The 72089-nt window shown below is 37.7% G+C and overlaps 1 pseudogene; it reads left to right on the plus strand.

Annotated features, from left to right (window-relative positions):
• Window positions 1-13074: 13074 nt before the first annotated feature.
• Window positions 13075-51778, plus strand: LOC124973510 (small nuclear ribonucleoprotein E-like; annotated as a pseudogene).
• Window positions 51779-72089: the final 20311 nt, after the last annotated feature.

Raw genomic sequence — 72089 nt, forward strand, 5'->3', positions numbered from 1 at the left:
TATTTAACAATGGGCATTTTAACTTTGCAAATTAATCAGATGTCACCAACAAATACATTTGAGTAATCCCATACATGTTAACTTTAATTCACTTATTCTGTAAAAACCAAGATATTAGATAAGTGTTCTGAACAGTATTTGCTATTTTTTTCCTGTTGAAGAAAAGTCCCAGAAACAATTGATATTAGACATTGTTTAACATCAACATTCCATTAGTTTGACCACCTAGAGACTTGCGAGTTATTTCTAAAGACATTTTACTTTTATTAGTTTACCCAATTTAAAATGAACCCTTTTAAATCACGTGAATAAAAGTATTTGGATCCATTTTTAAATTTTAATTTTAGGAGCGCTCACTTTTGATACAGACAAAACATGACATTAGCACGACATACAAATAATACAAAATCAAAGGCCTTGTAACTTTATAGGTGAATCTCCATTGCAATGTAACAGATATTCAAAAACTCTAGTTGAATAAAAATAGAACTGATCAAAAAGAAAAAAATCATTAACCTAGGTATGCAGGATCAAAATTATGAGCTCAAAAATACAGCATTAGAGAAAAACAAAACAAAACAAGAATCCTAGAGAATGAGTTAGTTCTGTGTAGCAGCCCAGGAGTTTAAAACGGACACCTTTTTTTCTTTTTTTCTTATCTTCAGGTTACCCCCCTTTCCCGCTGAGACTACTGCAGCCTACATTCCAATGCAGGCTTCAGCAAGACCAGGCAGCGGGGAGGGAGGATCACCCAGGGCTTTTTAACCTTTTTTTTTTCCTGGTTGAGAAATCAGGTTAGGTTTGAATGCAGAAAATCACAAAACATTATTTCTTACTACTTTTGAGGAATGGAGCTACTGAGCTCTCTGCCTAGGGGGATTGGAGTAAACAAATCTCTCAGGAACAAGGAGAAGGAGTGTAAAGTACCCTGCAATGAGTATCCCTAAGCCTAAGATCGAATTAACACAATGAAGAATTTAATAGAAGGCAAGAGTAAAGACCATATAGTACAATACACAAACAGACAGACACGTAGTGCGCTAAATCAAAAATTGGCTAGCTGGTACTTTGTCAACAAAAACAAACAATTTCCCGATTGTGTCAAAGAGTTGCCCAAATGCAACACAATGCCCAAATGGGACAAAGAGTTAACCAGATGCGACAAGTCGCCCGAATGCAGCACAGAAGCTATCCAGATGCAGCGCAAAATCTTCCCAGATGTGAGAGTCACCCAAATGCGACAGAGTCACCCAAATGCAACACAGAAGGTGTCCAGATGCAGCACGGAAGCTGCCCAGATGTGAGAGTCACCCAAATGCGACAGTCACCCAAATGCAGTGCAAAAGCTGCCCAGATGCAGCACAGAAGCTTCTCCGATGTGACAGAGTCACCAGATGCAACAAGGTCGCCCAACGGGTCGAGGGGATGTCTCCCGAGACCCTTCTGGGGTCCTATAGCATGTCCACCAGGTCTATGCCAGCCCAGAACCAGAACCTGCAGGCAATCCAGACCAGAAAACATATGGCAATGCCTTACTCACCAGCCGAAGGTGTCACTTATGACTCTATGATCAGGTGTCTGGGTGGGCTTGGGGCATCCCGGATGAGCCCCCATATGTTGTGCCCAAAGGCTCGAGACCCCGCAAAAAGACCACCAGTGACCATGATCAATGCAAGCAACAAAGAATCATTTATTAGCAAGTTCGAACCTGGTCCTCTACATCCTTAACCAGTGATGCTAAGAGAGGCCCCGAGCCCTCGTTAGCAGGGTTTTTATAATGAAAGGCAAGCAGTTTTACAGTGTTCTTTTAATTGGTTAACATTTGAACAGCTAAACATTAGTCCTCCTCTGGTTGGGTTCGGCCATTCTATTTGATTCTCATTGGGTCCTGCCAGAACTGAACGGTCCTAGTGGAAAAAGGGAAGAGGGAAGGGGTGAACTATGCAGGAGATGAGTCGGGGCTAAGCCCTGCTCCCGTCCTTGACGGATAAGGTCTCCAGGCAACCGCACATTCCTCGGACAAATATCTCTTAACAACCTTGGTGAGCACAGGGGCCCAGCAGTCCTGTTTGTCCTTGAGACAGTTAGCAGCACAGATACCACCCTGCTCACAACAAATGGAAGACCATTGACTACTTACACTTTTTCTAAGTAAATTAATTTGAAGAAGCGATTGAATTAAGATGACAGAGCAATATAGGGAAGAGCTTTGTTTGGAAGTCAAGCCAACCTGAGATCTTACATGAGGCTACAGCCTCCCATCTCCAAAATGGAGGTAGTAAAAGCTCATGAATCTGAACATCATTGGCAGTGATCTCACCTTGAGAAGTAGGTTGGCAGCCTGGGTTAAAGTAGTTACCCTAGAATTAGACAGCAGGTCTCAATTCTGACTCTTTAAAACCAAGGAAACTCAAACTTTTCAGACCTCAGGTCCTTGTCTGCTTGGTGGTTGTGAAGACAACTTCCTTACCACATTAGAAAATTGCAAATTACAAAATTAAAAATTAGAAAATATTGATTAGACACCTAATATAAACCTTCACGAACAGTAGGTGCTCAATAAGTACTAATATAATTATGAACATTTGAGAGAGTAAATCAAGAATGGCAGAATTTTACTATCCCTACCCTCTCTGGTCATTTAAAAATCCAATCAAATAATACATTTCTACTTTGCATATTAATAGAAGCCTAGAGTCTACATTTCTTGTCCTCTTCCACTGTGGTTTTTACATTTGAACTTCAGTTTCTTCATCCGTGTAATGGGCTTATATCTACCTCCTACCTCTGTATTTATAAAGACATCATTAGAAAATATTTACATGGGATTAAATTTACATGGGATTAAATCTCTGTAATAGAGCACACAAAAGTGATTAATGAGCAAAAATTTAATGTTGTATAGCTATCATTTTGTTAGACTGAATTCTTAACCTTGTAAACTCAGGGGATCATCCTTCATCCCAGAATCTCTATAAAATTAATTCATTGACTCAAATAGGATAACAATCTATTCAAACAGATTTAATCCTAAAAAGTAATTTCTGGAAAAGTTATTCTTTTAAAACACATCCTGCATATACATTTCAGGCAGCAACTTACAAATGCCAGTGTGAAAATCATAATTTTTTAAAAAAGGATTGAGCATGTGGGTCAGTGGTAAAGTTGTCCTAGTTCAATACCAAGTATGCCCCAAAAAGGCCTTCAAGGGTAAGATATGGTAGGGGAGAGACTGTGAAGATTGGTTTACAATTCAATTAAGTGGCTGTGAGTGGTCGGAGACTGTTAGAACAATATGAGGTCCCACTGAAGCCTCAGAGTAACATCAAAGCAAATACCTGCAGTTGGAAAAAATGCAAAATAGGCAAAGGTTATCAGTACAGAAACATCAAACAGAAAAGCAGGCAAAAAGAGAGGATCAATGTCAGAAATCAGTCCTCACCTATCAGCAATTGCCTTGAGTGTAAGTGGATTTAGTTCTCCATCATGAAAAGAGAGGCTGAGGGGCTGGGGAGATAACTCAGTTGGTAGAGTGCTTGCCTTGCAAGCACAAGGCCCTGTGTTCGATCCCAAGAACTGAAAATAAAAAAAAGAGAGGTTGAATTTATCAATCCATCAAGTGCAGTTATGAGCTGCCTCCCTGAGGCCCATCTCACTATGAGAACAGAGTGAAGCAAAAGCACAGGAAAGGTGTTGTATGTTATGAAGGCCAAGGAGAGCAAAGTCTGCTTTGCACACTTCACCCAGACTCTAAGGAGAAACAGGGGAGCCCTGTAATGACAGGCCCTCAGCTCCTCAAGAGAACGTAACACCCAGTGCATGCCACCTCACAGAGCAGCACCCACGCGTGGAAACCCAGGTCAGGATGGGAAGGCACGGAAAGGTGAGTACAGTGGCAGCATGGGAACTGAGCACCTCATGGTCCAATATGCACAGACTGCTCTGCCAGCAAACTAACAGAGAATATTAGTTCTGAAATCACCCAGATCAGACCATCCAGGCTGAATATTCTGGAGGACAGGTTATGTACTAGGGCCAAGCACAGGAACAAGCTTAAAAAAGTTGTAATAATATGTGGTTCCATTTGCAACCACAGTGGCATGAGAGCAGAAACTGATGAAAGAAGGGGATTTGGAAAATCACAAAAGGAAATACATGATTCTGAACACCTGGTAGGTAGACAAACAGGAGGATAAAATTCTACATACCTTGAGACAGATAAAGTGGAAAAGCAGCATGACAAAATATGGGCTACAGCAAAGACAAACAAGGAGGAAAGTTTACAGGGGAAAAAAAATGAAAGTACAAAAATCTCAAAAAAAAAAAAAACTCAAGTAACTACTAAATAAATGAACTAACTCTTTTTAAAGTTAGCATGGGAAATAAAAGAGATAGACGGGGTGAGGAAGAGAGAGAGTGGGGTTGTGTATGTGTGTGGGAGAGAGAGAGAGAGAGAGAGAGAGAGAGAGAGAGAGAGAGAGAGAGAGAGAGAGAGATCAAAGGAGAAATAAAAGAAATAAAAAATATTAATGAGATCAATTTTTTTAAAAGACACAAACTCAACAACACACCTACAGTTAGACTAATAAATAAAAAGAGAGAAAATTTGAATTAATGGAATCCAAAATGAAAGAGGAGAGATCACACCCTTTTGCAGAGACACAAAGCATTATAGGAAACCACCATGAAGGATACACCCTGGGGGTGGAGGAGGAGTCCTGGAGTCATTAGGGGAACCTGAGGCCCTTGCACCTGCACAGGTGAGGGAAGGAGAACCAGGACATCTGCTCAGACAGCAGTGCTCAGAGGGAATGAGTTCACAAGAAACTCTGACACAGACAGAAAGGCAGCTTCGTGAAACTTCTATTCAGCAGTAATGGAAAACTTTGCAGGACAAGCAGGTAAGATAAAGCAGGAACATGCATCCACATAGGATAGGGTGAAAATAATTTGATATTTTTTCCTGATGACACAGGTGATACATGGAGAAGACACTACAGAATCCACACACATACACTCTGCACACAGGCACATTGGTTGATTGATGGTGCATTCAGAAAAGTTGAAGAACACAAAATAAACACTGAAAAAGTTGAAGTATATTGTAACCTAACAACAACTATCCAAAAAAAATGGAGATAAATACCACATTTAGAAAAGATAAGAAGCAAAATGTAGTGATAAATTCAACCAGGAGGTGAAAGACCTTTCTGACAATTAAAAATTTTAATTTGAAGAATAGATACATTATAATATCCACACACCCATTGGTCTGCAGAATCAATAAAATCATGATGGAATTGTCAAAGTCATATTTCACAGAGAATAAACCATGCTAAAAGTCATGTGGAACTACACACACTGACACACAAGCCAGGAAATAGTGAACAAAATCTACAAAGCAGGGACATGGTAGGACCTTATTTCAAACTGTACTACTGAGCGCTAGTAACTAAAATATTAGGGTACATGGAAATTTGGGCCTTCTGGACAATGGAACAGACTAGAGAGTCAGAAATGAACCCACCATGAGCAGGGAATGGATTTTGAGAACATAGGTCAGAATCTCAATGCTAACAGAATTGTAATTCCAATATTAAGGTACAGCTATCCTTTCAGGATTAAGGAGAAAGTATGACCATGGCCATAGAATAAGTCTGACAATGGTGGGTCTCAACTTGACCACAGTTTTGGGGGAATCTGAGCCAGCTGGTCTCTTCTGCAGAAGCCTCAGTGAGAGATGGAGTCCCTGGCCTCACTGTTCCAGGGTAGGAAGCTGCTCCTTGAAATGTCTGTCAGGGGAGAGGCACTGTGGCCACATCAGGGACAAGTCAGTGTGTCCCTCAGCCATGGCAAGGAACTGGGTGATAGTGACAGCAGAGACAGCATTTCCCTCTTGACCAAGGTGGAGCTCAAGTCCTTGGGGCCAGGAGAAGACATAAAACTCCCGTGCTCGTTCTGCTCACTCCGCTCCACAACTGTGTTTGCAGCCCAGGCAGCAGGCAGTTCGGGCTCCTCAGCTCCTAGAAGTCAGGGAGGCTGGAGCCTCTGCATCAGCCACCAGCAACTTACCCAGGGCCTGCAGAGAGAGTCTGATGCCTGCTTCCACCTCCTGCAGGACAAACCATTCAGTAAGTTCCAATTTTCCTTTATACTGTGGCTGATTGTAATTTAATAAGAGAGTCATTGGACCAGAGAAACTTCTTATCAAAATGATCTAAAAAGAAGTGTTTCTTGAGTCAGTAAATGTCAATTTTAAGATCTTTAAGAATTTGTCTCCTCAATACAGGCAACAAGGCACAAAATGGTAATTTCTCTCTTAATTACTGAAGCATAAACTCAGAAAGGATTTATTTCAATGTATTCTTATTATTGTAGAACTTGGGCTTAAGGATATATTCATTTTTGAAGCAACTATTTAAAACCTCTTTATCATGCAAAGCATGGTACCTGCAACATGGTAATTAATGAATAGTTTGTTGAAAATATAAGGGAAATTTTTTTTAACTTATGAGGAAGATGATAAAATGTGATGGAAAATAATGCTGAGCTTAGTAAGATGTGTTTAAATTGTAAACACATGACCACTAAAACAAACCAGAAAACAGTGAGCTGAAATGTTGCAGTATCCTCCATGGACATTTCTTAGTATAGGTTTTATGAAACACTAGGATGCTGTGTTTGCATTTCAGTTAAAGCCTGGGAGGAATTTCTGACTCTCTCTTCCTCTTATTTATGTAGAAATAGGAGTCTCTTGCTGGCAATAGCCCTCAAAAAATGTTAGAAAACTGAAAGGACATGAAGCACCAGGAGAAAAGGTGGGAAGCATCAGTCCAAGGGCAGGAACTCTGGGGCTAAGGCACTGAATCACCAAAATGACCAAAGAGTCTCAAGAAAGTTAAAAGGAGGAAGAGAGCACATTTACATAGAGTAGGGATGAAACACACTCATTGTTAGATAAAGTTGGTATAATTAGCCAAATATTGCAAATAAAAAGTAAATTGACCAGAAAATAAATTTGCAAAGCCAACAGGGACTAGCCAGGTTCATGAGTCCACGTCTTTGTCTTCTCTTCTTACACTTCAAACAGAATTCTCTGGAGACCCAGGCTGCTTGGCCCTGCTCCTGTGAGAATGTCCATGTGCTGCTGCATTCCATTATGACATTCAGACTTCTGTAAGGAGAACCTCAGAAAACATGATAAGATATGATGGAAAATGTGATCAAGAAACTGGATTTTTATTGGAAAATTTGATCATTAAACCCATCATTGAACTTCACCCCAATATTTGCTAATCATTCACTAGGAACAAATATCATACTGGATCTTTCCATCAAACCTGTCTTTTTTGGATACAGAATATTCATCAAGAATGCACAATTGCTCCGGGGTCACAGGCTCCCTCCTCTTGGTTTTCCCTGGCCTGGGGAGCTCTCAGGTCCTGCAAGCTGGGGCTGCCCCTGCAGCCTACCTGTCTGCCCTCATGGGTACTGGCCTCATTATCGCCATCACCTCTGGACCCAGGCCTCCACATGCCCATGCTTCTTCCTAAGGAACCTGTCCCTCTTTGAGATCTGCCTTGTTTTTGCTGTGGTGCCAAAAGCTGTGGCCAACTCCGTCACTGCTGCTGCTCCATGTCATCCCTTAGTTGTGGCGCCCAGGTCTTTCTGGTGCCTTTCTCTGCAGTTTCAGAGCAGAGCCACCTCACAGGGATGTCCATGGACTGCTAGACCGCCATCTGCCATCCCACCTCTATGAAGCCATCATGAGCAGGGGTCCCTGTGTGTAGATGGCCACTCTGTCCTGGCTCAGCCATGGCTTCCTGTCTGCTGTGCACACTGTGAGCACCTTTTCCTTTTCCTGCTGTGGACATATCCGACAGCTCTTCTGTGACATTTCCCAGCTGTTGGCCATCTCTTGCTCCCAGCATGTGACAGCAGAGGTTGTGCTGAAGTAATGTCCTGGACACTTGCCGCTTTGCCTGCGTTGTCACCTCCTACGTCTTCATCTTCTCCACTGTGAGGCAGAACTGTCCACAGCAGGGCAGCCAAAGCATGTTCCACCAGCCTCCCCTGCCTGACAGGGGTTGGGTTTTTTCTCTCTGCTGCCTTTGCTGCTTACCTGAAGCCCCTCCTAGGCTCCTACTCATCCACGGACCTGGTGCTCTCTGCTCTCTATGTTGTACTGCTCCCGACCCTCAACTCCGTCATCTACAGTGTAAGGAATAAGATCACGAAGGTGGGTTTACAGAAGCTGGTCACCAGAAAGCTGCTGACCAAGCAGCAGGTCCTCACATTCCTCCAAGAGTAGAGCAAATCCCTCTCCATATGCATGCGTAAACAGGGCTGCTCTAAGCAAATTGTTCTTGTCTGTAGGGCTCATGCAACTAGGGTGCAGTTCGTGGTCAAAGTGTAGTGAAACACACTAACTGGTTACCACGGTGCCTGGTTCTGACAAATGGCAGTTCAGGAGAATTGCCAGTGGTGCACTGATGGTCCGAAGCTCTTCCCATTATGCCATCTTTTTTCTGCCTCTTGGATCAAGTCACGTATCTTGGATTCAGATACTTTCCAAATTACGTGTGTAATAGACTTTCTCAAATAAATCTCTGCATTCTCTGGTGCCAGGGCTGGTAAGCCAAAGAGGAAACATGACCTGTGTGACCTGAAACTCTCCCTGGATGTGGGCAGGAGCTCTGGACCTTCCTCACCCAGCAGGGCACTCTTGATCCTGTTGCACTGTGTCCTGGCCTTGCAGCAGTTCTTTCCTGAGTCATTTCTAGTATCTTTAGATGCAGAAGAGCACCAATCATTAAAATACCCCTCCAGCTGAAGAGCATTTCCTTAAACACCAGAGGAGATGAGAGCAGGAAGCCGGGGTTCCTGGGAGACTCATTCTTCACACACAGTAAGCTTTCCCACCACTACCTGAGCATTTGCACTTATTATGCCCCCATGATTCACAGCAGTGCACAATTATGAATTTTGTGTTGTGGTTGATTTCAAGAATTTCTTAATAATTTTTGCCTCCTGCCACCACTTGCCGCTTGCCATCGACCTGTGGGATAAATGACATGTACACTTCAGAGGTTCATGAAGCAGCTTCCACTTTATTCGGATAACACCCTCAGTATATAAGCATTCTCATGCATAAGCAATTGTAATCTGATATGTCCATCCAATCCTATTAAAGGTCAAGCGATCAGGAGCTCAAGCATACATGTAAGATATATCTGTTTACATGCTAGGCGATTGAACTAATTATCATACAGCCAGTGGTAAACGCTTCCTGTTTTTCTCAAGGTGCAATTCAGCATGCCCTTTGGCTCTCTGCCAGTTGCCATCTTTGGATGCATGTGGCATAACCCTGGGCCCCGGGTCTCACCTGCCACATTTCCCCCTGTTTGTTTATAAAAGAGACCATGCCTGTCTTAGGTTGTCCACGGCAGAGCAACATCCTTACCCATCATTGGACAATGAGGCTGTAGCCCTCATTTCCTGTCTTAGGTCGGTAAGAGCTCCCCATGAATCCTACCTGTCTTTGACTACTGGTCCAGCATATTTAACCAGACTTGGGGGGATGAGCCAGCATCAATTGCGACGAGAGCTTGGAGAGTAATGGCTGTTTCTCTGCGCCAATGTATACACATTTTGTATAAACACTATATGCACAGAACAGATACAACATGCAATAGACCTCCCACGGACAAAGACCCAAACCATTCTTTTCCCATTGAACAGCAGACTGGAGAAATGTGGCCAATTGTTGTAAAAATAGGAGGATATAGAATAAAAGAGTTGGCAAGGGGTACAGGATAGGGCCACTTCTTTACTATCCCCCATAGTTCACGCAATTCTCCTCCATATCTTGGTGAGAAATCACCAACACCATCAGTGGGAGAAGCCTCCTCATCTTCTTCCTGTTTTTGGGTCTCTGTTGAGACCTTGACCAATCTCTCTGGCACCCAAATTGGTGATTGTGCATCCTGTGGGAAAACACAAACAGATCCTCCGGTCCAGATTAACACCGGATTCGGGCCTTTCCATTGTCCCAATAGAATGTCCTTCCAGAGCACTTGAGGTAGATGTTTTTTATTAGGCTCTGAATGATGGTCAGCAGCCGATCGGCCCTCAGAATCGAAATTTTAAAAATTTAAGATGAACAAGGCAAAAGATAATTTGTCTTTTGGGGATCTGTATGATACCCCTATTCCCCCTTTTTTTTTAGAAAAGCATGTTTTTAAGGGTTAAATGGGCACACTCAACAATGCTTTGTCCAGTAGGATTATAGGAAATTCCTGTGACATGTTGAATACCAAAGGTGGAAAGGGATACTTTTAACACCTCAAGCATTAGTTCTGCCACAGATTTAGTAAACATGGACAAGACCTTGTTAGGGGCATAATTCCTCTGAACCCATAGAATAGGACTCCCTTGCCAAAACACTCCTGTGGGTAACTTACTTGTGGCCAAGACAATGAATGATAAAGGCATAGCTAAGTCAATACGATCAAGATGAACCTTTTCCATAGCTGTTTCAACAAGCTTGAGAGCTGTTCGAGCCTTAGGGGTAAGCACCTGCTTAGAAAGGGGGTCAAAATCACCTTTAAGAATATCAAACAGGGAGCCCAACTTGAGGTGGGTAAATGAAGGTAAAGTCTAATCCAATTAATATCACCCAAAAGATTTTGGAAATCATTTAAAGTTCTTAGTTTGTCCACCCGAATGGTAATTTTTATGGGTTTAACCACAGTTGCATTTATGATAGATCCCAGGAAGTTTTTGGTGTCTGTCATTTGTACTTTATCAATGGCAATATGTAAGCCCCATCTTTCCAGTGACTTTAGTAAGAAATTATAACATTGCTCTAAGACAGATTTTTCCTTATGAGCTAGTAAAATATCATCCATATAATGATAGATTAAAAGTTGAGGGTTAATTTGTTGATACACACCGGGGTGGAAATTAATCTGATTACCTTGCCCTTCATATGGTACTTGACTATTTTTCCCAAGACCTTTTCCCCATATGTGTCCTTGGGCTAACATCGTTTGATTAGCTTTTGGATTACTGTATGGGATTTCAGATGGGAGATGTAAATCCATCTTTTCCATGTTATCTCTCCCCCACAAGTTTACTGGGAGATGTTCGAGGACGTAAGGTTGGATGGTACTATTATGACCTTCTTCATCCTTCCATTTTAATATGACTTCACTCTTGTTAGGATTGGAAGCCATACCCAATCCCCTTAAAGTCTGATCTGCCTTGAAGTGGCCAGGCTTTGGGCCATTCTGTAATTTTGATAATACTTTTGTCAGCCCCAGTATCTAATAAGCCCTCAAAACTTTTGCCTTCTATCACTAACTTTGTCCAAGGTCTATCTTTTAAATCCAATGTTAACATGACCATATTTTGGCCAGTAGACCCTAATCCTTTATTTCCCCTAATAATATTCTTTGATGGATATTGATCATGGCAGCTGGGTAAGACCAACAATTGTGCTATGCAATCACCCTGAGCTATTATTGCTACACCTCTTGATGAAGAAGCAAGGATTTTTATTTCTCCTGTAAAATCAGGGTTTATAACTCCAGGGACAATATTTAATCCTTTTAAAGCAGAAGAACTCCTCCCCAGAATTAGTCCCACTGTTCCTTTAGGTAATGGACTGACAACTGAAGTTGGTATAGGTTGTACTCCCATCTCTGGAGTTAATACTGCTCTGGCAGAGGCACAGAGTTCTGAACATCTACTTTCTCTTTCAGAAGCTCGACTTGATTGTTCTTCTTTTACAATTTCTAATATTTTTTCCCCTTCTCTTAATCGTTCTTGAAATTTTGATTTTTTGGAAGTCAGACAGAAATGAATTAATGTCCATATGGCCACAACAACAACAAACAGAAACGAAACAAGAAAAGGTAACACAAATAACACCTTACACATATTCATTTACTTACAGGTCGTCCTTCACTGTCTCTTGGGACAGCATTTCATTACATTCCCTTTCTAGGGAAATCTTCCATTACATTCCCTCTCTAGGGGTATCTTCTGTTAAAACCTTAATGCCACCATTTCCTCAAATAGGGAAATCTTCTCATTAATTACGCTAGCGAAACTGTCTTTTACTTACCTGAGGGCTCACCATTCGCTGTACAGGCCACCACTTGCCACTTGCCGCCGCTTGCCACTTGCCACTGACCAGCAGGACAGACAACACATACACTTCAGAGGTTCATGAAGCAGCTTCCACTTTATTCGGATAACACCCTCAATATATAAGCAGTCTCATGCATAAGCAATTGTAATCAGATATATCAATCCAATCCTATTAAAGGTCAAGCGATCAGGAGCTCAAGCATACATGTAAGATATAACTGTCCACGTGCTAGGCGGCTGAACTAATTATCATACAGCCAATGGTAAATGCTTCCTGTTTTTCTCAAGGCACATTCAGCACACCCCTTGGCTCTCTGCCAGTTGCCATCTTTGGATGCATGTGGCGTAACCCTGGGCCCCGGGGCTCGCCTGCCACAAATTTTAATATTTGTGTAGAAGTAATTGCTATTTTAAACAATTCACTTTTCTTAGTTAACATTTTGAAAACACTTTTACTTCTTTCTTCCATTGGCATGAAACTACCTGAAATGAAGTGGCTGAATACACGGCTTAGTAGTGTCTCCTTTTTGTCACTGATATTTCACATCTATCCATTATATCTGCAGGGAAAAATGGGTACTGCCGTCGAAGCTCTGTGATTCCTGAGTTTCTACATACAGAGAGAGAGAGAGATAGACAGAGAGAGAGAGAGATGGAGAGAGAGAGAGAGAGAGAGAGAGAGAGAGAGAGGGATTTTATCTGTTCTTTATAATTATCGGCCTCATGACTTTAGAAGAATAACAATATGCAGGAACCAGCAACTTCATGAAAAGTTATCTTAATTAGAGATCATTGGAGAAAAAGGAAGAATGAAGCATGCCTTCTATTTTCTCTTTTATATCTCAAGAGATTATATTATCTTTCAGCTTTTATTGTATTAGGAGCACTTGCCTCAAATTGTTTTTAAATAAAACCACCATGTGCTGCAGCAGACCCACTGCTGGGTACATCTGCAAAGGAGATGACATCAGTGTGCAGAAGGGAGTCAGCACTCCTGTGATCCTGCAGCGCCAAGCAGGGCATCCTAGAAATGGACACCAGAGTGTCCACCAAACACCTGAGGATGAGACTGGGTGAGGAGGTACAGCCTGTGATCCCAACCACCTTGGAGGCTGAGGCAGGAGCACAGAGAGTTCAAGCCATCCTGGGAGACTTAACCATACCTCTCCTCAAATTGAAAATGAAAAAGTGGGATGGAGCTCAATGGTAGAGCACACCAAGGTTCAATTCTTAGTTCCACAAGAAAATATTTGATGGACGGGTAAAAGAAGTGGTACATTTATACACTGAATGGAATTCAGTCATAAAAAGATGTGATGCTGTCATTGCAGCTTGTGCCACGGGTGGAGCTGAAGATCTCTGTGCTTGGTGACTAAACCAGGCTCAGAAGCCAGTCCTGCAGGAGCTCACTCACACAGGGAACAAAAGCAGCTGCTTCAGCAAGTCCAGAGAAGCAGGGTGGTCAGCACGCGGTGGGAGAGTGGGCTGGGAGGGAAGAGGGGGCCCAAGGGGTCGGTGGGTACTGAGCTGCAGTTACACAGGAGCAGAGTTCTACCTGCTACTGTGAATTATGGTGACTATTGATAACAATGCTCTAGAGTCTATTTCAAACAAGAATTGAAGAAAGAATTTTGGAAGCTTTTCTGGGGAAAGAAATGTCAAATGTTTGAGGAGTAGAAATATCAGTATTGTACAAGTATCCACATACACCAATATGACATGATAGCCCACTAATAAGTAATATTATCATGTCTCAAGTAAAAATAAATTTCAAATTCAAAAAATAGAATAAAATGAATCGTTTACTCTGGCTTTGGGTGGTGCTGTATGCCATCTTTTAACCACTATCGTCAGTCACATGTACCCCTGGTGCAGAGAGGCAGTTAAACATAATAGGGAACTTTGTCTCTAGAAACTCAGAAGGGTCAGTGCACACCGACTTGGTCATTGCTGCCCTCATTCTCAGGCTTCACATGCCCATTATGCGTTGTTTTCTTATTACATGTACAGACACAGCTGTTTGTCTTGGAAGCATCTTTAATGCTGCTCATCACACATGGGAACACATCCTGATGTCTCTCCAAGTCTCTATTTAGCTCTGAGATTCCTTGCACAGTCACCGATCACAGGGAAGCCAGTGTGGAACCAGAGGACTGTTTCTTTCTCTCCCGTTGCCTCCTCACTTGTCTCTCTGGAGATGCCACAGGTTGCTCTAAGCCTCATGCTCAGGTCAGTTCTGATTTGCTGCAACCTCGATACCAGGGTCTGCAGGGCCAGTACCTTCCTGTCTCCACACTGCATGTATCTAATCACATGGTCACTCACCGAGGGGCAGCACGGACCCTGGTTATTCAGTCAGCATGTGTTACCAGTGCTGTGCATAGGTGTGAGCTGGTGATCTGCAGAGTCTGAAAACCCTTTTAACCCAGGCAGGTTTTCCAGGAGAGACTTACATAAGGTTGCCATTTAAAGTTTCAGTATGGAAATCCTGTTGAAATCCAATCATGACTTTGAATAAGACATATATTTATTGCATAAAGGAAGTCACCAATACATATGTAAGGTTGTGAAATTCCCAGTTCGTGTGTAAAGAATTACTGGGTAAGTATAAAATCTATTGACTAAAAATATGTTTTAGTTTAAATAGGAGAAATTAAGTAATTTATGGTATTAAAAGATCACATAATGTTTCCAATATGCTCATGATATAATACATAACAACATTCCACTTTGACTTTCCATGTGCTACCCTTGTTTAATTATGCCCAGCATGTGGATCATAAGCAAAGTGTCCTGTTTGAGTTGCTGAAGTTTAGGGTGATGAATTGAATACATAGCACCTGCATTTATCTTCAATACTCTATAAGAAGAAAACTTTCAAAATTCTGGTTACATACAATATAAAATTTTTTGAGCAATGTAGACTTTAGATATTTTAAAGAGTTTGAAGAAAGAACTAAAGCTGAGGAAAATATGCTCCCTCCTTACTAACCATTTTCTCCCTCATGTCAGCTGCAAGTGGGTCCTGATTGGCATCACCAGTGAGCCTGGTCCTGGCCAGCAGAGGACCTCATGCTATGTGTCCAAGACATTTCCTTTCTATCATCTGTCTCTAAATACCTGAAAACTTTCTTCCAAATCACCTATAATAAATTGCATTTATAATACATTACACATTATACTAATTCATTCTCAAGCAATTCATTCCATGACACCAAAGTGAAACTTTGACATTTGGTTCAGCTAAATATGGATTTTGATGTAGACTCTAATGAGCATTTGGAGTCCACTCATGAACATTTTGATGCCATGATAGAATCTTGATCTTTTGATTTGTTATGTTGACATCTTTTCCAATGTTGCAAATCTTTCTCTTAAATGATTAGAATTTCATTTTACTTTTTGGAAACCGTGTTTTAATATTAACACATGCTATAATTTCACTTCCTAGGATGTAAAGATTGCAGCAAATATTTCAATCTAAGAAAATGAAATAGACCAATGCTTTTAACTTAAAAACTAACTTTGACTGATTTCAGTTGTTTTGATTTTTGTTAATGGAGCTGTATCTGTCCATGTTCTACACAACACCATGGTCACTGGATACATGTGTCAATGGTGTGATAATCGAAGCTGAGGGACCTCTTAGACTTAGTCCTCCTGTGTGCTGGGCCTGCCAACCTCCTCTTCTCCAGTCCTTCTGAGACCCAGCCCAGCATGCTACACCAGGAGCTTCCCACTGCCTGACGGGAGGACGAGTCCCAGGAGTCCCCTCCTCTCACTGGCTCGGTATCCATCCTGGCACCACTTTCTGTCCTCCCTTCCCCAGGACTTCCTGGTCTTTAGTGATACATCCCACTCCCTTTTTCCTTGAGATCACCTTTTCTGCTTCCACGAATGACTCAGAGCATGTGGCCCCTGCTTTCTGGGTCAACCTTATCCCACTTAACACAATGACCTCCCTTCTGTCCATTGTGTCCTGCTTCCAATGACAGCAGATCACCACTTTTAATCCCTGAATAACATTCATTGTGAACATATCCCACATGTTTCCCTGTTCACGCATTGACAGGTATCTGGATGGAGGCCATGTTTTAGCTGCTGTGAATAATGCTGCAAGAATCAGACCATTTTGAAAGAGTTACTGAGAAGTTTCTTGCTAGCATTTTGTACACTGTGACTGACTAATGTGAGTAAAACGCTGTAATAAATTTATATAAGATGTCTCAGCATTTAAGTTCTTGTAATTCATTTTCATTATAATTAACATAACAATTGCACCATTAATGAGTTTCACTGTGAAAACCAGTAATCTGGTGAACACGAGGCCAACATTCTTTGCTCACATACTGCAGGATGGTTCTAGAGCTTACATGTCCTAAGGAATTGCAGAAGCAGGAATGAAATAACAGCCAACATGGATACTGTGAAGGAGAAAAAATGTTGTTTTCTCAGTCCCTTATTGAGATTTTTAGTTGTGAGTACATGGCTAAACTGTATGCTTTGCAGAAACCAAAAAGATTAAAAGTTGTATAAAGTAGATTGAGGCAGGTCTGCAATCACTAAGCTTTCTCCTGAAACTTGTCCCAGCTCCCGGAAGCTCTGCTAAGACTGAGGTGTGTGGTCATGTGAAAGGATGTGGGGATTGCAAGGGGGCAGGAATGATTAGACATTCACTTGTTAATTAAATGTTATTAAAAGGGACAGGAAGGAGCACATTGTCTTGAGGTTTGTTAAGGTCAGGGAACATGTTCCAGGGCACACATCTGGGCAATGGCATGGGACACCCATGAAATGAATTCAAATTGCCTCAATAAACAAAATTAATCAGAAAATGGTAATGGTCAATGTATGGAATAGGAGCTAGAGGGAAGTGCCTTTCTTCTAAAGAGATAGTGTGCACACTCTGTGTAGACAGATATCGGGCTTGACCTGGGATTGCTTTCACTGATTTCCAGACAGAAGAACATGCACATTTACTCTCTTTATCAGTAGCGAAAATAATCTCTTCATACATTCTTTCATTAGTCTGTCATAACTTTGGTTGTTTACTTGAATGTGCTAGCTTGTAAAATTTTTTTTCATCTTTACACACCCATTAGTTCTAATCATCCTTTTTTTACTTGACACAAATTTTAAACAATTAAGGAATTAAATCTGTCAATTCATTGTGTTTATTGCTTTCAGCAGACCATGTTGTGAACATCATATTACACACATTCTACATTGCTGTCATCTATTAATGTTGATGGGTATGTGTGTCCTGAATTAGAATGATCTAGACAACTTGAGGAAACACAGAAGCCGTACCTCTGAACGTCCACAAACCAGTATCAACCAAGACCCTTCTTGTAACTAGAGGGCGTTGAGGAGCTGCCCTCCCCATAGGACCGTGCGCTGCAGGGCGTGAACACAAGGGGGCGTGCAGCCCAGCGAGCACCTGGCAAGGCCCCAGATGTTCTTGGCCGTGTCCGCATCTCCCTGAAGCGCGTTCCTAAGCCGTGACTGGAGACTGTGCATTAATGATTTATAGGTATCACCACTTACTCTTGGCCTCTCATCTCACTCACAGGATTAAGTGACAAGATCTTTCTGCCTGTCTTTAGAAACAGACGCACACAGTGTCTCTGCAAAATTTGCATCAGTAATGCAGGTGCCGAGAAGGGCCCTCAGCAAATGCTGCTGACCACCCCTCCACTGTCACTGACCGAGGACCTACTGCTGTCCATACTCTGCAACTGAAGCCGCCATCACACTGCAGCGATTAGGTGGATTCTTCACTGGTGCTCTGGGTGATTCTAACTAATGTCATTCCCACCTAATTTTCCTGAGCAGAAAATAAAAATTAAGAAAATTAGGAGCGTCTGGAGCACTCCTATGAGAATGCAGGTTCCCGGCTAGCACACAAGGGAAGATCGTGTGCTTGGTGCCCAGGCCCCTAGAGGTGTTGGAGTTTCTGCACCAGGTCTGGTGTTCAGCAGGCTGGCTCCCTGTGCTGTTGCTGGAGAGAGTGGTCAGACCTCTATTTTCACATATTGCCCCCTTATTAACTATATATCCCACTTGTCATTTATGTTCATACATTCAAACGGTGAAATAAATATATTTACAAATATAGAAAAATCAAAATTTTCTTTTTTATAATTTATTTATTTTGATTGATTATACACAAATGGGGTAAAATTTATTTCTCTGGCTGTACATGAAGAAGAGTCATACCATTTGTTTAACCAAACATGTACCTAGGGTAATAATGTTTGTGTCAATCTGTTATTATACCTTCCCCCACCCCCATCCTTCCTCCATTCTTCCCACCCCCCACCCCCCATTATGTGTCATCAACTGCTTATCACAGAGATCATTTGTCCTTTGTTTTTTTGGGGATTGGCTTATCTCACATAGCATGATATTCCCCAGCTTCATCAATTTGCCTGCAAATACCATAATTTTATCTTCTTTATGGCTGAGTAATATTTCATTGTGTATATATACCACAGTTTCTTTATCCATTCATCAGTTGAAGGGCATCTAGGTTGGTTCCACAATCTGGCTATTGTGAATTCAGCATCTATGAACTTTGATGTTGCTGTATCTCTGTAGTATGCTGATTTTAAGTCCTTTGGGTATAGGCCAAGGAGTGGGATAGCTGGGTAAAATGGTGGTTCCATTCCAAGATTTCTATGGAATCTCCATACTGCTTTCCAGAGTGGCTGCACTAATTTGCATCTCCACCAGCAATATATGAGTGTGCCTTTTGCCTCACATCAACACCAACACATATTGTTGCTTGTATTCTTGATAATTGCCATTCTAATTGAGGTGAGGTGGAATCTTAGGGTAGTTTTGAATTGCATTTCTCTCATTACTAGAGATGTTGAACATTTTTTCATATATTTGTTGATTGCTTGTAGATATTCTTCTGTGAAGTATCTGTTCATTTTCTTAGCCCATTTATTGATTGGGTTATTTGTATTCTTGGTGTACAGTTTTTTTAGTTCTTTATGGATTCTGGAGATTAGTGCTCTCTCTGAAGTATGTGTGGCAAAGATTTTTCTCCCACTCTGTAGGCTCTCTCTTCACATTGCTTATAGTTTCCTTTGCTGAGAAAAGCTTTTTAGTTTAATCTATACCAATTATTGATTCCTGCTTTTATCTCTTGTGCTTTGGGAGTCATGTTAAGGAAGTCTGATTCTAAGCTGACATGATGAAGATTTGGACCTACTTTTTCTTCTGTAAGATGAAGGGTCTCTGGTCTGATTCCAAGGTCCGTGACCCATTTTGAGTTAAGTTTTGTGCAGGGTGAGAGACAGTGGTTTAGTTTCATTCTGCTGCATATGGATTTCCAATTTTCCCAGCACCATTTTTGAACAGGCTACCTTTTCTCCATTGTATGTTTTTGGCATCTTTGTCTAGTATGAGAAAACTATATTTATGTGTGTTTGTCTCTGTGTCCTCTATTCTGTATCATTGATCTACCTGTCATTTTAGTGTCAATACCATTCTGTTTTTGTTACTATTGCTCTGTAGTATAGGCTATTTATGCTAAACCTAGAATCAATATCATTCTAAATGGTGAAAACCTGAAAGCATTCCCCCTAAAATCTGGAACAAGAGAGGGATGCCCTCTTTTGCCACTCCTATTCAACATCGTCCTTGAAATTCTATCCTTAGTAATTAGACACACCAAAGAATTTAAAGGGATATGAATAGGAAAAGAAGAACTCAAACTATCCCTATTTGCCAATGACATAATTCTTTATTTAGAGGAGCTGAAAAGTCCAACAGAAAACTTCTAAAACTCGTCAATGAATTCAGTAAAGTGGCAGGATATAAAATCAATGCTCATAAATCTAATTCATTTTTATTCATAAATGTTTAATCCTCTGAAAGAGAATTAAGGAAAAATACCCCATTCATAATAGCCTCAAAAAAAATACTTGGGAATAAATCTAAGAAAAGAGGTAAAAGACCTCTACAATGAGAACTACAGACCACTAAAGAAAGAAATTAAAGAAAACCTTAGAAGATGGAAAGACCTCCCATGTTCTTGGATAGGCAGAATTAATATTGTCAAAATGGCCATACTAACAAAACTGCTATACAAATTCAGTGCAATTCCAATTAAAATCCCAATGCGGTACCTCATAGAAATAGAACAAGCAATCAGGAAATTCATTTGGAAAAATCAAAGATCCACAACAGCTAAAGCAATCCTCAGCAGGAAGACTGAAGCAGGGAGTATCACAATACGAGAAGTACAACTATAGTACAGAGCAATGGTAACAAATATTTCAAATGACAACATTATTATACAATTAAAGAAAATTCAATTTGATTAAATATTGCCTTTACAAAAATACACAAAGATTAAGGGAATAATGGGAAAATAAGTGAGAAAAAAATGTGTAACCAAAGAGTGGATATAAAAATTCATAGAAGAAAACTATAAAAATGTTCAGGCAAAAGATTTTACAAATGTAAATTATATTTTTACTGAAAAAAATGCATCTTGTGAAATAAAAAATGAAAATGGGGAAAAGAGCAACTGGAGAAAAAGTTTGGTAGCCAGAACTATCCCATGTCCTAAGTTTATGACTCTAGTTCAGTGGTCATAGAGCTTCATCAAATGCTTTTCCTTCATGTTCAAGCACTAAATTTGTTTTTTCATGTGACAGCAAATTGGAAATGTGTCTTCAAACATTAAATGGGGCTTCAGAAACTTGATATCCCACTGAGACCAGATCTCACCCTATATATATACACACACACACATACAGAGAAGAAACTCACAAGTACCAGTGGAACATTCTACCAAACTTCCACAAAAAGCAGGGGATCCACAGAGGAATGAACTCACACACAAACACACAAACATAACTCAGCAAGTGGTAGATTCATCTGCAATCATAAGAGGTGACTGGATGATAGAGCACAATACAATGTGTGCCTGGAGGTGACTGGATGATAGAGCACAATACAATGTGTGCCTGGACTTTAAGACACCACCTGCCTCCAGAGGCCTGTTGTCTCCTGACTGGAAGAGTGATCTCTCTTCACCCTGAGGAAGACCCCACAAGGAATTACTGAGGGCAAAGACTGAGAGGCATTCAGGCTCAATTCAATTCCCAGCCCCTTTGAACCTAGATGTTAATTCCAGAAAATAAAACTATTGGTACACTGCCTCCAAGAAGATGTGCCTTGGAAGTTGTGGAAACAGCCAGCGAGCAGAATCAAAGCTCAGACTCAGATCTCCATGTGGGTTAATCTCAGGTTAGCTTCTTTATATTCTCTTGCTTTACCTGCTACACATGATAATGACCCTCATTAACATTCCACAAAAAACAAGTAAAACTCTAATGTAGAATTTAATTTTTTTTATTTGAAAGATGTTATGTTTATCTCATGTATGTGAAATATCATCTACCTTGCTATTCTTTTTCATTCATTTCCATATTATAATTAAAAAGCAAATAATGCTATATTTTGAATGTGTTCTGAGTTTTTCCTTTAAATTTTTATGTGCTGGAAGGACAGTGCCCAGCTTAACAGTGTGGGTGGCATTTATCCTAAAGCACTAAAGTTAGCATACTGTACTGAGACATGCATATGCATGTTCATAGAAGCACAATTCACAAGAGCCAAACTATGGAAACAGCCTGGATATCTGTACATGGATAACTGGATGAAGAATGTAGGGTAATATACATAGAATTTTGTTTAGTCATAAAGAAACATGAAATTATGCCATTTACAGGAAAATGAGGAACCTTTAGAAGCTTTTATTAAGCAAAACAAGTCTAACTGAGAAATTAAACGGTTATATATATTTTCTCTCAGATGTGGAAGCTAAAGAGGATAACAAGGTGTGTGTGGGGGAAATCATTTGAAAATTGAAGAGCGATCAGTATAGTAGAGGAAAAGGTTCAGTGGAGGAAGGAGGAAAGGGAAAGGGTAAAACAGGGAGCAATATTGAACAAATTATTTTCTTATATGTGTGCACATATAAATATGTAACAATGACCCATTATGTGCCACTATAATGCACCAAAGAAGAGTATCAAACAAAAATAATATTGAGGTTGTGGAGCCTTGGATGATTCCATCATGTGAGCAGCACCGTCAGAGCAGATTGATGCAGTTCTTATAGGACTAGATTCATTCCTGGGAGACCAAGTTGTTATAAAACAGTGAGCTTGGTACCTCCCTGCCCTCATACGCCTAGCCCACTTTTCAACAAAAGATCTTAGGACACACAAAGAAATGGGAAAATGTGTCCCAGTGAAGAAAGAAAATAAATCTACAAATACCAATTTAAAGACATCAGCTTCAAACATACTAGACAAAGACTTAAAATCCATTGATTTAAATATGTTCAAACTGCTAAAGGAAAATACTAATAGAATGAAAGCAAAACAGAAACATTGTAAATGAAAAAATGAGATTACCAGCAAAAATATACAAGTCAGAAAGTAAAGAAAATGGAAATATTCTGAAGCCTAAACTAAGAAAAGAATTGGAAAATGTACTAAAATGTTCAAGATCAAGCACCAACACATGAAAAGAAGAAAAAAAAATACTTGAAGACAGATAACTTGAAGTTTTCAAATCTAACAAACTAGAAGAAAAGAAAATGAAACAAGTAGACATTCTTAGAAAGTTACAGGATAATATCAGCTTGTAGAGAAAGTTTGAGACCTTCGCTAAATAAATACGAAAGCTTTACTTATTTAAAGAAAGATATGATATGAAAATCCAAGATACCCAATGTACTCCAGGTAAGATAAATCCAAAGAGATGCAGACCAAGAATCATTACTATCAAAGATTCTAAAGCCAAAGAAAAAAGAGAATATTGAAAGACATATGAGAAAAGCAGCGCATCACATGAAGCTGATTCTCAAGGATATTATTGGTCAGTCTCTGGAGAAACTTTGCACACCATCCCACAATGGTATGATATATTTAGCACTGGAAAAGAAAAACTGTTAGTTGAGAATTCCACATGTAATGAAACTACTCTTTAAAATAAAAGGGAAATAAAGTCATTCCAGGAAAAATAAAAATTAATCAAGTTAATTAGTAGTATACATATTCCACAAGAAATGGTTAAAATTAAAATGACAAAAGAAAGTGATTTGTAACCATATATAAATAAAATTCTCTGGTAAAGGAAATTATAAATCTCTTAAGATTGTCATTTCTGTTTATTACTCCACATTTTAATTTTCTTAGTGCTAGAAGAATAAAGGATCAACATGATTTTATGTCAGTTAATTGGTAGACAATGTATTAGCATGTAATATGTGGCATCAATAATGTAGTGTGTAAGGTCAGAACTAAGAGAGTAGACCTTTTTTGCATGATCAGTGTTAAGATGGAGTTTTTTTAAAACACAGTGTTATAAACCAAGGTAAACTTAGATGTAATTCCCATGATTCCCAGACTGCACACACACAAATATTTATGTATATTACTTTAATACATAATGCAAATCAAAACACACTACAAAAATAGTCAATCACAAAGGACATCAATAAAGGAATGAATAAGAATCAATAGTGCTCCCAGACACATAGAAATCTACAAATGGAAAGAAGTCCTCCCTGTCATTTATGCCATTAAGAATAACTTAGATTCTTCAATAAAATTTCACACACAGCAAATTGAAATTTTAAAATAATTCAACCTTGTTCTTTCTCTTAGAGTATCAAATCAGATCTTATTTTGATAGGCTAAAATCAAAAGGATGAAGAAATGCAGCCTATCTAAACAGCTACCAAATGAGACCAGGGAGCTATAACAATATCAGAATGAAATCAAACTCCAAGTCAAAGACTTTAAAAGATTCAGGGTCTCTGGCCTGATTTCAAGGTCCTTGATGCATTTTGAGTTGAGTTTTGTGCAGGTGAGAGATAGGGGTTTAGTTTCATTCTGTTGTGTATGGATTTTCAGTTTTCCCTGCACCATTTGTTGAAGAGGTTATCTTTTCTCCATTGCATATTTTTGACCTCTTTGTCTAGTATGAGAAAATTATATTTATTTGGGTTTGTGTCCGTGTCCTCTATTCTGTACCATTGATCAACCTGTCTATTTTGGTGCCAATACCACGTCGTTTTTGTTACCATTGCTTTGTAGTATAGTTGAAGGTATGTTATTGTGATACCCCCAAGCTTCACTCTTCCCTGCTAAGGATTGCTTTATCTATTCTGGGTTTCTTATTCTTCCAGATGAATTTCATGATTGCTTGCTCTATTTCTGTAAGGTACATCATTGGGATTTTAATTGGAATTGCATTGAATCTGTATAGCACTTTTGATAGTATGGCCATTTTGACAATATTAGTTCTGCCTATCCAAGAACATGGGAGATCTTTCCATCTTCTAAGGTTTTCTTTAATTTCTTTCTTTGGTGTTCTGTAGTTCTCATTGTAGAGGTCTTTCACCTCTTTTCTTAGATTGATTCTCAAGTATTTTATTTTTTTTGAAGCTATTGTGAATGGGGTAGTTTTTCTAATTTCTCTTTCTGAAGATTCATCACTTATGTATAAAATGCATTAGATTTATGAGAATTGATCTTATATCCTGCTACTTTACTGAATTCACTTATGAGTTCTAAAAGTTTTCTGGTGGAATTTCGTGGTTCCTCTAAATATGCAATCATGTCATCAGCAATAGGGATAGTTTGAGTTCTTTTCCTATTCGTATCCCTTTAATTTCCTTGGTCTGTCTAATTGCTCTGACTAGAGTTTTGAGGACAATGTTGAATAGAAGTGGTGAAAGAGGGCATCCCTGCCTTGTTCCAGTTTTTATGGGGAATGCTTTCAGTTTTTCACCATTTAGAATGATATTGGCCATGGGCTTAGCATAGATGGCCTTCACAATGTTAAGGGCTGTCCCCACTCTCCCTATTTTCTTAGTGTTTTGAGCATGAAGGGGTGCTGTATTTTATCAAATGCTTTTTCTGCATCTATCAAAATAATCATGTGATTCATGGCTTAAGTCTGTTGATATGGTGAATTACATTTATTGATTTCTGAATGTTGAACCAACCTTGCATCCCTGGGATAAAAAAAAAATTATGGCATTTGCAGGCAAATGGATGAAATTGGAGAATATCATGCTAAGTGAAATAATACAATCTCAAAAAACTAAAGGACGAATAATCTCGCAGATAATCGGATGATGGCACCATATGGGGAGTGGGAGGGTGGCAAGAATGGAGGATGGAGGGACTGCATAGAGGGAAAAGAGAGTTGGGAGGGGTGGGGGAGAAGAAAAAAATAAGAGAATGAATCAAAAACTATTACCCTAGGGAAATGTATGATTACAAAAATGGTATGCCTCTACTTCATGTACAAACAGAGAAACAAGATGTATCCCATTTGTTTACAATAAAAATGAATGTAAAAAAAACTTTAAAAAATGCAATGACCATTATATAATGATAGAAGGGCTACTTCACAAGTGGGATTAATAATCATGAGCACATATGTAGCACGTATCAGAGTTTCACAATAAATTCAGAAAAATGGCAGAAAGGAGAGGGAGAGATAGCTCTGAACTAATATTTTGACACTTCAATATCCAACTTTATTTAACAAGTAGCTACAACAGGCAGAGAATTAATAGCAAAACAGAAAAATAAATAGCAGCACACACCAACTAGACTGAACAGACCTGTGCAGAACTGTCCATCCAGGGACAGAGAAGGGATGTACTTGGATTCTCAATGAATGGCAACCACAGAGCAAAGACAGGAGAAAAATGGTAAATATACAATTATGTGGAAATTAACATTGTCTGTTAAGAAAACAGGAGGTTAAAGAAGAAATTGCAATCACTGTCAGATAATTTGTTTAGAAAAATAACTGCAAATCACAACACACCAAAACTGAAGGGATGCAGTGAGACCCATGGGCAAAGCAGATTTTATGTAAAAATACATTAAGACCCTTAAAGAAGAAATAACACCAATACAACTCAAAGTATGCCAGAAAATAGAAAAGGAGAGAACCCTTCCAAAATCACTCTATGAAGCTATTATCACTTTGATACCAAAACCAGAAAAAGACACATCAGGAAAAAAAAAAAAAAAAAAAAAACTTCAGACCAATATCCCTGATGAAAATAGATTCAAAATCCTTAACAAAATTCTGGCAAATTTCATACAAAAATGAATTAAAAGAGAGTGCACCATGATCAAGTGGGATTTACTCAAGGATGCAAAGTTGGTTCAACATCCAGAAATCAATAAACATAATTCATCACATTGGTAGACTTAAAGTTAAAAATCATATAATTATTTCAATATATGCAGAGAAAGAGTTCGACAAAATACAACACCCCTTCATGCTCAAAACATTAGAAAAATTAGGGATAGTAGGAATATACCTCAACATTGTAAAGGTTATTTATGCTAAACCCTCATCTAACATCATTCTTAATGGAGAAAAGCTGAAAGCATTTCCTCTAAAAACTGGAACAAGACAGGGATACCCTCTTTCTCCAATTCTACTCAACATTGTCCTTGAAACACTAGCCAGAGCAATTAGACAGACCAAGGAAATTAAACGGATAAGAATAGAAAAAGAAGAACTCAAGATGTCACTATTTGCCAATGGCATGATTCTATATTTAGAGGATTCAAAAATCTCCACTAGAAAACTTCTAGAACTAATAAATGAATTCAGAAATGTAGCAGGATATAAAATCAATACCAGTCTATCTCATGCATTTTTTTTTCCATAAGTGATTAATTCTCTGAAAGAGAATTTAGGAAAATCACTGCATTCACAATTACCTCAAAAAAAAATAATTCATGGAAACCAAACTAACAAAATAGCTGAAAGACCTCTACAATGAAGATTACAGAACACTAAGGAAAGAAATTGAAGAAAACCTTAGAAAATGGAAAGATCTCCCAAGTTCTTGGAAAGGCAGAATTAATATTGTCAAATGGCCATTCTACCAAAGGCGCAGTATAGATTCAATGGAATTCCAATTAAAATCCCAATGATGTTTCTCATAGAAATAGAGAAAACAATCATGAACTTCATCGGGAAGAATAAGAGACTTCAATAGCCAAAACAATCCTGAGCAGAAGTGAAGCAGGAAGTATCACAATATCAGACCTTAAACCATACTACAGAGCAATAGTAACAAAAATGATATAGTATTGGCACCAAAAGTAGACAGGCAGGCCAATGCTATAGAATAGAAGACACACAGGGTGAACCCACATAAATAGCATTATCTCATACTACACAAAGGAGCCAAAAACATACAATGGAGAAAAGATAGCCTCTTCAAAAAATGGTGGTGGGAAAACTGGAAATCCATGTGCAGTAAGTGAAATTAAACCCCTATCTCTCACCCTGCACAAAACTCAACTCAAAATGAATCCACTTCAGATAGAGCACTAATGTCCAAAATTTTGTAAGAGCTTAAAAAAATTTACACCAAAAATATAAAGAACCCAATAAATAAATGGGCCAAGGAACTGGACAGACTCTTATAGAAGAAGATATACAGGTCATTAATAAATGTATGAAAAAAAGTTCAACATCTCTAGTAATTAGAGAAATGCAAATTAAAACAACTCTAAGAATTCATCTTACTCCAATTAGAATTGCTATTTTCAAGAACACCAACAATAAAAAATGTTGGTGTGCATATGGGCAAAAAGGCACACTTTTACTTTGCTGGCAGAGTTGTAAATTGGCACAACCACTCTGGAAAGCAGAATGGAGATTCCCCAGAACACTTGGAATGAACCTGCCTTTTGACTCAGCTATTCCACTCGTCAATTTATAACTAAACGACTTAAAATTAGCATACTACAATAACCAGACACATTAATGTTTATAGAAGCTTTATTCAAAAAAGCTAGATTGTGAAACCAACCTAGATGCCCTTCGACAGATGAATAGATAAAGAAACTGGTATATATGCACAATGGAATATTATTCAGCTATAAAGAAGAATAATATTATGGCATTTGCAAATAAATGGATTGAATTGGAGAATCATGCTAAGTGAAATAAGCCAATCCAAAAAATCCAAAGGCCTAATATTTTCCCTCATAGGTGGATGATGATATATAATGGGGATGGGGGTGGGGTTAAGAGAAGAATGGAGGAACTTTAGATTATATAGTGGGAAAGGAGAGGAGGAAGTGAAAGGAGGTGGGGGTGTGAAAAATAGTGTTACGAGACAGACATCATTACCCTATGTATATGTATGATTACACGAATGCTAAGAATCTACATCATGCACAACCATAAAACAAAAAATATACCCAATTTGTGTACAATGAATCAAAATGCAGTCTGTAAAAATTTAAAAAAAATTTAAAGTTTCCACAACAAACAGATAGAATTAATAAATGAATGCAGCAAATATCCAGAATAAAAAACTCATAGAAAATGTTGTTTCCCTAACCTAACCATGAGCAATCTGAAGAGATAAAGGAAACAATTCCATTTTCAGTAGCCCCAAAAGAAATAACCTTGGTTTTCTTTTGATCTGATTTCCTTCTAGTGTGGACTTGAGGTCTTTCCTTTGACAGTGGCCAGAAGCTAAGGTGGGCACTCCCTGGAAGGGTTTTGAGTTTGGAATTTCAGGTTCAGGTGTTTCAGACAGGGTAGAGGAGGGAGTGAAATCCCAGTTCATGACATGGAAGAAATGTACTGGTCTACATATGCTCACATCCCTTAGGGGTCAGATGTGCCAACTGGGACTCAGAGGTAACAGGGAGCTGGAGTCAAGCTTGTGAGAGAAACACCATGGGACTATGCTTTATCAAGGTTCCCAGGCAATATCCATAGGCTTTCCCAGGAAACTAGCTAACTTAAAGAAAACATATGTGAAAGGGCACGTGTTTACCTAACCCTGGGGTGGTCAGTAGGTCAGCACTTGTGGGGGCGTTGGGTTTGGGTTCAATGTGATGGGAAACCAGCTGCCTCATCTCCACAATGACATGAGGAAAGCATAATGCACGCTGGGAAAGGCAATGGGTGCACCTGGGCCTCAAACAACTTCCATGGAGTCTCTAAATGAATATCAAGGCAGCAAACATGCACAAACTAACTTGAACAAGGAGGTGACAGGCTCATGTGCAGAAATCTACAAAATGCAGCTGAAAGAAGTCATGGTAGACAGGGATAAAAGAACAAATATTTTATGCTTAGGCAGTTGAAGACTTGAACATACTTTAAATAGAAAATTTGATAGAAATGTTTGAATGATCTAAAGACACTTCTCCAGAGATACACTGATGGATCATGAAGCACTCAAATAATAATGAATGCTGGGGAGGATGTGGGGAAATGGAACATTTTTACACTTTTGGTGTAACTACGAATTACTACAACCACTGTGGAAATCAATATGGATGTTCCACCAAGACTGGGCATGGAACCACCATATAACCCAGCTGCACCACTCCTCAGTATTTATCCTAAGGAATTCAAGTCATCATACTACAGGGATACATGCAGATCCATGGTTATAGCAGCACAGTTCACAATAACCAAATTATGGAACCAACCTAGGTGTCCATCAGTGGATGAATGGATAAGGAAAATGTGGTATATGTATATAGTGGAGATGTAGTCAGTCACGAAGAAAAATGAGATTATGTCATTTGCAGAAAAATGGATCATTATGAGATCATTATGTTAAATGAAATAAGCCAAACTCAGATGGTCAACTGTAAGTTTTCTCTCATAAGTGGAAGTAGAGAGAAAAAGAAAGAAAAGATAGGGGGACCTCCTGAAAATAGAAGGAAGATCAGTAGAAGTTCTGGGGGAAGGTAGGAGGAGGAGAATAAAGGGAAGCACTGAGACATGATGTTGACCAACTAATATTGTAATATTGTGTGCAAGTATGAATATAAGAGTGAATCCTACTTTTATATAAAACTATAATGCACTGATAAAAACACATACTAAGAAGATTAAATAATATAAAGTCAAACACAATTCCAATTCATAAATGCATATTTAAAACACCTTATGAAAAAAAGATTGATATGTTATTTCAAAATATTAAACATTCTTTGGTCATTTGAGAGATGAAATATATCATGAGGAAATAAGTAGAGAGTACATGAGGACTTCACAAGTCTAAAGTGAATGAACATCAAAAACAACGACAGAAGAATATTTCTCATGTGGAAAGATGTGAAAAGACAGATAATTTTGTATTAATAGAGTGAAATACATAACAGTATTTAAATTCTATTTTAATATACACGAGTCCTGAAGTATTAGTATGCGCATTAACAGCTGAATAGGAACAACAAGATTTACATATTATAGCATTAGAACTTCCCATCACATCTTACATGTATCACTTCAACTGTCTTAAAGACTTAAATGTAAGGCTGGACACTAACACTACAGCACAGGGAATCCCACTCTCACCTCTTCTACTACCTAGAGCAATTGAAGTACTTGGAAGAGGTATAAGACAAGAGAGAGGAATAAAAATCATCCCAATCGAAAAGGAAGATAGGAAATTATCTCTATTTGCAGATAACATGATCTTCTATGTAGAAAATTTCAAAGGTACACCCCTCAATAGAAAAACAGTTAGAACTAATAAATGAATTCAGGTAAGTCCATGATAAAAATCAACATACAAAAGTCAGTAGTACTTCTCTGCACAAATAATTACCTAGGTGAAAAATGAATCAAGAGAATAACTCCATTTATGATTGCATAAAAATAACTGTAGCAAGGAAGTGAATGATTTGTACACTCAAAACTGTGAACATTGATGAAAACAATTAAAGAAGGCATAAGTAAATGAAAAAATATCATATGTTCATGGATGGGAAGGATTTATACTATTAAAATATCCATGCTACCCCAAAAAATGTAGATTGTATGGAATCTACTAAATTTCAAAGACATTCTTTACGAAAAGTAGAAAAAATTTTCCAAAAATTTTTATGAAAACACAAAAACCTGAAATATTCACAAAGTTGCTAGGAAAGAAAAACAACATCAGAGGCACATTCCAATTTAAGATGTTTAGTTCCAAAGCCATAGCAACCTAGAGTATAGCCCTAACACAAAACTAGGAACCTAGACAAATGGAACAAAGTAGAGAGCTCAGAAATAATCTGAACGTATGTGTTCAGGTTGACAAGGTTTTCAACAAGGGCACCAAGAAGACACATTGGGGAAAGAGAAGTCTCTTCCATACACATTGCTGAGAAAAAAATGAATTTCCACAAGTAAAAGAATGGACATGGGCCCTTATGTTACATCACAAGTAAAATCAACTTGAAAAAAGTAAGTGGCATAAATTTAAGGTCTAACGCTATCAATCTTTCTTTTTTGTGGATTCCATCAATGGTATCTTGCAGACAGCCTGCACCCAGAGCAAGCACTCCCAGCCCTCTCTGGGCATAGTTAGAGGGCCACACAGGGCAGAGGCACAGTCATAAACAAAACAGACATAATCATTGGTTGGAATAATGAGGAGAAGTTTTGGGATCTGGCAAATGAGGTTTCTGACTAATAGCCATGGGACTCATTAAGCTAACAAGATGGCAGATGCCCTCTGGGGGCTCAACTTCAGAGTTGTCTCCTGAGCATCCCTCCCTCATTAAGCCTGGTGCCTTTAGCAGGCAACACCTAGAGGCATCTGATGTAAACCTCAGTTGTCTGATGCAAGCAGGCATCTTTGAGCAAACATAAGAGGCCAAAAGTACTGAGAAAATTAGTGTTCCAAATCATGTTGCAAGAGTAATGTGCCAAGAAAGAAGAGAGGGACTGAAGATGCTGGGCTATTTGCACTACTAGGGACAGCACCTGGCTGGTGGCATGAACAGGAAGCACATCTCATGCTTCTGTGAGAGAATTCTGCTTACCTAAGAGAGATCGGTTTTAAATATTGTGAAAATAAAACATTGAGAGAACAATTTTTAGAAAGATGATTTTGATTGGCAAATCTCCCCTTTGAAAAACTAGAATAGAGAGGTGACTTACTAGATAATTCTAGCAAATACGTGGAGTTTACAGTGATCTTTCTGATACTCTTTGAAAGAACTGAAGAGAATGTAGCACTCTCAACCTCTTTCTGAGAGGTGAATCATTGCACAAACAAGGACATAACAAGAAAATAATACTGAAGAGCATTATCCCCAAGTGACTATTAATGCAAAAAATCCTGGGGAAAAAACTATCAAATTAAATTGGATAGCAAATTTTAAAAAGTCCTACACCTGAGCAGGTGAGATTTATAATTAGGATGCACGTATTACATCAATTAATCAATGTAATACATGAAATTAACAAAATGAAGTACAGAACCTGATCATTAAGCTGATGCAGAAAAAAAATTTAACAAAACTGAACAAAATAAAAACATACCATAAAGTAAAAATAGAAGGAAACTATGTCAACATAATAAAAGGCAGGTATAAAAAGCCCACCACTAACACCATACTCAATGCAGAGACTGAAATCTGTGAATTTGAGATCAGGAATAAGGCAAGGTTCCCTCTCAGCACTGCTGTTCAATAGAACACTAAGATGTTAGGTTCTAATCAGAGGATGCAGACGTGACAAAGAAACAGGAGGCATTCAGACTCTTTAGCACATTTACCACTTCACAGAGTTATCAAATTTTTTGTGTCTGTGGGGAGAACATATAGGATCAGCCCTCTGTTACTGTCAAGTGTACAGTGCCCTGCAGTACAGTCTTCATGCTCCATGCTTCATGTCAGTAGCTGTCCAGAATGGATGAACCCCATCCAACATGACACCATTCCTGCCCCATTTTACTTCTGTGAGCTCAATATTTTCAGATTTTTGTACAAAAATCTTGATTATGATTATCACTTTTTTTTGTAGTACACATATGCCTCATATGTACCTGAATATTTATATTAGTTTTTAATTTTTTTAAAATTTTATTTGTTCTAATTAGTTGTCCTTGACAATAGAATGCATTTATACATTTGGATGGATAAGGAACATGTATATCTTATCTATGTATATACAAAGTTATGTAATTAAATTTTGTTGTTTCATTATACCTGTATTAGATGAGAAAAATACCATTCTGAATATTCTTTTTAGTATCACTAATTATTACCTTTTTCCTAGAGATTGAACCCAGGGGTACTACACCACTGAGCTACATTCACAGCCATTTTTCTTTTTTAATCTTGATGTAGGGTCTTGGTATGTTTCCAACGCTGGCCTAGGACTTGAGATCCTCCTGTCTTGGACTCCCGAGTCACTGGGATCACAGGTGTGCACCACCACACCAGACCTGAACTATGCCCTTAAAGAGAGACAGTCAATTATGACTCCTCACAGTTCTATAAAGTCACTGCAAATGCTGAATTAGTAAATACTGCCCCTTGTTCTCTTGAGAAATGCAATTAAGTCCCAAGAGCCCTGATCACAGCTGATCATGGCCCTTTCACCAACCAACTCCACACACCCTGTACTGTGCATGTTTCTGTGTGAGGAGCTATTGCTCAATGCAACCTGTAGGTTTATCAGCACTAAGCTCATCACCCTTAGCAAGATGAATCAGGTCACACTAATATCCTCACACACGTGTATGCTCCTAGTAAGTCACATCAGGACCTAATGGTGCTCAGGGACACTGGACAGCACCTCAGCAACTCACCTGGGTGGCATTCTGAAGAGCAAAACACCAGGAGCAGAACAATGACAGCAGTGTGTCAGGACCCTGACAGGGAAGAGGACACTCCTAAACCAGGAGTGTGCTTCAGGGTTAATTCAAATAGTGCACACTTCTTGGACTTTAGGAGTGATGATTTAGTGTTGCAAGTCCAGAGACTGAGGATATGTTTGTGGGAAAATCATAATGAGGAAGCTCACAAATACAGAATCTGAAAATAAGGAAGTTCGACAGTATATAATTTGAATTAAAGAAGTCTGATAAATAGAATTTTGAACCTATGACAAGAAATGGTTTCAAAAAAACACAGAAGATAAATTAGGGGAATAATTGTTTGCACTTACCACAAATGTACCATTAAAAATTCACCTTTAATTTCAAAAGAAATAAAAGGCATACATTTCAGAATTGAAAAAGAACTTAGAATATCTGTCTAGGAAATCCATGGTGGCAGACTAGAGGGAGGTTGTGTTCCTTGTCCCTCCATAACTCAGGTTTCAAGCAGAGGAAATTCTGTTTCTCTATGAGGCAGTCTTTGGTGCTCATTGATCCACTGCTGTTTACCCCATTTGTCCACCTCTATTACTTATGGTCAGTCAGCATTTCATCTACTTTTTGAGTGCAGATTGCTCACTGACTGCTACCTATCATCTGGCATTTGCCCGGTGACCTGCCTCTTGCATGCCCATCAACTGCCTTTCACCTACCCATCTCCCACCACCCGAGGTCCACCTGCTGACTGTCTCCCAGTAGCCTGCAGACCACCTGCAGACTGCCAGCAGATCGCCAGCTTCCTACTGCTGCCTGGAAGTCCATTGTCACTGTACCCACAGGTTTGGTTACATGAGGCTGCTACAATTTTGGGACAACAGCCAGGACCTGTAGGACCTGCAGCCTGACTGACCATGCACTGCCTTGAGGACTCCCCACCAGCATTACCAGCCACACTCCACATGTATTCGGTGCCCATGCCCTGCACTGAAGCTGCTATTCACCAATATGTTTGGAAACCAATGTGGCCTTCTTGGATTATCCTGGAAGGAGAAGCTGCCATCTTTAGGTGGGGCCAATCCCATTCTGAGATGCCTGCTGGAGACTGGAAGCTCATTGTCAGGTACTTCAGTAGAACTGGGCTACTGAAGACTGAGAGGTTTAAATAGTATATGACTGTTATTGTGTAAATTTTTTTCTCCTCTTTGAATTTTTAAATTTTTATTTCTTCATTTTTTTCACTCTAATTTCCTTTTGTTTACCTGTTTCCTCAGAGTCTCTGTCTCCCTTTTCTCATGGTAACAACAAACTTCTTTTGATTCTGCTTTCATTCTTCCTATAATCTAGTACATCTATATACTCTTTTCTTATCCCAATTAATAGGTACATCCTACACCCCTCCCCATACTCTTTGACCACCATTAGAAATTGTAGACCTCATTGCAAATCTACTTGTTCTACTGTAGACAATAATTGAATTCATCCTCTGTGTTTATTATGACAATATTTTTAACACCTTCATAGGGGTTATTAGGTTTAGGGTTGCTATTGTCTATACTGGGTGCTGCTAATATTGATCTCTCCATTAAAGAACAGGTTTTGAAAATCTGCATTGTCACTATAGATGATGAGGACGGGAAATTACAATACTCCAGATCTGCATTGCTAGAGGAGAATATAAAGAAACTATATGAAAAAACAGTGAAAGAAAATGTTACAAAGTAAGATTCTATATTAATAGAATATAATGACATCATGGTAGAAGAAATGTCAGAAAAGGAATTCAGATTATACATAAGTAAAATAATTTCTGAAGCAAAAGATCATTTTAATAAAGAGATAGAGATTCTGAAAAAGAAAACCAATGGAAACCCTTAAAATGAAAGAAACAATAAACCAAATAAAAAACTCAATGGAAAGAATCACCAACAGACTAAATCACTTGGAAGACAGAACTTCAGACAATGAAGACAAAATACATAATATTGAAAATAAATTTGGCCAAACTGAGAAGATGGTAAGAAATCATGAATGGAACCTCCCAGAATTGTGGGATATAATGAAAAGTCTAAATTTAAGAATTATCGGGATTGAGGAAGACACAGAAATACAAACCAAAGGAATGAACAACCTATTCAATAAAATAACATCAGAAAATTTCCCAAACCTGAACAATGAAATGGAAAATCAACTACTAGAGGCATACAGAACACCAAATGTACAAAATTACAACAGATCCACACCAAGGAATATTGTAATGAAAATGCCTAATATCCAAAATAAAGATAGAATATTAAAGACTATGAGAGAAATGCATCAGATTACATAGGTGGGGAACCAATATGGATATTAGCCGATTTATTTGCCCAGACACATAAAGCAAAGAGGGTCAGAACAACATATTTCAAGCTCTGAAAGAACATGGATCCTAACCAAGAAAGTTATACCCAGAAAAACAAACCTTCAGAATTGAAGGTGAAGTAAAATCCTTCCATGATAAACAAAAGATAAAATAAATTACAAATAGATAACCTGAACTACAGAATATTCTCAGCAAAATATTGCATGAAGAGGAAATGAAGAACAAGAATGTAAGCCACCAAAGTGAGGAACTACCCTAAAGGAAAAGTCCATCAAAGGAGAAACCAAGTCAAGTTAATAACCGAAAATAAGTCAAAATGACCAGGAATACAAATCCTATCTCAAAAATAACCCTGGATGTTAATGGCCTAAACTCCTTAAAAAAAGGCATAGAGTGGCAGAATGGATTATAAAGAAAGACTCAGCAATATGCTGCCTTCAAGAGACTCATCTCATAGTAAAAGACATCCACAGAAAAAAGATGATAGGTGGGGAAAAACATACCATGCACATGGACTCAGTAAAAAAGCAGGGGTTTCCATCATCCTATCAACTAAAGTGAACTTCAAGTCTAAGTTAGGCAGAAGGGATAAAGAAGGATATTTCATGCTGCTTAGGGGAACCATAAAACAGCAAGACATAATAATCATAAATATTTATGCCCCACACAATGATGCATCCATGTACATCAAACAAATCCTTCTCAATTGCAGGGAAAATATTAGCCACAACACAATATTATTGTGTAACTCTAACACACCACTCTCACCACTGGATAGATCCTCTAAACAAAATCTGATCAAAGAAACTCTAGAATTAAATAATACAATCAATGATTTAGATGTAACAGACATATATAGAGTACTTCATTCATCATTGAGTGAATAAATTTCCTTCTCAGTAGCTCTTCGATCCTTCTCCAAAATAGACAATATGCTATGCCACAAGGCAGCTATTAGGAAATACAAAAAATAGAGATATTACCTTATATTCTATCAGATCATAATAGAATGAAATTAGAAACCAATGATAAAATTAAAAAAAAAAAACAAACAGAAACTACCGCAAAAACTGAAGACTAAAAAGTAGGCTATTGAATGAAGCATGGATAACAAAAAACATCAGAAAGGAGATAAAATAATTCTTAGAGGTAAATAAGAACAATGATACAACATATCAAAATCTTTGGCAGAATATGAAAGCAGAACTAAGAGGAAAATTCATTGCTGGAATGCATTCAAGAAAGGAATGAAAACTCAACAAATAAATTAACTACCATTACATCTCAAAGCCCTAGAAACCGAAGAACAGAACAACACCAAAAGGAGTAGAACAGAACAACACCAAAAGGAGTAGAAGACTAATTAAATAATTAAAATCAGAGCTGACATCAATGAAATTGAAATAAGACAAACAAATTAGAAAATTGACAAAACAAAAAGTTGGTTCTTTGAAAAAGTAAATATTATAAATAAATCCTTAGACTACCCTAACAAAGAGAAGGAGAAGGATACTCAAATTACTAAAATTTGTGATGAAAAAGGAAATATCACAACAAACACCAAATACATAACATAATTAGAAACAACTTGAAAATCTGTACACTCCAACAAAATAGAAAATCTTCAAGTAATTGACAAATTTCTAGAGACATATGATCCTCTCAAAGTGAACCAGGAGGATGTACACAATTAAAACAGATCAATTTCAAGCAATGAAATAGAAGAAGATACCAAAAGCCTACCAACGAAGAAAAGTCTGGAACTAAACAGATTCCCAGCTAAATTCTACAAGACTTTCAAGGAAGAACTGATACCAATACTCCTCAAAATATTCCATGAAATAGAAAAGGAGGGAAACTTCCAAATTCATTCTATGTGACTCTGATACAAAAAGAAGACAAAGGCACATTGAAGAAAAAAAAAGAAACTTTAGACCAACATCTCTGATAAACACAGACCCAAAAATCCTTAAAAAAATTCTGGCAAAGGCAGAAAAAAATCAAGAAGATAGTGCATGATGAACAAGTGGGGTTCATACCAGGGATGCCACATTGGTTCAACATTCAGAAATTAATAAATAAAATTAATCACATTAATAGACTTAAGGTTAAGAAACATATGTTGTTTTCAACAGATGTAGAGAAAGCATTTGACAAAATACAGCACCACTTCATGCTCAAAACACTAGAAAAATTAGGGATAGTGGGAACATACCTCAACATTGTAAAGGTTATTTATGCTAAGCCCACGTCCAACAACATTTATAATGGAGAAAAACTGAAAGCATTCTCCCTAAAACCTGGAAAAAGACAGGGATGGCCTCTTTTCACCAATTCTATTCAACATTTTGTGTGAAATACTAGCTGGAGCAATTATACATACCCAAGAAATTAAAGGGATATGAATAGAGAAAGAAGTACTCAAGCTTATCACTTTTTGTTGATTTCATGATTCTATATATTGAGGATTCAAAAAACTCCACCAGAAAAATTCTAGACCTAATAAATGAATTTAGAAAAATAGGAGGATATCATATCAACACACATAAATCTAATGCTTTTCTATTCATAAGCTATGAATCCTCTGAAAGAGAAATGAAAACAATTCCATTAACAATAACCTCTAAAAATAAAATACTTGGGAATCAATCTAACAAAAGAGGTGAAAGACCTCTACAGTGAAAATTACAGAACACTAAAGAAAGAAATTAAAGAAAACCTGATAAAATGGAAAGATCTCACGTGTTCTTGGATATGAAGATTAATATTATCAAAATGACCATACTTCCAAAGGTGCAATAAAGATTTAATGCAATTCCAATTGCAATTCCAAAGACATTACTCATAGAAATAGAGAAAGCAGTCATGAAATTTATCTGGAAGAAACAAAAGAGCCAGAATAGCCAAAGTGACCCTGAGCAGGAATATTGTTACAGGAGGTATCATCACAATACCAGAACTTAAACTATACTACAGAGCAATAGTAACAGAAATGAATGGTATTGGCATCAAAACAGACTAGTACACTAATGGTACAGAATAGAAGACACAGAGATGAACCCACATAAGTACACTTATCTCACACCAGAAAAAAGTGCCAAAAGCATAGAATGGAGAAGAGATAGCCTCTTCAACAATTGGTGTTAGGAAAACTGGAACTCCATATGCAGTAAAATGAAATTAAACCCCTGTCTCTCACCCTGCACAAAACTCAACTCAAAATGGATAAAGGATATAGGAATTATACCTGAAAACCTTGTCCAAATACAAAAAAATGTAGGCCCAAATCTTCATCATGTAGGTTTAGGACCAGATTTCCTTAAGAAGACCCCCAGAACATAAGAAATAAAAACAAGAATAAACAAGTGGGAAGTATTCAAACGAAATAGATTTTCTCAGCACAGGAATTAATCAATAATGTGAAAAGAGAGCTTACAGAGTGGGAGAAAATCTTTTCCACACACTTCAGAGTGCTAATCTCCAAAATATATAAAGAACTTAAAAAACTTTACCCCAAAACTACAAAGAACCCAATCAATACATGGACCAAGGACAGGATAGACTCTTCACAGAAGAAGATATACAGATGATAAATAAATATATTAAAAAGTGCTCATCATCTCTTGTAATTAGAGAAATGCAAATTAAAAGCATTTTAAGATTTCATCTGACTCCAATTAGAATGTATATTATCAAGAACACAAGAAATAATAAGTGTTGGTGTGGGGGAAAAGGCACACTCATACATTTCTGGTGAACTTGCAAACTGGTACAACCACTCTGAAAAACAGAATGGAGATTCCTCAGAAAACATGAGAATGGACCCACTCTTTGACCCAGCTATAAAACTCCTAAGTTTATACCCAAAGTACTTAAAATCAGCATACTACAGTAACTCAGTCACATCAATGTTCATCGTTGCTCAATTCACAATATCTAGATTGTGGAACCAACACACTTAAAGGCCCTTAAAGTGATGAATGGATAAGGAAACTGTGGTACATATACACAAAGGAATATTGCTTAACCATAAAGAATAATAAAATTATGGCATTTCCTGTTTAATGGATGGAATTGGAGCATACCATGCTAAGTGAAATAAACCAAGCCCAAAGACCAAAGGCCATATGTTTTTGCTGATAAATGGATGATGGTACAGATCAAAGGGGGACCTGCAGGACCTTCTTCTGTGAGAAACATATTAGGGTGGAATTAACCCATTTTTCTCTAGTAGGTCACCACAGCAGACCCGCAAATTCTGGAAACCACACACTCCACGCAATCTGGTACAATTTTTCATAATTGCCAGTTCCTGAGAGTCAAATTTCTGCATCTATTAGCTTAACCAAACCTGGTTGTATTTGCAGGTCATGGATGGTGCATTGGATATCCTCCATTTTTCTTTTTTTCAAATGTAAATAATGAATAGCCTCTTAGACATCCTGAATCTTAGTTCTGAGTGTATGACAACCTGTTATCATGATACAAAAATAATTAGTAGCAAATATATCATTCCAATAATATACCATGCAAAGTGTTTCAACATATTTCCAGGATGAAAGCCATTCAAGTCATGAAGTGTTTGATCAGATAGAGATGCTGGGTCCATGAGATCAACTTTGCTTTTCAGAATATCCTGGATGAGATGATGTAACTCCATGAGATCCAGGCTATTATTATTGCTATGTCAAATATCCATCTGATGATTCTTCATTATCTCCCAGTCCCACTGGGACATATAATATTGGGCTGCAGAAACACAGACATGCTTGACATTTAAGCCTTTGTTTAATTTGGAGAGCAGAAAGTTAATTACTGATAATTGTAATAGTAGCAATTAAAGCATTTAATTTGATCACAATCATTTTATCAATATTCAACTTCCTGGGGCCACAGCATCTTGATACATTGAACTATGTCCCTAGATACAGTGAATATGGAAAAAATATAATCCTGAAAGAATACACTAAAACATACAGAACCCAAATTATTATCAAATAAGAAATAACTGCCAGAGTGCAAATGTGAATTACTTATTATTTTAGTGTAAAATCAGTTTGCTGGGCTTTAATTTGGTCTTTATTATATGGTTTCTAGTAGTGCAAAGTAATACCCAAACAATATGGAGTAGTTGATATTACATGGAGTTTTAAAATATCAGAATGATTGTATACCCAATCTTCTTTTGTATTCTGAATATAGTTCTAAATAACTCAACTATTTTTCTAGTTCCTTAGATTTTCTACTGTATTGAAATTTCAGATTAAACATGGTTGTCTGCAAGTTCTTTTCAAGAAGAAGTAAAAGTGAAACACATTTAGTGGCAGGGCTGCCATGTCAAGCCTTCCTGGCTGTGGACTTTCTGGAGGAAGTGACCTTCTGATGGAACTGTCTTATCAATTTCTGAACATCAACCCAAAACATATCCACCACTGTTAGAGATTTTACGTTGCATTGACCAAACATTTGTACATTTCATACATTTAGAAAGGTGCCAAATTCTACTTCAGAACAATTAAGGCAATAAGATATTGGTGAATATTCCAAGGAAATGATGAACTTTTCATGAGAAGGTTCCATTTTAATAATTGTTTGAACATAAAACCTTAAGTTCCAAGGGTCAGTATGATTGGCAGGCCTAGGTACTCCCTATGCTGTTTTTTTTCCTCAAAAGTTACCTCTAAGTAACCAGCATATTTATCATTGGACCAGGATATAGGTAATTTCTCACTATAGGTAGTATAATTAATACAATAACATGAATAGATATAATATTTTTATCTGTAAAATTTCCCATCTTATGAATATCATTATAGGCACTGGGATGGATTAGGCAGTCGACAGCACTTGGTGTATTAAAGGTAGATCTGGGAAATCAGTCTAATAAGTTTCCCCATGGACTTCTCTTACCTGACAGCTCAACAGAGTTAGCATGGCCACAACCATCTTTGTTGGAGACTTAAAATCTTGTTGTGGATCATGCTTTCAACATGAAGTGCAAGGTCCTTCAGTTATTTCCACAATGACAGACTGGGTTTTGTTTTGTGAAAATATACAAATATAGCTTCTAATAATAATACAGTATTATAAAATCTGGTGTATTCAATTGCTCTGTGTTTTACTCAGCAGCAGTGGAATTTTAATATTAGAATTGTTAAAGAGTTTTTGAAATAATTATGTGGGATTTAGTGGGTTTATATAGAGTTCTGTTACCCCCTTTTTAGTTTTTCAAAATCGTAGAAAAAAGTTGATATAAGTTGGAGTATCATGAGCCTTAAGTTGTACACCATGGCCTAGAATTGTACAAGCATTTAAACCATAAGAAGTGACTTAATAAATATTTTTATTTGATCAGGAAAATTAGTAAAATTTACCTATTGTTAAAGTCAATGTTATTGAGTTGATGAGGGCATTACAGTAAAAGAAGTCCTAGATTTTACCAAATGTATGATTTGATTTTGTCTCTAGTAGTGGACAGAGTGACAAAAATGGAGTCAGTGTAAATATTAAGTCAGTTTTACAACCTGTTTGTCTTGTAGCTAATGGCCTTATTATCTTAAATTAAACTGTTATTATAGAATTGGTACTTTTAAATGTTATTGGTTAGTATGAATAAGAATTGGTAGTATCTTTTGGGACAGAGATCCAATAAGTTATTAAAAAGTCTTATAATTTCATGTCATTGATCTAGCAATAATATATTAAGTGATTTATGTTAAACTAATTTTTACAAAGATATAGCTGTTTGAATATTATTAATAATGGTTTTTAAAGTAGCAAAATAATTTAAATGTCTAACATAGGGTTTTGATTAAATAAATTACGTGATGACAAATTTAACATTAAAAGTAATATTGTAAGAGACTATTAATTATTATGTGCAATCTAAAATAATTTTACAAGTTTTAAAAATGACATGATTCTATGTGTATAAAATTATGTATACCTACAAGTGTGTGTATGGAAAACAGTGTAGAAGGTTATGTAGTAAATGTTAATAGTAGTTATTCATGGATAGTAGAATTTTAAAAGATTCTTATTTATATTTTCTAATTTTTCATAAGTGGGTTTCTTGATAAAATTTAGGTAAATGTTTTAATTTTGAAACTAGTTTGTTTCTTATTTAAATCCTATTTCATAAAATTTCAATATATAATTTCTGGATTAATATACATTAATTAATATAATTTAAAATTATATCTTAAAAATGAAATATAACTTAAGAGAGCTTTTATCCCCTTGGTGGAAAGGTGTCAAAATATTTTATATCTAATCTTTAAATATGCTAATGTCTCATAATTATCTTTTAGAAATATAGTTAAGTTTACTTCTCAATGTAGAGAGTAACATAAAAATTTTATAACTTACAATTATTTAATTCTAAAATATTAAATGACATAATTAAATTTTTAATTAATTTTTATTATACAACTTTATAAGAGACCATTACTGTAAAATGTTTTAGTTTGGAGAGCATCAGTTTAGTAAAATGTCCTTTTAAAGACTTCTTTGTTTGAGAAACAAAGATACAATTAACATATGAAGTTAGTAATAATCATCATAGTTAATTAAAACATAGTCACAGATGTTTTTATATTAACCAAATTCAGATTTTAAAGATAAATTTGAAATACAGAATGCAAAGTGGTATTTAAAATAAAAGTTATTGTTTAACCAAATTTGTATAAATCTTAACTTCTTTAAAATTAATGTTTATAAGTAATAAAACTCTAAATATATAAGAAATTATTTTATTGGAATGAGAGTAGATTAATGTTTTAATTACTTTCCCCTTTTTTTATACTTAGGAATTTTAGAACTTCTTTATATCAGCCAAATTATAATCACATCTAATTTTTAATTATATTTTAGTTAAGAGTACTTGCTGTTTTCATGCTTAGTATATGATATTTTACCACCCAGTAGATCTTTGAGCATTTCATTCATGTAAATCAATGAGTATCCCCTATAATAAAGGAGACTTAGATAATTAATTCCATTTATTTTAAATTTAACCTACTTATTCTTAATTATAAAAGTCACGACATGAAACAATGAAAATATCTCTATTAATCATCTCTATCCTGTTGAAGAAAACTGTTAGAAGAAGATAAATATAGATTTTAAATATTTTAGAAATTAGTAATTTTATTAATTATTTGACCACCTGGAAAAATGTAAATCAATAATTATAAGGAAGCATTTGTTTTTGTTTTTTTTACCCAATTGAAATTAAACCTTACCATTTCACCTGAACTAAAGTTACATGGATCCATTTTTTATTTTAATTTTAAATTGTAAGCATGCTCAATGAACTCTAAGTAAATTTTGATGTCATGTAAACAGAACCATTTTGTGCACACTTATAAATCAGTCAAATATGCAAGAGAAAATTTTTTATAATTTTTGTAAGTAGAGCTCCACTTACAAAATGAACAAATAATTATCAAAGCTTTGATTTAAACTGTTTAGCAATTTAGGATATAACAGATTAAACTTTTTATTATTTAACCATAAGGCAGAACTGTCTTGATGGATAAGCCAGATTTGAAGTCGACATTTTGCCTAATGATTATTGTGTACCCTTAAAACCATCCCTAAAAGCAAAAAAATTAATCCATTAAAAAGCACAATTAGAACATCTTTTATAACTTCAGATTTTTTTCTCATTTAACTCTGACTAAAGATAATCTATTTGACAGAATGAAAGAAACACTGGTGAAAAGAGTGAACTGCAACTTGTCAACAGAGATGTCATGGCACAGTGGTTAGGCAAGATCAGCCTGTAAAGATACTAATCTTGTGTTTTCCAACAAGTTGTTATTCAGTAATGTTTAAGATTGTAGCTAAGATTTTAATATTCCATTCTTCTCATGCTGTAGAATTAAGAAGAATTAGCTTTGAAGTGCAGTGGAGCATATAGGGGTTAGAACTGAGTTCAAGAAGACCATGGGGTTCTGCCACATTTTTAAAATCCCCAAAACCCTCACCATGGTGCTTCCAATCCCTGCACCATATCACCTCTCATCTTGGAGGTCTGGCCCTGAAGGACTCTGCCTAAGAAAGAACCAGCCATGCTCTCCAGCAGCAGGTGGCAATCTCTGAGCTTTCCCAGTGGTACCAGGGAGCGTCCTGCCTGCTGCCTTTCATCCTCCATGCCTGTGATCAGAAACCATGCTATTTCTACAGCGTGAAGATCTGTGGCAGGAACACCCATATTTCAACAACAAAACTTGCCAATTAATTTCCTCTACTTAAGTTAGAGATTTTCCCTGAATTCCTGATTAGTGTCTTTTCTCCCAGCATTTTACATTTCCACATTTATCTCAGCTAAGTGAGGCTTTACTTTCACATTAAGTCACATAGCCAACCTCTGCAGCCTCCAGCAGACAGGAATGGCAAGGTGGAGGCAGAAAAGGCAGGGAGACTTGAGATGGAGTCTGTATGATTTAAAGTCATCAAGTCTGGTACCACTTTTAAGAATTGTAGACCTTGTGTTCTCTGTACTGAAATTCCACTCTGACTATGTTATTGAGTACCACTGCATACATTTCTCTTTTAGAGTTAAAATTTCCTGATTTTAAAGCCATGCTATTAAGCAGATGCCCATCTTTACTCTCTCTCAATAAGGTACTCCATGCACATGTTCTGATTCCGAGAGAGAGGGCCAAACACACACCTGAATTTTCTACCTCTTATGGATTCTTCTCAAACAGTCCCAGTTCAGGTTCCAGTTATCACAGCACTTCCCACATGGTTGATGCAAAAGGTTCCTGCTGGAGTGATGGGCTGATTATGAAATACTGACTAAGAAATTTATTTATCATCAAGAAAATTAGGAGAGAATTATCTTTTAAATCATGGCATGATTAATAGAGCTCTCCATATGGAACTGGCTCAACAAAATGGAGGTACCCACATTTTTTTTTAATTAGAGCATTACAGATCAAAAGGGGCTGTAGGAGCTTCTTCCTGAGAAACAGCATGGGGTGGGGTTGAGCCATTTTACTGTAGTAGGTCACTCCAGCAGGCCCTGCAAATTCTAGTGGTGAACCACAGTACAGAAACCACAAACTCCAGGCAATATTGAACAATTTCTTATAGTTGTCAGTTTCTGAGAGCCAGATTTCCATGTCTAATAGCTCAACCAAGCCTGTTTTATTTATTTATTTTTTTTGCAATAAAGGCACTCCATACAATGTAATACTTATCAAAATTTTTTTGTCTGTTTCTTTCAGAAATAGATAAAAAGTACTGTAAACTTTATTTAGGATAAAACTGTCCCCAAAAGCTAAAATACTCTTGAAAAGAAATGAGCAAAATTAAGGGCCTCACATTGCAATTTCCACCATACAACAAAATGATATTACTGCACACAGGCCCAGCCCAGCACCACTACATGGACTTCCAGGCTGGGGAGGCCAGCCCAGTGATCCAGGCCCAGTCAAGAATTGCTGTGTGAGACGTTGCCATTTGGGAGGGCCAGACCAATGCCACTGCACAAGACTTCTGCACCTGGGAGTTCCAGCCCAGAGAAGCAGGTTTAGCCCAGCCTATCCCCAAGTCAAGGTCTAGCACATGTGCTACAATTGAGCATCTGTCAACACATGGAGGCACCTTTGCCCACTATCAGGGAGTACAGCCCAACTTGAAGCCACCATTCCTAGATGGGTAGCACCCTTCTTGGGTCACTGCATTATCATGTTCCTCTCAGACATCAGGCTGCTGAAGTCTAGGAAGTTTGAACAGTACTGTATAGTTTTATTGTAGATGTTTTATTAGTAGTAATATTATGATTAGTCCTATTATACCTATTATTATAGATACTTTTCTTTTATTAATATTTTTCTCATCCTATTTTCCACTTACCTATCTGTCTCCTTGGAGACTTTTTCTCCCTTATCACAAGCTATCGACCAATTTCTTTTAATTCCACTTTCACTACACCTCTGACATAGTACCTCTATAGACACGCTTCTTATCTCAATAAAGTTATATCCTACACCTCTCCCCATCCTGTTTGTCCACCATTAGAAATCATGGCTCTTATTGCAAACCTTTAGGCTAAGTTGTAGATAATAATCAAACTCACAATCTGTTTATTAAGACAATATGGTTAATAACTTAAAAGGGACAATTTGAGTTAAGATGCATATTGTATGGCGTGCTGCAAATATTGATCTCTCACTTCAATGTAAGGTATAGGAAACCTGCAGGGATATTATAAGTACATAGGGAGGAAAGTGCAATACCTGAGATTTGTACTCCTAGAGGGGAAGATACATGAACAATATGAGAAAACAAGGGAAGAAAGTGCATCAAACAAACCTAGATGCTACATCAATAAAATTCAACGACCACATGGCAAAAGAAATGTCAAAAAGGGAGTTCAGAATGTACATAATTAAGATGATCACAGAAGCAAACAATGAGATAAGAGAGCAAATGCAGGCATTGAATGATAACACCAATCAACAGTTAAAAGAGCAAATGCAGAAAGCAAAAGATTATTTCAATAAAGAGGTAGAGATTCTGCAAAAAACACCCAAGAGAAATCCTTGAAATGAGGGAAACAATAAACCAAATTAAAAACTCAATAGAAAGCACAACCAATAGGCTAGATCACCTGAAAGACAGAACCTCAGACACTGAAGACAAAATATTTAATCTTGAAAACTAATTTGACCAAACAGAGAAGATGGTAAGAAATCATGAACAGATACTCTAAGAATTATGAGATATCATGAAAAGACCAAATTTAAGAATTACTGTAATTGAGGAAGGCACAGAGATACAAACCAAAGGAATGAACAATCTATTCAATGAAAAAATATCATAAAATCTCCCAAATCTGAAGAATGAAATGAAAAATCAAGTACAAGAGGCTTATAGGACTTCAAATATACAAAATTGCAATAGACCCACACCAAAGCACATTATAATGAAAATACCTAACATACAAAAAAGACAGAATTTTATAGGCTGTGAGAGAAAAATATCAAATTACATTCAGGTGGAAACCAATACGGATATCAGCAGTTTTCTCAACCCAGAACCTAAAAGCTAGAAGGGCCTAGAACAACATATTTCAAGGTCTGAAAGAAAATGGATCGCAACCAAGAATACTATACCCTGCAAAACTAACCTTCAGATTTGATGATGAAATAAAATGCTTCCATGATAATCAAAAGCTAAAAAAATTTACAAATAGAAATCCAGCACTACAGAACATTATTGGTGAAATATTCCATGAGGAAGAAATAAAAAGCAATGATGTAAGTCAGCATAGGGAGGAACTATCCTAAAGGAATAGTCAAATAAAGGAGAAACCAAGGCGAGTTAAAAACCAAAAATAAGCCAAAATGACCAGTAATACAAATCATATCTCAATACTATCCCTAAATGTTAATGGCATAAACTCATCAATCACAAGAATAGACAGGCAAATTGAATTAAAAAGAAAAACTAAACAATATGCTGCCTTCAAGAGACTCATCTCATAGAAAAATTTTCCCACAGACTAAAGGCAAAAGGATGGGAAAAAATCCACCATGCACATGAGTTCAGTAAAAAAGTGGAGGGATCCATCCTCATATCAGATAAAGTAGACTTCAAGCCAAAGTTAGTTAGAAGGAATAAAGAAGAACATTTCATACTGCTTAAGGAAAGAATAAGTGAACAAGACATAACAATCAAAAATATATATTCCCCAAACAATTGCTCATCTGTGTACATCAAAAAAAATTCTTCTCAATTCCAGTAACCAAATAGACCACAGCACAATAATACTATGTGGCTTTAACACACATTTCTCACCATTGGACAGACCTTCCAAACAAAAATTAACAAAGAAACCATAGATCTCAATAACACAATTGGTAATTTAGACTTAACAGACATATATAGAATATTTCATCCATCAATGAACAAATAAACTTTCTTCTCAGCAGTACATTAATCCTTCTCTAAAATAGACCATATGTTATTCCACAAAGCTACTCTTAGAAAATACAAAAGGATATACTACCTGGTGTTGTATCAGATCATAATGGAATAAAATCAGAAATCAATGACAAAATAAAAAACGGAAATTACTCCAACACCTGGAGATTAAATGATATGCTATTGAATGATGCATTGATAACAGAAGATATCAGGGGAAATTTTAAAAAAGTCTTAGAGGTAAATGAGAATGGAGATATAACATATTAAAATCTCTAGGAGACTATGAAAGCAGTACTAAGAGGAAAATTCATTGCATGGAGCATATTCAATAAAAAAAGTTAAGTCAACAAATAAATGACCTAACATTACACTTCAGAGCCCTAGAAAAAGAACAGAACAACACCAAAAGTAGTAGAAGACAGGAAATAGTTAAAATCATAGCTGAAATCAATGAAATTAAAACAAAAGAAACATTTGAAAAAAATCATTAAAATAAAAAGTTGGTTCTTTGAAAAAATAAAGAAAATTGATAAACTCTTAGCCACACTAACAAAGAGGAGGAGAGAGAAAACTCAAGTTATTAAATTCAGGGTGAAAAAAGAAATAGTGCAGCAGACACTACTCAAATACAAACATAATTAGAAGCTATTTTGAAAATCTAAACTCCAAAAAAACAGAAAATCTTGAAGACATCAAGAGGTTTCTAGAGACATAGGATCCACCCAAATGGAATCAGGAGGAGATTCATAATAAAAACATATTGATTTCAAGCTATAAAATAGAAGAAGTCATCAAAAGCCTACCAACAATGAAAAGTCCAGGACCAGATAGATTCTCAGCTGAGTTGTAAAAGACCTTCAGAGAAGAGCTCATTCCAATACTCCTCCAAGTATTCCATGAAATAGAAGAGGAGGGAACCCTTCAAAACTCATACTATGACGCTAATATCACCCTGATACCAAAACCAGACAGAGACACATAGAGGAAAGAAAATGTTAGAACAATATCCCTAATGAACATAGATGCAAAAGTTCATAAAAAAATTTTGGCAAATTGCATACAAAACATATTAAAAAGATAGTGCACCATGATCAAGTGGTTTCATCCCAGGGATGCAAGGTAGGATCAACATTTGGAAATCAATAAATGTAATTTCCAACATCAACACACTTAAAGTTAAGAATCACATAACTATTTCAATAGATGCAGAAGAAGCATTGGATAAAACAGCATCCCTTCATGCTCAAAACACTAGAAAAAATAGGAAAAGAAGGAACATTCCTCGACATTGTAAAGGCTATCTATGCTAAGCCCATGTCCAACATCATTCTAAATGGAGAAAAACTGAAACCATTCCCCCTATTTTCTGCAGTATTTTTAACATGAAGGGGTAAGATTTTATCAAAAGTTCTGGAATAGGCAGAAAAAATATTATCAAAATGGCTATATTACCAAAAGTACTATACAAATTTAATGCAATTCTAATTAAAATATCAATGACGTACTCATAGAAATAGAGCAAACAATCATGGAATTCATTTAGAAGAATAAGAGACTCAGAATAACTAAAGCAACCATTAACAGGAAGAATGAAGCAGGGGTATCACAATACCATAACTTCAACTAAACTACAGAGGAATAGTAACAAAAATGGCATGGTATTAGCTCCAAAATAGAGACAGAATAGAGTACACAAAGAAAAACACACATAAATACAGTTATCTCATACTAGACAAAGGTGCCAACAACTTTCACTGGAGAAAAGATAGCCTCTTCATCAGATGCTGCTCAGAAAACTGGAAATCCATATGCAGCAAAATTAAATTAAACCACTATTTGTCACCCTGCACAAAACTCAACTTGAAGTGGATCAAAGGCATAGGAATTAGACCAAAGACCCTGAATTTAATAGAAGAATAAGCAGGTCCAAATCTTCATCATGTTGACTTAGGACCAGACTTCTTTAACATGTCTCTCAAAGTGCAAGAAATAAAAGTGGGAATCAATAATTGGGATAGATTCAAACTAAAAAGTTTTTTCTCAATAAAGGAGAAAACTTCAATAATGTGAAGAGAGAGCCTACAGAATGGGAGAAAACCTTTGACACACATACTTCAGAGAGAGTACTAATCTCCAGAATCTATAAAGCACTCAAAAAATTTACACCAGGAATTCAAATAACCCAATCAACAAAAGGGCTAAGGAAATGAGCAGAGAATTCCCTGAAGATGATCTCCATGCAATCAACATATATATGAAAAAATGTTCATGTCTCCTGTAATAAGAAAAATGAAAATCAAAACTACCCTAAGATTCCATCTCACCCCAATTAGAATGGGGATTATCAAAATACAAGCAACAGGTGAGATTCCACCAGGGCATACCATGGCCAAGACCAGGAGGTCCAGAAAGTGATGGTGCAGCCTATCTACCTCATCTTCAGATACCTGTAAGACAGATCCCAGATTCAGGTGTGGCTCTTTGAGCAGGTGAATAAGTGGACAGAGGGCTGTATTATTGGTTTTGATGAATACATGAGCCTTGTATTAAATGATGCAGAAGAAATTCATTCTAAAAGAAAGTCGAGAAAACAACTGGGTCAGATCATGCTAAAGGGAGGTAATATTACTCTGCTACAAAGTGTCTCCAACTAGTAATGATGAATGAAGTGAGAAGTTACAGAGAGTTACAATTTTGTTTTAGGCATCCTTTGTTGGGCAGATAGCTCTAAAATATTTGTTCATATTGTTTTGATTACCCTTATGTTATTACTGGATGAGAATAAAAGTTGTGGGAATCTTTTTACTAAAAAAAAAGTATACAAGCAACAATAGGTGTTGGCGAGTATGTGGAAAATGGTACACTCATACATTGCTGGTTGGGTTGCAAATTAGTGCCACCACTCTGCAAAGCAGTATGGATATTCTATAGAAAACTTGGAATGGACCCACCATTTGACCCAACTATCCAACTCCTTGACCTATACCCAAAGAACTTAAAATCAGCATACTACACAGACACAGCGACATCAACGTTCATAGCTGCTCAATTCATAATAGCTAGATTGTGGAACCAACCTAGATGCCCTTCAACTGATTTCTATTTTTCTCTTTTTCTTCTTTGTTTCTGCTATATTTCAGCAGGTAATTCAGAAGCTGTGGGAAATAGATGTCCATGCTGGTTGTTATCACGTGACTCCTGCTAAACACACTCACAATGCCACTGTCTGCCTTACTCTGATGCAACCTCATTTATAGTTAGAATCTAAATCTGGGCAGAGTTTGGAGCTCTGAAAAGAGTGGCATCAGTGGCGTACACTGGGCAATTTCCCAGATCTGAAGACTTTGTGAGTCCATGAAATAGGAGCCCATGTCACCATGGAGAATGGGGAGGAAGAGGCCAGAGCTTTGGGGAAGCAGCTGCTGAATGGTGAGGCTGTGGTCCTCCCTCCATGTCATGCCCCTGGCTTGCAGCCTGACTGGGGCCATGCCCCCCCGCCACTCCCAGGTGGGCAGTACCCTCCAGGCTGCACCCAGCTTTAGGCCTGTTTGTCTACCCATTGCAGATGCAGCCTGGTACTTGGACCCACCTGATTCCGGTGCAGGTGTGGTTCAGTAGCCAGCATGTAGAACACTACCCATGTGCGGCCCCATAACAATTCTTGCTTTGAGAAAGGGAATTTCACTGTTTCTGTCAAGACTTCTGGCTATGTAAATGAATGCTGGGTTGAGACCGTGACCTTCCACAGAAAGGGGATTGCAAGGAGATAGGAACTGATAGGAACTGTGTCCTATGCAGTTAGGAGGTAAATTCAATTCAGAGGATTGGGGACAGTGTAGAGCTGAAGGAAGGAGTGTGCTGAGGGAGGCATGGCCTGAGCACATCCTGAAAGGGGGGCCAAAAGAGAGGGACCTGGACTTTGATTGACACAGAGCTGTGCATCCATTTTTATCATGGAGAGAGAAATGGACATCAGGCATTTCATCCAAGATAATTTAATATGGAGACTTGGTTCCAGATTAGCAGGGATTGTGAACCATTAAAAAGGGCTCCCGACCATTTTTCATGGGCATTTCCAGGCTTCTCTCCGCTGCTCAGCAAGCCCAGATTTCTCTGCTGAGTTGGAAGATCCATGTGGAGATTGCTGGGCCCTGAAGACAGGAAATGAAGGGCTGGAAGTGGTTGGGACATGTGGAGTTCACAGAGCAGAGATCCTGATGCCAAGCAATATTCAAAACCTAGCCAAGCAAGCAAATCTCACTCCACTCTCCAACTAGACCAAGTAGAGTCTCAAAAAAAAAAAAAAATTCACCACATAGAATAGAGAAGAAAACAACAACATCAAGGATCTGAGCACAAATAACCAGAGGAAGTTGATGCTAATTCCTGGACTTCTACTCATGTAACTAAGACAGAAGTACCTAGAGCAAAAAAATCACTTCACAGAAGAGGACACACATTTAACAAAGGAAGGGAGGGTTCATCTCAACTAAAGTGCACATTCTGCACCTCCCAATACATGAGCAAACAAGCAAACAAACCTCTCCACAAACTCCCAACCCACCAACACGGAATCCCACAAGTATGGACCTGGATGGAATTTTAGACAAAGATTGTAAAAATCTGATTATTAAATATTCAATAACATAAAATATGATCAAAGGAATGAATTAAGAGAACAAATACAGGATGTAAAAGATCATTTAGGCCTTTGAAGAAGAATTAGTACCAGTTCTTTTTGAATTATTCCACAAAACTTAAAGAGTGGGAACACTCCCACTTACATTCTATGAAGCCAGAATAACCATGACACCAAATCAAGATGATGAAACATCAAGGAAAGAAAACAATAGACCAATGTCCCTGATGAACATTGATGCAAAAATCCTTAAAATTATTTTGGCAAACACTATAGATTTGTTAAACCAACTACGCATTTTGGGGTTAAAAATACTGCAGAAAATAGACATAAGAGGAATGTACCTCAACATTATAAAGGGTACATATGACACATTTAAACTTAACCTCATATCAAATGGAGAAAAATTGAAAGTGTTTCTTCTAAAATCAGGAACAACGCATGGATATCTACTCCCACCACTTTTATTCAACATGGTCCATAAATGTCTATCTATAGCAATCAGGAAAGAGAAGAGAGGTGGAGAGATACATGTAGGAATAGGCAAGTTATTTCTCTTGGGTGATGACATGATTTTGTATCTACAAGACTCTGAACACTCCACCAGAAGATTTCTGAAGCTGATAAATAACTTTAGAAAATTAGTAGGATAAATGATCAAAATCAATAGCTTTCCTGTACTCCAATAATAAATATGCTGAGAAAGAAATCAGTAAAGCTCTCCCATTCACAACAACCTCAAAAAATTAAAAAAAAATAATTTGGGAATTAATCTAACCCAGGGAAGAAAGATCTCCACAATGAAAACTATAGAACACTGACAAAAGAAACAGAGGAAGACCTTAGAATGCAGAAAGACCTCCAAGTTCTTGGATAGGCAGAGTTAGTATTGTCAAAATGATCATATTATAAGAAGTACTATACATATTCAGTGTCATGCCCATCAAATTATCAAAGATGTTTTTTCAAAGAACTAGGAAAAAATTCTTTAAATTCAATTGGGAGAATAGCAGACACAGAAATGCCAAAGCAGACCTGAGGAAGAAGAGCAACACTAGAGGTATCACAACACCAGATATCAAATCATTCTACAGAGCTACAGTAAAAAAAATGGCAGGTAATGGCATCAAAATAGACATGAAGATCAATGGAAGAGAAATCAGGCAGAGACAAATCCATACACAGTACTCTGACACTTCACAAAAGTGCCAAATATATACTTTGGAGGAAAGATAACTCTTTAACACATGGAGCTAGAAAAACTGAATATCCACATATAGAAGAATGAAATTAGGTCCCTATTTCCCACCCTTCACCAAAGTCAACTCGAAATGGATTGAAGACATAGAAATATTCCCAGAAACTTAGCAGCTGCTAGAAGAAAGCATAGAATCAACATGCCATTATGTTGGCGCAGGCATTGACTTCCTTAGAAAGTCCTCTAAAGCTCATGAAATAAAACCAGTTATGAACAAGTGGAATAGCATCAAGTTAAAATGCTTCCACACGGACAAGGAAATGATAAATAGGGTGAAGAGAGAGCCTTCAGAATAGGAGAAAATCCTTGCCAGCTACTCTTCTGACAGGAAATTTACATCCAGAATACATAAAGAAGTAAAAAGTCTTCACACCAAAAAATCAAATAACCCAATTAAAAGTGAAAGATCTAAACAGACATCTTTAAAAAAATAACCAGCATATATATGAAATCAATATTTAATATCTTTAGTAATCAGGGAAATGCAAGTGAAAAACTACATACAGATTTCATCTCACTCCAGTCAGAATGGATATTGTCAAGAATACAAATAATTAATATGGTCAAAGGTATGGGGAGAAAAGTACCCTAGTAAATTTTTGGTGGGACTGCAAATTAGTACAAGCATTATGGAAAGGAGTATGGAGATTCTGTAAAAATCTAGGAATGGAATCACCATATGACCCATCTCCCCCATTCATTGGTATTTATCCAAAAGAACTGAAATCAGTATACTGGAGTGATATGGTTACTCAGTGTGTGTGGAAGCACAATTCACAAAAGGCAAGCTATGGAACTAGCCTGCATGGTGGAGAACAGATGAGCAAATACATTAAACGTGATATAGGCACACAATAAAAGTTTATTCATTCATGAAGAATAATGAAATCATGGCATTTTCTGATTAGTGAATGGAAGACGAAAACATCATGCTAAGTAAAATAAGACAGACTCAGAAAGTTAAGGGTCCAATGTTTTCTCTCATATGCAGAATCCAAAGCAAAGTGAGGAGGAAAGGGGGGTTGGATATCATAAAGACTTAGGGAAGGTCAGTCAACTAGAAGAAGGAGATTCAGAGAAAAGGAGAAGGTATGGGTAAAGAGTCATGTGCATGTGTAAATATACCACAGTGAATTGCACCTCTATGTAGATCTGTAATGCAAAAAATAAAAATAATTAAATGAGGATAAGGTAGACCAGCAGAATATAGGAAGAGGAATCAGGGAAGGGAGGAGAGAGAGAAAGGAGAGGAAGCAGGGACTGTACTGGAGTAAATTAAGTTCCATGTGTTTATTATTATGTTAAAATAGATCTTCATGTACAAATACACAGCACTAATAAAGGCAAAATAAATGAAAAAATAAGAGATTCCATAAAGAAATTGTGAGATAAGCAGCTACTGCCATTGGAAATGATGCACATCAGGTAAATGCTGGCAAAGTGGGGAGGCACAACACCTCCAAACTAAAGAAGAGATCTCTGAAAGTGCCTAGTGAACGTGGTATGGGGGTTCTGAGCTTCATCTCGCAGTGTCAGGATGTGGGGCTCTGGTAGGGAACTCTGCCTGGCCAAGGCGGGCATCCTTGAAGAGTTCCGTGAGGCTGGTCCTCATCATGACTAGAGGTAAAGCAGAAGAACCCAGCCACTGGTACTAACTACTGCTCGTCACACATGGGGAAAATGTGAAAATAGAATCTCTAAAAGCAATTCCCAGACATGAATCTGGAACAGCCTCAAAGGATTAGTACACAGTAAACTACAGAAAATGTTGAGAGAGAGAAAAAATGTTTATATTGATGAATTTGCCTACAGTGTCATTTCTGTTCATTATAAAATACTACCAAAAAACAAATTAAGAAAAAAATAACATTTACAATAGTACCAAAACTGTGCATACACTTCACCAAACTGCAATCCTATAGAATAAGATGTACTCTATGCTTGTACAAATCTGTGAAAATATACTGTACTGTCATGTATAACTAAAAAGAGCACGTATTTAAAACTATGTATAAACTACTTAGGACTGAATTTCACCTAAGATGTGAACTATCTGTGCACTTAAAACTACAAGATATTGATGATTGAAATTAAAACGAAGAGGTAAATGGATTCAGGACTCTGGACCAGGTGGTATTAGCTGCTGTGCCCACTGCTGGGTCACGCGATGTGGGCACAGGAGCCACCCAGGCTTGAGTTGCAGCTTCCCTGGTCTGTTTGGGGACATTGAGCCAGGCAGAGAAGAGATGTGAAAAGAGCAAAAGAGACAGTGAAGGAGATAAGAACCCAGAAGAAATGAAACTCGTAGACTGGATTTTCTCACTTTCATCCCCACTGTGAGGACTCCTGGTGTAAGGGGAGTCTCTGAATAACTAGAGGAGAGAGGAAAATTCCATCAAGGTCTGTGATTGAAGGTGGGGGTTGTCTTAAACATGGATAAATCAAATTAAATAAAACAAAGAAAGTAAAATGATATCCAGTACCATATACTTTAGGTCAGTGGGTGAAACTCCCATAGCTATAGTTGAGAGAAATCAGTGTGCTCACATATAGCTGAGAAGAACAAAATTAGTTAAACATCATATGAACAAATTTGTCCATCAAATATTTGCACAAATGTATCCTGAGAACAACCTACATTGGTGCTGCCTGAACTGTGTCCTATGTATTTGTTATGAGTGAAAACGTATGCGATTTTATATATAGAAAAAGTTTGTTGGTTGATCATTCTTCCACACTTCCGAATTATAGAAAAAAATTGGTGTGTGGATTTTTTCCTGATTAACAAATTCCTTTAAAAAAATCAAGAATAAAGTAACTTTAAATGAGAGACAGATGCCACTCAAAAACACCAATTTTCCTAATGCTATAAATGAAAATGGAGCCATAACAGAGCAAAACCTATGACATACATGAAGCACTGTTAAGGAAGAAGGTGTAACAGTTAATGCCTGCATCAAAAAAGCAGAAAGAATAAGTAGACTCTACCATGAATAGAAAAGCAAAGTCAAACTATACTTCAAAAAAATACAAAGAAAATGATAAACATAGGAGTAGAAACATATGACATTTGCACTAAAAACAATATGAGATATCAATGACAATATAAGTTGTTTGTGAAAATACAAAAAAAAAAATCACCAAACCTTTAGTTGCACTGACACAAAAAACCCCAAGATGAATAAAATAACAGAGAACAAAAGGGAGACCTTATAACTGATACCACAGAAATGCAAAGGACCATTAGGAATCCTTAAGAACAACATGCCAGCATATTGGAAAATCTAGAGGAAATGGGTAAATTGGGAACACATATAACATGCCAAGGCTGAATCATAAGAAAATGTAAGACTTACTTATAAATAATGACCAATAAATTTGAATCAGTAATAAAAAGGTCCTGGTAAGGAAAATGCCAGGAGCTCATGACTTCACTATGGTTCTAACAAACATTAAAAAATAAGCAATGCCAAGTGTCCCAGAAACACGCCAGGGAACTGAGATAAATTTCAACTATTCAAGTCACATTCCACAAAACAAAGTGTTCCCAAGTAGTAGATCCAGATAATTACACCTATCCAAGGAGGCAACAAGGTCCAACAGACAGTGACTAAGAAATCCCACACTATGTTAACAGAAAAAAGGTCCAAAATGTCCATAGGTGGACATATGGACAATTTAAAATGCCAATGTACACATACAGCCGAAACATTCAACCTTTAAAAGACTGAAATAGCAATCAATGCTACAATTGTGGACTTATTTTGAAACCGGTCAAAGTCAAGTCATAAAACAAACACATATTGAATGCTTCTACTCATACAAAATATCTAGGTTATAAATTCAAACTTGGAAATTATACTTAGTGGCTTTGAGTGACTAAGTAGGGACAATGGGTAGGTGTTTTATTGACAGTGATACAAATATTTGGGAACAAGACAGAGTTGGAAGTTCTATAAATTTTTAATGTGGTAACACTGAATTGGTAACCATGAAGTGTTACAAAGATTCTTTCTTTCTTTTTCTGTTTCTTTCTTTTTCTTTTTTCTTTCTTTCTCCTCTTCTTATTCTCCTCTTCCTCCTCCTCCTCCTCCTCCTCCTCCTCCTCCTCCTCCTCCTCTCCTTCTTCTTCTTCTTCTTCAGCAGAAATTGAACTCAGGAGCATTCAGCCACATCCAGAGAACTTTTTTGTGTTTATTTGGAGACAAGGACTCTCTGAGTTGCTTAGTGCCTCGCTTTTGCTGAGGCTGCCTTTGAACTCATGATCCTCCTGCCTCAGCTTCCGAGTCAATGGGAATAAAGGCTTATGGCCACCATCCCATGTACAAAGGTTAATTTTATGTCATGTAGATTCCATCTCAATGACAGAGATTTTTACTGCTGAATTGCAGTCATTTTTAGATGCTTCCCATTTACAGGTTGGTGAGTGAGTGAGAATTGCTCACCCCACTAATGTTAACTGATCCCATAAACACCCCTAACTCACACTGAGGTGAAGGAGGCAGAGATGAGAACACACAGTGAGCCCAGCAGCCTCTCCTCAGTGCCACTCACTTCTCAGCAATGACTTAGGACAATGCCCAGCCGAGGATTTCCTATCATCCACTGTCCATGCTGGCATATGGCCAGGTCCTCTCCTAAGCCCAGAGGTGCTGCTGCCTGGTGCTGTGCTCAGGCCTCCTGCTGTCTCTGCAGACTGAGCTCTGGGCTCCTGGGAACCCTGCTCCCAATGGCAAGGCACCAGGTTCACATAAAGCAGAGGTGACTGTGCTGCCCACATCCCACATAGCTCTGTGCTGCCTGGACAGATCCACAATGATTGCAGACACAGTTGATGGGAGCAGCCAAGGACAGACAGGGTTTTACTCACACATGGAGAATGGTAGCAATCAGGAGTGAGTACTTGGCAGTTAGAGTCTAACAGCATCTGAGACTCGTTTTTGTCCTGCTCAGCAAGTTGTAATTTCATCCAGAGTCAGATAGCTCTGGAAACGAAGGATTAATTCTGCAAAGAATAGTAGGCATGGAGATGTCTTATGAAAAATGTAGAATTTTGTGTGACTCCTAGTGGTTCATTAGTAATGTACCTGGAGGGTGGTGGATGTCTGTACAGTGTTTGCAAGTACCTGGTGTGATAGTTCTTTAAGCTGCCATGATTGGCTTGAAATTCTCTTTTTCAAATTTATTTTTCCTCAACTTGATTTGGGTAAACATAATACAAATAAACTAGAGATATCCAATAATGCCACTCATCATGTTATTTCTCTAGGAGAATTATTTTTTTATGTGGATTGCTTTAGTAGTAGGAAGACTTTAAAATTCCAAAATTCTTCCCTGTTACAGAGGGTGTCTCAGCAAAATGTGTGTGTGTGTGTGTGTGTGTGTGTGATACATTTATTACATTATTTTGAAAGATTATTTGTCTAATTTGAATATGTATTAGGTACAGTCAAACTGAAAATTTCCATTCCATAAGGAAAGTAGGAATACTGAAACTCAGACCTTAATCCCTAGGTTGGAAGACAAGACCAATTAAAGTGGTATATAATGTGTTTTTTTTTTTTTGTTACTTCTGTTATTTATTTCTGTCTTGGGTTCTTGTCTCATTCTTTCATGATTTCTAAAATCTTGTGTCTAAAAGTTAATTTTCCTTAATTATGAAATAGACATGCATTATTATATTATGTAAAATATTTGCTTTGTAGAGTTATTTTATTTATTCTATTAAAAGATCACTATATTTAAAGAAAAATGAAGGTGAACAATAAAAAAAGTTTATTACCACACACTTAAAAATGCACAAATTTTTTTGCAAAGAAATTTATGAAATGACAAATAGATTCTGACTCAGGAAGACAAAATTCCAAATATCTTGCAGGTGACAGCAAGGTAGATAAGAATTTATTTATGCAAGAGACCAAACATTCATATTTTTAAGTAACTGTGGGAAATAAAACATTGAACATTGTTTACAATTTTCATTGAAGCATTTTGAATTCATCAATTTCAGGTTTTTGAATTCATCAATCTCACCTTTTCCTAATCACAGTTATGTTCTCCTTATGTTTTCCACATTGTATACTAAAGGTGTGTCAGGTGTGATGAGAATGTGTGTCCAGTGGTAAAAATATAAAAATAGGGTTATGCAGTCTTTGGAAGCACATGATGGAGGTCAGGATGTGATAAAGGTCCCTGAGCATTCCTCAATAGCTAATCAACAGCCCTGCCATAATTGCTAATATGGAAAAGAAGCGATTTTGAAAGTAACTAAGTTTGTATCTTAACAACCAAGCAATCCATTGCATTTTAAAATGCAATCTGTTACCATCCATTTCCTTATTTTAAGGACTATCAAGAGAAGGACCAAAAGGGAATATGCCCAGCTTCCCCCAGTACAGAAGGAAGCCCTTGAAACAATCCCTCTTTCTACTTCTGGCATTAAAATTTTGCTTATTTCTCCTCATAATTATTTCTGATGCTCGTGCTGAGCTCTGTTTTTTTTTTGATTAATTAATTAATTTATTTTTTCCATTTATTTTATTGTAAACAAATGGGATACATGTTGTTTCTCTGTTTGTACATGGTGTAAAGGCATACCATTTGTGTAATCATAAATTTACATAGGGTATTGTTGTTTGATTCATTCTGTTATTTTTCCTATTCCCCCCCACCACTCCCACCCCATTTTTCCTCTATACAGTCCTTCCTTCCTCCATTCTTGACCCCCTTCCTAACCCTAACTCTAGCCCTAACACTAACCCCTCCCACCCCCCCATTGTGTGTCATCATCCACTTATTAGCGATATCATTTGTCATTTGGATTTTTGAGATTGACTTATCTCACATAGCACGATATTTTCCAATTTCATCCATTTGCCTGCAAATGCCATAAATTTATCATTCTTTATGACTGAGTAATATTCCATTGTATATATATACCACAGTTTCTTTATTCATTCATCAATTGAAGGACATTTAGGTTGGTTCCACAATCTAGCTATTGTGAACTGAGAAGCTATGAACATTGATGTGACTGTATCTCTGTAGTCACTGTAGCTGATTTTAAGTCTTTTGGGTATAGGCCAAGGAGTGGGATAGCTTGGTCAAATGGTGGTTCCATTCCAAGTTTTCCAAGGAGTATCCACACTGCTTTCCAGGGTGGCTGCACTAATTTACAGCTCCACCAGCAATGTATGAGTGTACCTTTCTCCCCACATCCTCGCCAACACCTGTTGTTGCTTGTATTCTTGATAATTGCCATTCTAATTGGGGTGAGATGGAATCTTAGGGTGGTTTTGATTTGCATTTCTCTTATTACTAGAGATGTTGAACATTTTTCCATATGTTTGTTGATTGCTTGAAGATCTTCTTCTGTGAAGTATCTACTCATTTCCTTAGTCCATTTGTCGATTGGATTATTTGCATTCTTGGTGTAGAGTTTGTTGAGTTCTTTATAGATCCTGGAGATTAGTGCTCTATCTGAAGTATGATTGGCAAAGATTTTCCCCCACTCTGTAGGCTCTTTCTTCGCATTGCTGATAGTTTCGTTTGCTGACAGAAAGATTTTAGTTTGAATCTATCCCAGTTATTGATTCTTGTTATTTCTTGTGCTATTGGAGTCCTGCTGAGGAAGTCTGGTCCTAAGTCCTACTTTTTCTTCTATAAGATGCAAGGTCTCTGGTCTGATTCCGAGGACCTTAATCCATTTTGAGTTTAGTTTCATGCATGGTGAGAGATATGGGTTTAGTTTCATTCTGTTGCATATGGATTTCCAATTCTCCCAGCACCATATGTTGATGTGGCTATCATTTCTCCATTGCATATTTTTGGCCCCTTTGTCTACTATGAGAAAATTGTAATTATTTGGATTTGTATCTGTGTCCTCTATTCTGTACCTTTGATCCACCTTTCTATTTTGGTACCAATACCATGCCGTTTTTGTTACTATTGCTTTGTAGTAGTGTTGAAGATCTGGTATTGCAATACCCCCTGCTTTACTCTTTCTGCCAAGGATTGCTTCATCTATTCTAGGTTTTTTATTCTTCCAGATGAATTTCATAATTGCCTGCTCTATTTCTGTAAGGTACATTATTGGGATTTTAATTGGAATTGCATTGAATCTGTGTAGCACTTTTAATAGTATAGCCATTTTGACAATATTAATTCTTCCTATCCAAGAACATGGGAGATCTTTTTATCTTCTAAGACTTCTTTAATTTATTTCTTTAGTGTTCTGTAGTTCTCATTGTAGAGGTCTATCACCTCTTTTGTGAGATTGATTCCTAAGTATTTTATTTTTTTGATGCTATAGTGAATGGAGTAGTTTTCCTAATTTCTCTTTCTGAAGATTCATCACTTATGTATAAAAATGCCTCATATTTATGTGCATTGATCTTATATCCTGCTACTTTACTGAATTCACTTATGAGTTCTAAAAGTTTTCTGGTGGAATTTCCTGGTTTCTCTAAGTATATAATCATGTCATCAGCAAATAGGGATAGTTTGAGTTCTTCTTTTCCTATTTGTATCCCTTTAATTTCTTTGGTCTGTCTAATTGCTCTGGCTAGAGTTTCAAGAACGATATTGAAAATAAGTGGTGAAAGAGGGCATCCCTGCCTTGTTCCAGTTTTTAGGGGTAATGCATTCAGTTTTTAACCATTTAGAATAATATTACCCATGGGCTTAGCGTAGATGGCCTTTACAATGTTAAGGAATGTTCCCACTATCCCAATTTTTCTAGTGATTTGAACCTGAAGGGGTGCTGTATTTTATCAAATACTTTTTCTGCATCTATTGAAATAATCATGTGATTCTTGACTTTAAGTCTACTGATATGGTGAATTATGTTTATTGATTTCCTGATGTTGAAGCAACCTTGCATCCCTGGGATGAAACCAACTTGATCATGGTGCACTATTTTTTAAATATGTTTTTGTATGCGATTTGCTAAAATTTTGTTGAGAATTTTTGCGTTGATGTTCATTAAGGAAATTGGTCTGAAGTTTTCCTTCCTCGATGTGTCTCTGACTGTTTTAGGTATCAGGGTAATATTGGCTTCTTAGAATGAGTTTGGGAGGGTCCCCTCCTCTTCTATTTCATGGAATACATTGAGAAGCATTGGAATGAACTCTTCTTTAAATGTTTTGTAGAACTCGGCTGAGAACCCATCTGGTCCTGAACTTTTCTTTGTTGGTATACTTTTAATGACTTCTTCTATTTCATTACTTGAAATTGGTCTATTTAAATTGTGTATGTCCTCCTCAATCAGTTTAGGCAATTCATATGTCTCTAGAAACCTGTTGATGTCTTTGAAATTTTCTATTTTGTTGGAGTATAGATTTTCAAAATAGCTTCTAATTATGTTTTGTATTTCAATCGTGTCTGTTGTGATATTTCCTTGTTCATTCCGAATTTCAGTGATTTGGGTTTTCTCTCGTCTTCTCTTTGTTAGTATGGCTAAAGGTTTATCAATTTTGTTTATTTTTACGAAGAAACAATATTTATTTTGTCAACTTTTTGTATTGTTTCTTTTGTTTCAATTTTGTTGTTTTCAGCTTGAGTTTAACTATTTCCTGTCTTCTGCTACTTTTGCTGTTGGTCTGTTCTTCTTTTTCTAGGGCTTTGAGCTGTAGTGTTAGTTCGTTTATTTGTTGAGTTTTACTTCTTTTATTAAATGCACTCCATGAAATAAATTTTCCTCTAAGTACTGCTTCATTGTGTCCCATAGATTTTGATATGATGTTTCTTTGTTCTCATTTACCTCTAAGAATTTTTTAATTTCCTTCTAATATCTTCTGTTATCCATTCATCATATAACAGCATAATGTTCAATCTCCAGGTTTGGAGTAGTTTCTGTTTTTTACTCTTTCATTTATTTCTAACTTCAATCCATTATGATCTGATAGAATACAAGGTAGTGTCTCTATCTTCTTGTATTTGCTAACATTAGCTTTGTGGCATAATATAAGGTCTATTTTAGAGAAGGACCCATGTGCTGCTGAGAAGAAAGTGTATTCGCTCTTGTTTGGATGGTAGATTCTATAAATGTCTGTTAAATCTAAATTATTGATTGTGTTATTGAGATCTATGGTTTCTTTGTTCAATTTTTGTTTGGAAGATCTGCCCAGGGGTGAGAGACGTGTGTTAAAATCACCTAGTATTATTGTGTTACGGTCTATTTGGTTTCTAAAATTGAGAAGGATTTGTTTGACATACATGGATGAGTCACTGTTTGGGGCATAGATGTTTATGATTGTTATATCTTGCTTATTTATGCTTCCCTTAAGCAGTATGAAATGTCCTTCTTTATCCCTTCTGACTAACTTTGGCTTGAAGTCCACATTATCTGAAATGAGGATGGATACTCCAGATTTTTTGCTGTGTCCGTGTGCATGGTATGTTTTTCCCCATTCTTTAACCTTTAGTCTATGGGTATCTCTTTCTATGAGGTGAGTCTCTTGCAGGGAACATATTGTTGGATCTTTCTTTTTAATCCAATCTGCCAGTCTATGTCTTTTCATTGATGAATTCAGGCCATTAACATTCAGGGATATTATTGAGATATGGTTTGTATTCCCAGTCATTTGGTTCATTTTTAAAATTTTATTCATTTTTTTATTTTTTGACACAACTTGGTTCCTCCTATATTTGACAGTTCCTTTACGATAATTCCTCCATTTGTTGATTTGCTTCTTTGTTTTTTATCTCTTCCTCATGGAATATTTTCCTGAGAATATTCTGTAATGCTGGCTTTCTTTTTGTAAATTCTTTTAGCTTTTCTTTATCATGGAATGATTTTATTTCATCGTCAAATTTTGACATAAGTTTTGCTGGGTATAAGATTCTTGGTTGGCATCCATTTTCTCTCAGAGCTTGAAAAATGTTGTTCCAGGCTTTCTAGCTTTTAGGGTCTGGATTGAATAATCTGCTGATATTCGTATTGGTTTCCCCCTAAATGTAATTTTGTTCTTTTCTCTCAGAGACTTTAAAATTCTGTCTTCATTTTGTATGTTAGGTATTTTCATTATAGTGTGCCTTGGTGTGGGTCTGTTGTAATTTTGTGTATTTGGAGTCCTATAAGCTTCTTGAACTTGATTTTCCATTTCATTCTTCAGATTTGGGAAATTTTCTGAAATTATCTCATTGAATAGGTTGTTCATTCCTTTGGTTTGTTTCTCAATCCCAATAATTCTCAAATTTGGCCTTTTCATGATGTCCCATAATTCTTAGAGATTCTGTTCATTCTTTCTTACCATCTTCTCTGTTTGTTCAACTTTGTTTTCAAGGTTATATATTTTGTCTTCAATATCTGAGGTTCTGTCTTCCAGGTGTTCTATCCTATTGGTTATGCTTTCTATGGAGTTCTTAATTTGATTTATTGTTTCCATCATTTCAAGGATTTCTTTTAGTTTTTTTTTCAATATCTCTAAGTCTTTATTGAAATGATCTTTTGCTTCCTGTATTTCCTCTTTTAACTGTCAATTGGTGCGATCATTCAATGCCTTCATTTGCTCTTTCATCCCATAGTTTGCTTCCCTGATCATTTTAATTATGTACATTCTGAACTCCCTTTCTGTCATTTATTCTACCCTGCTATTGTTGGATTTTATTGATGTAACATCTAGATTTGTTTGGGGCAGTTTCTTCCCTTGTTTTCTCATACTGTTCAGGAATCAGTGTATCATTAAATATTGCAGATTTCCTCTATTGACTTATAATGTCCCTGAAGATTGCTAGTGTATCCCCTCTTATCCTTCAGTAGCCTGCAATCTTGTAGTAAGTTGATAATGTGGTGCTCCACTAGGAAGCTGCCTCTCTAGGGGTGGTGACCTTCAGGTGGAGTATATTCCCTGATAGTGGCCAGAGGTGCCTCCACTTGTTGACCAATGGTCATCCAAAGGGGAACTAGGCTGCGGGCCGAGGCAAGGCCTGTTTGAGCTTGTATCTCAGGTTTTACTGTCCTTGTGGGAAAACCTCAACTGGCCGGAAAGACTCACATGGTGGGGAGGTCTCACTGGTCAGTTCCCCTCCTAGAAGTTCCCCTCAATCTACAACTACCACCTGGGCTGGGCTGCCTTCCTCTGCAACGTTCCCAGGGGCCCGGTCCTACCTCCTGGGCCTGGGAGCCTCACCCTTCGCAGACGAGTCTCCTTAGGCTGCCTCTCCTCAAAGAATCTGCCCGCAGTCCTGGAAACTTTGCTCTGCCCCTAAGTGTGTCTCTGTGTGGCTCTTCCACCTAGAAGTCACCTAGGTCCTGTAGCTCTGATGCAGTCACTCCTAGACCAAGCGACCCGCTGCACTTCTCCTCTTCCTCTGGGCAGCCTCCCGGTGTTCAGAAGTGATCGCACTGAGTCCAAACAGCTCGCTACGCAGTTCCTCCTCAGGCAGCCACCCTGAGCCCCAGTTGTTGCTCCGAGTCCAAGCGCTGTGCTGAGCAGCCTCCTCTACAATGATCCCAGTTGTCCCTGTTTACCACTCCAGTGGGGGGAGGGGCGTCTGGCCAGTCAACACTACTTCACAAAGTTCCCTGCTTTCCAGGACTACCGCCCCATCCGGGACACCTCCCCAACAGGAGAGATTCACCCGGTGGCTTTGAGTTGGTCCCACGTCTCTCACTGCGTCCTCTTTTGAATCCTGAGTCCTGGAGCAACATGAAATGCAGCCACCCTCTAGTCCACCATCTTGAAACCTCCTGAGCTTTGTTTTATTTAGACTCCAACTCATGGATTTTAAGAGGGAATATTCAAAAAGCATTTTTCACCCCTTAAAGGACAATGTAGTTCTGAACACTCTAAAATTATTGAGGTCAAACAACCGAAATTAAAGCTTATTTCTTATTTTAAAAAATCTGAGTTCATTTTGTAATGATATTTTGTATACGTACAGGAATACACTGAGGAACCATAAAGTCAGGTGGTGTTTAATTTATTTATTTTATCATATCTAAAATCTGAACTTTTCCTATGAGACTGATCCATGAGAAAATAAATCAAATTTAGAGAATTTTTCAAGCTGTAGTGAAATCACAGAAGAAAAGGAGGACATCAATTAAGTTGATATGACTGAAACTACTTACTGGAGAATTGACTAAGTTCTTTTGGAGAAACTAAAACAGTACATGGTTTAGTAGGAAACAAATAGGAATGAAGAAAATGTGCCACTAGTTTTATGCCAGCTCCAAATCCTGAACACATATTTAATTTCCCATTTATATTTGACCAAATGTCTAGGTGTAGTCAGCAAGGAGCCCTGGAAGCCTAGAAGTCAGTATAGAACAGTGAAAAGATAAAGGTTTTAATATGGATTTGTCTCATCACCTATCACCTTCTGAATTTGTCATATGCATTGACTTTCTTACATATTTTATTATTGTATTATTTCTCTCATGGTGATCAAATTATTTAAAAAGACCAATATTTTTCTTCTTTCCAAAACTTTCTCATCTTAAACAGCTGTGGCCATATTTGTGTCATCAGTAACTCTTGTTGAGTGATTACTGTGGTAGAGAGAACTTACCTTGCAAGGGCACAGGCCCTGGGCTTGCATGACCTCACCACAGCCTGCACTGTGTGTGCTACAGCTGTGTAGAAGGGGCAGAGTCTGATTGGGAGTTCTTCACCTATAAATAAGTAGGAGAAAGTCAGTCCAGGTGAGTGGTCAGTCAACAAGGCCACTAGGCATCAGTTCATTAAGCACTGTATAGGAAATCATGGGCTTGCTACTAAAAGGATAAAAATATGAATGATAGAAGGTGCCAAATCAAGGAATTCGAGCCAGTGATTTCAGTGATAAATACAGAGTGATATACTGAAAGGTTGTATAACATGCTCATTTCTAACACTACAGTAAAGTGGAAAAAATTTGAGATTGTAAAGCAGTTTTCAGAGGAAAATTGCATTTTATTCTCCTTTAAAGTCCGGTATATAGGAATGGAGAAAATTAAAGCACTGTATCAAGTAACAAAAGGAAGTCTCTCTGCAAGTTGCAGGGTATACTGTGAACAAGGATATCCCTCAGGAGTGAACTCCAGGTTTGTGTCAGGGAAGAATGGGGAATCAGGTGGGAAACAGATTGCAGGTAGACTGAGTAGGACCCAATGAACTTTGTCAAAACTGAGAAATTAGCACCAACTTACCTGTGTCTGGCCACCAACCCCTGACCCTGGGGATGCACACATTTCCAGAGATGTAGGTTCAGCAGGAAGGAAGCTTCTCTATGGGTGAGTGTGGTTAACCTGGCAAGGTGCTGAGGAGGACTCAAGTTGCAGAGGGCAGAGGCAATTATGATGTTTGTGATATGATTAAACTAGTCTGAGATGCTGCAGAGGTGTTGCAACTATAAGCAAAATCCTCCTTTTAGGGTATACCATCAGGTATTTTGTACAATAATGACGCTATTGAGAGGGAAGGTATACAATGGAAGGTGCCAAAAAAAGCTAAGCTAAATATGTATAGACAAAGGAATCCTCAACGTCATGGTGCTGAACACAGAGAAAAACATATTAAAGTAAAATGACAAGTTTAGGGGAATCTCAGCTAGATTGGAACCTGGAGCTTTAAAGTCCTTACCCTGATCTATTGGAGAGGGAAAGAGAGCCCCAGTGGGAGCTGGAATATATCTGGTTGAGGGTGTGTGGCCATGAGACAGCACCATCATATCCTGGGGAGCAGCAGGGAGGGCAGGGAACTAGAAAACTGTCCAGGTAAAGCCTGGTCACCTGAGTGTTCACTCACTGCAGACCTGAAATGGGAATGACTGTCTATTAGAGACTGTTTCCTCATGAGTGTAATTTTTCACATTCATGGAGATAAGTACTCCAAGGTTATATATATATTCCAATAAAATAAATGAAAATTAATTATAATTTGAATTATGAATTATAATTTGAAATTTGAAATTTTAAGTGTGGATGCAATGACCAAATAATGTAAAAATTGTATTAATGAAAAAGGAGAGATACTAAATTGTAGAGAATTAAAGTACAGACTGTCACACAGGTGGCCAGGCAGGAGAGGAGGTGAGCAGCCCCTGCAAGTGCTCTGCATGGGAGGCTCAGGAGGTCATGGGAGGCATGATGGAAAAGCTGAGGACAACCCTGCAGGTCACACCCAGACACTGGGCTGCAAGCCTTCGCATCTGCCCTGGGAGGTACTTTCTGATTAGAAATGATTAAACATATCAGAAAACCAAGAGTGACCTTTCCTCTGCTGAGAAAGAAACTCAAAATACCAAAAAACACTGGACATGAATATGTAGCGTAATTGCATTATCATGCTTTGCTTCCATTTTATATCTTTATTTCCCAGATCATAAGAATTTCTACTACATGGCCAATTCCAACATGGTAACTGAATTTCTCCTCCTGAGCTTCTCCTGATGGCTGGAATATGAGAGTCCTCTATTTCACAGTATTCACAGTGACCTACCTGGGTATCTTGTTAGGGAACCTGCTCATCATCACTGTCACCACTGCTGACCAGAACCTGCACACACCCATGTACTTCTTCCTCAGGAAGCTGTCCACCTTGGACATGTGCTTCATTTCCATCACTGTCCCCAATGCCTTTGTCAACCCTCTCACTGGCAACAGGGCCAATTCAGTGGCTGGCTGTGCAGTCCAGATATTCTTGGTCATTTTTTTGTGCATATGTGGACATTATGTTTCTCTCCATCATGGCCTGGGTCCACTATGTGGTCATCTGCCAGCCCCTCCAGTACCCGATCATCATGAACGCTCATTTATGTGTCCAAATGACCCTGGCTTCCCTGTTCAGTGGCCTAGTGTATGCAGGTGTGCATACTGGGAACACCTTCCAGCTGTCCTTCTGTCATCAAATGAGGTCCATCAGTTCTTCTGTGATCTCCCCTCTCTGCTGACGCTCTCCTGCTCTGACACCACCAGTAGCATGGTCCTTCTTCTGGTCTCTGCCATGGTGGTCTGTGGTGGTTGCTTTACTTTTATTACCATGTCATATATTTGCATATTTTCTGCTATGCTGAAATTTCCCACCAGAGAGACTGGGAAGGCCTTCACCTGCACCCCTCTCATCCACGTGGTGTCTGTCTTCTTTATTTCTGGTGCATGTGTATACATGAGACCTACAGCATCCTCTGACACATTGCAGAAAATCATTCTCTCTGCCTTATATACCATGGTTTCTCCCTTCTTGAATCCTCCCATCTACACTCTCAGGAACAAACAGATAAAGGAAGCTGTGAGGAGAGTCATACAGCTGTTCTCAGGAAAATGATAAAATGGGGATCCGAGATCCAAGATGGCAGACTAGAGGGAGGCTGCCTTCCCTGTCTTTCCTTAACCCCGGTTTCAAGCAGAGGATATCTGTTTCTTGGTGAGGCAGTTTTTGCTGCTTATCAATCCCCTGCTGTTTACCCCATTTTTCTGCTATGATAACCAGCAGACTGCCAGCATATCGACACCGTTTCTGAGTGCAGATTGCTCACTGGCATGCTCCTATCATCCGCCATTTGCCTGCATCTCTCCTGTCCAATGCCTGTATTACACCAATCCATCACCCAACGCACGTGGTTCACCTCCTGATCATCCCACAAAAGTCAGCAAACTGATCGCTGACCATCAGTGGAGTACCAGCTGCCTGCTGTTGCCTGCAAGTTCACTGTTACAGTACATGCAGGTTTGATTACACGTGGCTGCCACCATTTTGAGACAACAGCCAGGCCACATAGGAACCCTGTCCAGACTGACTGAGCCCCGTCTCCAGGATCCGTCAGCCAGACTGATCACTCACTGCCTCTGGGGCCCTCACATCCACTGACTGCTCCTTGCTGGAGGACCCCCAGACCAACTGACTGCACCCTATCACCAGATCCCAGACCGACTGATAGCACCTGGCCTACAGGATCCCGCAACCACACCAAACACACCCGACCTCTAGGACCCCTGCCTGACCAACTGCACCCCGCCTCCAGGTCCTCCAGCTGACCACGTCCACACCCTGGAGCTGCAGCTCCCCATTTGCAGCACATTTGGAAGCCAGAGTGGCCATCTTGCAAAATCCTGGGAGCTGTAGCTCCAATCTTCAGGTGGGGC

Source organism: Sciurus carolinensis (assembly GCF_902686445.1).
Source record: "Sciurus carolinensis chromosome 19 unlocalized genomic scaffold, mSciCar1.2 SUPER_34, whole genome shotgun sequence".
Taxonomy (NCBI): Eukaryota; Metazoa; Chordata; class Mammalia; order Rodentia; family Sciuridae; genus Sciurus; species Sciurus carolinensis.